Genomic DNA, 72,089 nt, shown 5'->3' with positions numbered 1-72,089 from the left:
AATCAGATTGATTTGAGGTTTCCCATTGCTTGGAATATAATAAAGCAAGATTACTTCTCTTAGGAGAGGAATGTTTTCCAATTGGCTACTGCTTTCTGTGGCAGAGAACTTTTTTATCACTTGCTACTCCAATAATTGCAGTTACTACAGATTTTTTAAAATGGAAATAATTGAACCTGCAAATTTTTGCAAGCAGTTTCTTACTGTACCATTGACTTGTGTTTTCTTCCTGGGAGAGTTGATTTGTTATGTTAGAGGCAAGCAAATATCTTTCTAAGAGTTTTCAAATTATGGTCTGGCTCTTTAAAAAATGCAGCTTAGAAATCTTTAATTCTTGTCTCTCATTTCATTGATTGGTTGAAAAGGTTTAAGACAATGTGATTAAAACCATGTGTTAATTTATGAGTTTGAGGAAAAATAAGTTGGATAGTGGGCTTTAGGATTTCCACCGAAGCATTCTCAATGTTGGTTTTACCCAACATAAGTAATTTAAGAAAGTTTGCTATTCTTTTAACTTTTATTAGCAATATGAGAGGATAGTAATGTATGGATGCAGAGAGTAGTACAAGGAAAAATAATTGAGCCATACTTGGACTTCTGGAGAAGAAATGATGGACTGAAGATGTCTCTGAAAAGCAGAGCTTAAGACTGCAACAGAGCTGAAGAATGAAGAGCAGTTGAGTAGACCAACTCATTGATAATTCTTCTTTAGACAAGGAGAGTAATTGAGATCACTCACAAGTTCTCTGGAAAGTGGTTCCTTTTGAGAAGACCATGAGATAGCAGTCTGACAGGATTAGAGTTCTGGAGGATGAGGGAACAACCATTTTGCTTGAACCATGGTCAGAGCTTTTGATGAGACATTAAGTTCACATACTTCCTTTTCTAATAGTTTTTGACCTGAAAATTTTCCTATATTGGGTTTACAAAAGAGGCATGTTAAAATTTTGAAGAATTTTTGTGAGAATAGACAAATAAAAAACTAAAAGAAACCAAGTTCTATTTATTTGAAAGTACTAAAAATTAAGATTGTTAAAAGTAAAAGGAAGGTGTATAAAGTTGTTTTATTTGGTCAAGCTTAAAATAGATATGCTGTTTTCTCTAGATCCCTGCTGGGCTTTTGTGACATTATAACTGAAACAGAAATGCCTTATGAATTTGTTTATAGGTAAGAAATATGATATGGAAAGAAGAGATTGTTATATTTTAAGAAAAAGTGATAAGTTACTAAACCTGTTTATACTTGTAATGAAGATGGGAAGTCACTTTTCATATATTTTTCTTTATTCATATTCTTCCTTCTTTTCTATTTATTTTTCTATAATCCCCTTTTTCGTTCTTTTCTGCACCTTCTACTCTTTCATTTTATTATGTTTTTCCTCTTTGTCTCAGTGTTTACTGCTTCTAATTATAAATTTAATAAAATTACTATTAAAAATGAGCCATACATAGTATATATGGAATGGAATCTATTCAATGGAATCTACCTACAAAAGGAACAATTTCATATCCTGGCCCGCATACTATAAACTTTCTAATCAGAATGCTATATAAACTTTATAAACTTTATCAGAAATTAAATATCACTCACAAGAGTATTATTTCTATCATCCTAATGGGAATTTTATTACTCCAAAGCCATTCCTGTTAGTAAATATAACGCTAGAGGTTGATGTTGTGCTTTTCAGCATGATAACATTCTATATAGTTACTTTTCTTTTAAAGTAAAATTTCTTTTTAAAATGCTAGCTAGGGTAGGGAGGTAGGAAGATAATAAAGATATTTGGCACTATATTGCATCATATTGCATATCCCTGTTAGAACATTAAATCACCACATACTCTCTTTTTTTCAGTATCCTTCTATGCAGTTGCAATGCATTTCAGGACAGGTCAAGCCAGAGATGCTCTTTCTTTTTAGCTGCAAATTCTTGCTTGTATCCATAGCTAGTGGGGAACACATAAACAGAGAAAGGAGAAACAAATGATTCACATATTGCATAAGAACACATTTGCAGTTTAAGAGATAACATATCTTCAACTGTGCTCATAAATGAACTGGACATTCTGCTTTACTCTGAAAAGGACATTTCAGTCCATCCTTTCTTGTTTACACAGAAAGGGAGGTGCCTTGACAGTGTTTTGAGAAATTATTCCCCTGTTTCCCAGATCACCGTTTCACATATCATCTCTTCCATTTAATGATACATCTGAAACTTCTCTGAGTTGCCTTCGTAGTATAAGACTTAAAAGTCCCACAAAAAACCCTACATTAATTTTGTTTCCAAATTTAAATATTTTTTCCATTATAGAATATGATGAGCTGTAGTCTTACCTCAGTTTTTCTTCATTTTCCCTCTTTAATCAGAATCATGACTATTTCATCATTTAATACTCTGCTTCAAAAAGATTTGTAGTTTTTCTGAATTTATATACTTTAACACCTATAAAAAAAATCTGACACATGCCCTGGCCAGTCCCAATTAATGGTGTAGATCAGAGGTGGGGAGCCATGGGCTCTTTTATGACTTATGGACTTCAACTGTCAGAGTTCCTGACCCCTGGTGTAGCTCATAAAAGGTACCAGATTGAAGAAAGTTTATTTTTGGTATTGTACAGTATGTTTACCCAAAGTTAATTCACTGGGCAGCAAATGGTAAAGGTGAATATAGGCAGAAAAGAGCAATTTGTTGAAGAGCAGAAATGGGTGGGATGCTTTGCTTTTCATTCTTTCTAGTTTTGCATGTCTTCATATATAAATTAGTTTTTATTTTACAAGATAATCTATAGTTTTAAAATACCGAATACTCGTGTTATTATTAATCCCTTTCCACAAAATCCTGTACAAACAAGCCTTAAACAATACATTTTTGCCTATCTTTACCCATAAAATTGATTTTGATATTGATTTTTGTAATGTAGCAACATTCAGAATAGTCAGCCCTGGTGGCGCGGCAGACTAAAGCACTGTTATTAACATCAGCTGCCTGCAATTACTGCAAGTTCAAATCTCACCAGGCTCAAGGTTGACTCAGCCTTCCATCCTTTCTAAGGTAGGTAAAATGACCTAGATTGTGGGGACAATAAGCTGACTTTGTATAAAATATACAAAAGTATGAAGGCTATTGCTTAACGCATTGTAAGCTGCCCTGAGTCTCCGGAGAAGGGCAGCATATAAATCAATTTTTTTTTAAAAAAAGAGTCCATGAATAGGTTCCCTGATATACAAGCTATTAGGACCACTCTTGGGTTGGGAAATGTCCAAGAGCCTCCCTGGTATACAGCTAGTCCTTGATTTACAACAGTTCATTTTAGTGACCGTTCAAAGTTACCAGGGCACTGGCTTTCTCTTTATTAGGGAAGTATAGCCACTTCAGCAGACCAAGACTGTATTTCTCTAAGAGATTTGCTGAATTAGTTCATATTCCGGAGATGCGGATAGTTTTAAGTGTAGAAATGGGACTAATTGTCTTTGAAAAGTCTCCCATTTTCACCCCAAAGAAGTCCCCCTCCCAAAAGGGCTCAAAACATCCAGTTTATCTTCTTCTGATGACACTGAGTGCTACTTGTTAAGCCTCCCCCCCTCCCCGAAAATTGAATTGTACTCCAGACAGTCCAGACTGAACTGATGCACCCTTTTCTTTACAGTAGTGGGAAATGACAGTGATAATTTCAAGCCTTGGCTAGCTAATGCTGATTGGACGGCTGGAAAAAATGGTTAAAGGTAAAGAATCAAGGAGCATGAGTAGTTGCTTCTACTGGGAGGTTGGGATCCCAAGAATTGTCTTTATCCTTATATCAGGTTTCACTGTTTTTTCAATATGTTCACTGATAAATGTATTTTCATTAGTATGTTCTTTATAAAAGAGAAATGTTACCATCTATACAGATCCTTTGCAGAGTGGTTTAAACCTTTCAGAGATGGACTTTCACATGATTCCTTGATTATTATTGAGTTCAACAGGATTTATGTCTTTCTGCCTATGCTTAGAAGCATAGCAACTGTAATAAATAAATACTACTGCAGAGCAATAACTCAAAGCCTACAAAAAAGCCTACACTTTGCTACAAACCCCTCAGAAAATGGGATTAATTATTTGAGGATTATGGACTTTGTACTGGAAATTTGACATGGAAGAAGCAATGTGTCAAAAATGTGGACAAAAAGATAATCTTATCAAGCAGTTTTAAAGGGATGGGGTAGATGAGAGGCAGAAGCTCACATGATTAACTGTCATACACACAAGACATACTATGAGCCGTGCCAAAGCCCAGCTTGAGACATATTAAATGTTTCAAGCTGTGTAAGCAAGCATTGCTTTAAAACGGTAAAATTGATTACAGTGATCACAGGCAAAAACCTTAGCAAAACAGAGGGCAGACAATTTTTGTAAATCATCATGCTGTGATTATTAGCTATTGAAATAAATGGAAATGGTGTTGAATGTTTATTAGCTTTAGAATTATTCCTGCCCTCTCATCACCTCTGAATTGGTGGATAGCAAGGGCTATTTTGGTACCAGTGGAAATTGCAACATACACAAACACATACTTTCACATGCATATTACACAGAAACCCTCATACCTATATTTTGATGGTTTTGTTTTTTTGCAAACCTTTGATGCTATCCAGTAACACAAAAAATAATGGTTATCACAAATAGCATAAGGTTTTCCTATTTCTCTACAGTCACTCTATACCTCATCCATATACTGTATGCTCCAGAGAGTTGTTAGTGTTGGATTTGTACCCTTTGTCAGTATTGGATTTGAAGGAATATGTCACTTCTTTGACAAATATGTAGGCAACTTCGAGAAACAGATACTGTATTATAAGAACCACTGGAACTCTATTGTTATAGGGCAGTGTTTCTCAGTCTTGGAAACTTTAAGATGTAAGAATGTCAACTCCAAGAATTCTCAAGAGAGAAAAATGTATTAATGAATTCCTAATATATTTCTATCATCAGAACAATTATCTCTAGTTTTGGGCTTGTGTTTCAATATATTGTGGGGACAATGTTCTCAATTATTATGAAGAGAACTAGAGGCAAAGTGGGTCTATAGAGCTCTAATTATTTCCTCATTAATCCAAGATGTTTACTCATTTCTAATATAACAATGAACTCCTTTTGTCTCAAAACATTTCTAGTCAGACATCAGACTAATCTGAATGTTTTCAACATCTTATTATAAAATGTCAAAAAATGCTAGTGAAAATATAATAATGAACAAAGTACTTTGGCAAATAAAGTGATTTTCAAATGTATTTATAATGAAGAATGATATGTTCAAAACAAGGTTAGTCTAGTCAACGAAGACACTTATGAAAATAAAAGAATCAATTAACTGGTTTAAATCAAGAAAGTGTTATTTAAATTGAGATTTGATTTTTAAAAAATGGACTTAATCCATAGTGTATATTTTTATTTATTTATAAAATTTATAGGCCGCCCATCTTACCTCAAGGTAACTATATTGGGGACACATTCAAGTATCAATAACTGCTCTAATTTTTGACAGAAGGGATGAAAATAGCAGGGATAGTATATTCTTTAGAAAATGTGAAGCCTGTCACGTACCTACCTGTCTGTTAGGTTCATAATTTCATTGCAGTTATTTATTTTCTATTTCATCATTTTTAAAGCAGAGATGACACAAAGTGGACATGATCACTCATGAGCCTTCAGATTGTCCAACAAAAAGCTTATGTTGGGTTGAACATTGGAGAAAACACTCCAGCCTAAACATAAACAGTTTTAAAAACTAAGTTGTTGCTTTTCTAGATGCTTTGTTGGGTTATAGAGTAGGCAAATAACTGAAGAATGCCCACTGATTTGTTTTTATAAATAGACCACCAATGATTACTGGGCTTTATGGGATGACAGTAGGGATTGCATAACTGGTTGCAAGCTTATGCTGTCATGGAAACAGTCCTTTCATTGCTAGCTATAGTCCAGTGCAAGGCCGGGAAGAAGCCACTGTTGAAACATCTGAGCAAACTTGGTTTTGGCTTTTTGGCAGTGGTGTATAGTATTATGCATTAGCAGGGGTAACAGAAGAAGGCTCGGGCAACAAAATACAATTATATAGGGATAGGAAGTCCATAAAGAAAGAGTCTAGCACCCAGAAAGTGGCACTCAGAAAGTGGTACCCCAAATCCCTTTTTAAAAACAACAAATATGAGGTATCAAATGGGTTCCTACTTCTATTCATGAAATGGCTTTGATTAGAATGAATCTCTATCAAAGACCTCTTTTAATCTTTTGCACAAGTCTATCACAAACCAGGGATGAAATCCAGCAGGTTCTGACAGGTTCTGGAGAACCCGTAGTGGAACTTTTGAGCAGTTCAGAGAACCAGCAAATACCACCTCTGGCTGGCCCCCAGAGTGGGGTGGAGGGATTTTGCAATATCCTTCCCCCAGGAGTGGGGAGAGAATGGGGATTTTGCAGTATCCTTCCCCTGCCATGCCCATCAAGCCACGCCCACCAAGCCACACCATGCCTACCAAGCCACGCCCACAGAACTGGTAGTAAAAAAATGTGGATTTCACCACTGTCACAAACTATTTAGATAAGTAACAGTGTACTAAAGTTAGATATTCAAACTCAACAGATGTTGTGGTGAAATTATAAATACAGAAGAAAAATGGATTGCATAAAATACAAAATGGCAGATGTCAGTAAATACAGCTGCTTTCCACCTAAGCTCACTAATTATGTTGTTGTGCACTGTACGTATGGCTTTTGTTTTGGATGTTAATAACATTTCAGAAGCTCTGCATGTTTTACTCTCCAGCAACCCTTCAATTGTAGGAAAATATCTGTATAAGATATTTGCTTTTCACTGGGTTGTTGAATGATTGACATTTTAAAATAGTAAATGAATACTTAACAGTCAGTGCACTTACAAGTGAAGACAACTCAACTGGAACCAAATGTACACGAAAGGGCCAGATGACTGTTGTGTATCATGTGGCCACTAATTGGCAGAAAGAACTCTTTCAAATTAAGTTCACATGTACTATGAAATAAATAAACCTGCAGCTATCTCTATGAAAGAGGGCACTGTTTATGCATGGCCATAATAAGAACAATGCTTTTTTCCACCGTCAAACCCTGTGATTCATTCTCCAAGTCAAATGCACTGATGGAAAAGAGTGTGTCAGGTTCAATGCACATAACCAGTTATGTAAATCTTTCAAAGGTAGCTCTGCTTTTTTAATAGTGCTAGGTTACCTTCATTCAACCTTCACATCTTGGTTGCGCAGGGGGGATGGAGAATGTTTTCTGTATACTGTACGTGTACAGCTCAAGATAGCATTCTGTAATTTTATAGGTTTTTCACAGTAAATCTATAGTTTTTTTCTTTCTACACTCTCAAAGTTTTTTTCCCCTATATCTTTCATAATAACATTGATTTTGCACATGGGTGTGAGAGGGAAGTAAAGGTCATGCCATTTGGAGCCGAAATGTGTTGCTTTTCCCAGATTGACTGCCAATTTCAGCATACCCTCCCTCTTCTCCCTCTGTTGAAGATCTTCCTCCTTCTCCTAGACATTTCCCAGATGTTTCCTTATGAATTTTACCACTCCTATAACTTCATTCAAGGGCAGGTGGCAGTCATGGCTAGGAGAGCCTTTACCTTTTTTTTTGCACAGCTTTGTGTTGTGCACCAGTTGCACCCTTTCCTAGACTGTGAGGCCTTGAACATAGTCACTCATGCCTTGATGATCTCCCAGTTGGATTACTGCAATGCGCTCTACATGGGGCTACCCTTGAAGAACATTCAGAAGTTACAACTGGCATATAACGCAGAGTCACGGACAGTTCTGGATGCCACTTGTGTGAAACATGTGACACTGCTGTTATTGAGTTGCACTGGCTGCCAGTTTGCTTCTGGATCCAATTCAAGATGTTGGTTATCACCTTTAAAGCTCTTCATGGCATGGGTCCAGGGTATCGGACAAACAACCTTACCAGTGGTGGGTTTCAAAAATTTTCACTACTGGTTTGGTGGGCATGGCTAGGTGAGAGGCATGTGACTGAGTGGGCATGGCCAACTTGACATCACTCACGCCCATGCCCACTCAGTCACATGACCCCCCCCCCCACCTAGCCTACCAGAAAAGTTAGGAAAATTTTTGGAATTTTCACCTATCTACCCCCACCCTCCCTTTGCCAGTCACCCCCATTTCCCCTCCTTTAGCGGCCCCGGGCCTAGCCCTGCTTCCTCCCCCACCACCACCTCTTTGTTCGGGCTGCTTACCTTCCATGGCAGCTGGTCCATAGTCTGAAAGGCAAGCTGACTGGAGTTTTTGGTGGCCCCCAGCCAGCCTCTGCTGCTGGAAAGCAACTGACAAAGAAGCCTCCCAGCCACTTCTTTGGGCGCCGCTTTGTGGCTGCAACGACTAGCCACAGGCCGCCAAAAAGTACTAGAGGTCGCAGAAAAAGCTACTGCTGTTGCTGCCATGTTCTTCGCACATACGCATCCCATTGGACTTGCAAGGCAATGGGATGCATGTGCGCAAAGAACATGGTGGCAATGAACATAGTGGGTGGGGTGAGCGAGTGGAGACTGAAGGACCGGTTTGGGGCGTGGCCAGCTGGCTATCGCTACTGGTTCGATGACTTTGGCCAAATTTCTGCCAATGGTTCGCGCGAACCAGTATGAACCGGCTGAATACCATCTCTGAATCTTACCCAAATGGAACTAAACCGTCCCACTCATTCCCGTGGAAAAGGGACTATTTTGGATTCTTTCAGCCAAAGAATTTCAGCTGATAGGATTCAGGAAAAAGCCTTTTCTGCTTTGTCCCCCGCCCTCTGGAATATTCTTCCATCAGAGGTGAGATTTACCCACACACTCTTGGCCTTTCCAGCCTGGAAAAGCAAAGTGAAAGAACTTCTCTCATGCTGTCTCTCCTTGGATTTAAGTGAAGTATGGAACACCAAAGAGACTACAAACCAGTTGTAAGATTATTATACAGTGAAAGAGGAGGCATTCATATGCACATGCCTAGTTGACTCATAAGCACACTATACCTCATTCCTGAAACTTTCAGTGATTTTTTTTCCTCGCAAAATAACTTTCAAAAGCAATTTTTCTGTTATTAAATTGAATGAAAACTGGTAATAAAACATGCAAGAGAATGTTTCTGCACTGTACTGTCTTGAATGAAAGAGAGTTTTACCCACAGAAGGAGCCTTAAAATAGAATGACCTCAAATAACATAAATTTAATATCATTGACATCATCATCATCATCATCATCATAGGAAAAAGATATCTTCATCCTCACTTTATCCATGGTGATGGAAAAAGCTATAAATTATGGCATATGCTTCTGCTTTGAGCAAAGGACAAGGGGAAATGCTACTTGCCAGATTTCCAGAGTTAACATTATTCAGTAGATGTCAAGGTTCCACCTGATGAACCCAACCAAGCCAGCACTCCGAGATGATCAGATCTCTTTAAAAACTGTTTTATTGAGTACATCACTTCAGCACACATGAAAGCAAAACCAACTCTAGCTATTTCCTGTGGTTTTCATGTAATTAAAGAATAGATATTCCCCTCCCTTCTTGTCACATGTCACATTGTCCAATTAGGTGTTCTGGTGTCTCCTGGATCACTCCTTCAAATCTCTGGCCAGCACCTGTTGAGATGACCTTGGTTCCCATGGGACAATGAGTTGTTATTGTCTGGCCTGACATTCCAAAACTCTCCCTCGCCCCGTCCTGTGTGGCAAGTTGAGAAACGAAAAGATGGCTGTGGCATCATTTCGAAGTTGACAGTAGAAGTAAAATCTCCTTCAAGTGAAACGTGACTACTCATCATTTCATGGACCCATTAATGTAATTATTTGACAGCAATACATAAGTAGTTGAATGCAGTTAACAAAATTAAGCCATTGCCTCCACATTAAAATAGAAGTTACTTCTGACAGTGCTTTATGTAACTGGATAAGATATTAAGAAAAGGTTGGACATACTTAAGAAACTCTTTAAAAGATGTAGTTGATATTCTGTCACCATTCAGTCTAATCAAGAAAAAGGAAGGCATAGGCCATTGTAATTGGGTCAAGAATGAAATGTGAAGAATGTTATGAGCATTAAATTAAAATGAACAAAATGGAAGGTGTATGTGTATAACGTTACTATAAAAGCTTTCATACATGAAAGGCTCAGAGTTTTGTGCAAACATAACTAAATATTAAATAAAAGAATTAAATTAAAGGTAGAAAACAGTATTAGTGAATTCTCAATTGGAAAAATATTTCAGCCCAACAATGAACACTGTATAGAGAGACCTGTGTCTTGAACAGAAGGCAAAATAGAAAACCATTCTTCTATAAATATGAGAAAATAAGAAACAGAGGGAAAGGGTAATGGAGAATGTTCATTACCTCTTAATCTTTCTCACGTGATATTTATGCAAGATGACAAAGCCCGCATTCTGCATGAATTAATCTGGAATGAAAGCTATACCTGACAAGGGGTTGCATATACATTACATGTGCTGAAATCCCCAATCCACCCATTAAAAGAAAGAAAATATATTTTTATCACTCTTATATCGTAACTTATACATGGTGTAGGTGGATACTGGAGTACACATCACTTAGCTCCTGCTCTTTTATCTAATGTTTGTCATTTAACACTTAAAAATTGTAAAAGTTAAGCAATTAGTAATGACGTGTGAGGGTTGCAAAACTAAATGACAGCTCTTGCATAATCTTTATTGCAAAACTACCCCTGGACCCCACAGAACGTCCTCTAGCATGCTTCAGAAATAAACACAATGAAGGCTGGTGCTTTGTTTGGACATGGGCCCAACTGAACAGAAAACGTAGATTGAAGTAGTAAGATTTGGGAAAGGTTGGATGAGGCACACATATCTACATTAATTTCTGTTACGCAAAGAAACCTGAGGGCTTGGCCGGCTTTCCTACCATTTTTCTATTAAACAATGAAACTAATGTCCATCGCAATAATTTAAGCTTTTTCTTAAATAAAACATAAATGAGGGGTCCAACAATATATGGAGAGAAATTCCTTTAATTCACATGATATGAATCAACAACATACATTTTTTCAAATGCAAAATTCAGTAGTATATTCATACTACCTGATTGCCTTGTCTTTAGTACAGACCACCAACACTTTCTAGATTCAATGTCATCTTTTACTTTTATTTGTTTATTTTGTTTATTAATTTTTTAGGTCACCCATCTCCCCAATAAGGTGATTCTAGGTCAGGGGCCAGCAACCTGCGCTCTGGAGCCGCATGTGGCTCTTTCACCCCTCTGCTGCGGCTCCCTATCACTCAAAATACGCGTCACAACTGCCAAGTGCGACACCCTCTGGCACACGATTTATTGAGCTTTTCAACCCCCCGGTAGGGAGGAAATCCAAGAAAAGAAGAGTTTCAGAAGAACACAGAAAAACAGAACATTTAATTCAACTACATCTGCCAGTTTTGTGGCTGCTCAAGAAATAGTCAGGCACGGGAAGGGTTTTGTGGTTCCCTGTGTTTTCTGTGGGAAATGGGTCCAAATGGCTCTTTGAGTATTTAAGGTTGCAGACCCCTGTTCTAGGTGTTACTTACTGTAACTCCAGCTGCCACAAATAAAGCCCAGGAGAAAAATAGGTAGCACAGGAAAAACAACATTCTTAAAATAAAATTTAAAAAATATTATGTTTCTGATCAATTTCAAACTGGAGATGCTATGTATGTTAAGTAAATGTATATCCACTATACGGTACCCACTATGTGTATTAGGTATGGCTAATAAGGCACTCCAAGAGGAAGGAAAGAGATTGGCAATTGCTTTCTTGAAGCAAAAATAATAGGAGGGCACAAAAGCAGGGCAATTGTCCAACAGGCTGGAATCCAAACTGAATTGGTTGCAGGTTACTGCCAAAGGATCTTAGTGTGGCCAGGTTTTTCTTAAGCTGGAAGGCTGAGGATGCATTTCAAGACATAAATGCTCACTCAGAATTGGCCCATTTACAAATTGGCTGCTATGATATGTTTAGTCAATCACTGAATACCTATCCACCAGATGGGGAAGTAGCCCAAAATGTTTTCTGTCATCCTAGAACAGGGTGTCAAACTGGCTGCCCATGGGCCAGATGCATCATGCTCAGGCCATGCCCACCCCAGCTCTGCGAAGGGGGGAAAACATTGTGAAACGTCACGTGACAGTATGATGCGGTGAGTTTGACACTCGTGTCCTAGAAGAACATTTGAAGACCCCAAACATTCCCACAAATAAATATGATCCTGAAAACTGATGTTATGAGTTACAACATGCTACTATTTTGCACATTTTTAAATACTTCTTTTAAAAAAAGTCTAACTGGGAGACAGAACCTGTGAGGAATCAAAGATAGTGTCCACACCATTTAGGGTCCATGAGTATCACGTTGCCTATTCTTGAATAAACTGTAACACAATTATCATTTGTTTTTGTAATTCTCTAAAGTTTAATAAAGTTTTCAGTTCAATTAAATTTTTTAAAAAAGAAGTACAATTGGATAATATTTTTTTGATAGTGTAGGACATTAAAGAAATGTATATTTAAAAAGATATATGGAAAAATTTGTTGGAAAACAATAAGAAAAAACATGGATAAATTATTTGAAGGAACAAAAAGAACTTTGGCTCAAAACAATGAGAACAGAAATAGAAAGGTAAACAGATAATCCTCTCTCCGGTTTCAAGAAAATAATAACTTTTCTTCTTTACAATGTGTCACATAATAACTTCTATCTCTAATATTCTTTTCCTTATTTTATTTCCTTATCTGCATGGTCTTTGCATTATTTTTGTTCAGATACGGTGTTTCTTCTGCTGCTAGCAAAAGACAAATAATGAGATGCTTTTGCACACCAGCGCCCATCCAGGAAATGATAAGGAAGCAACTTCAGCAGAGTAGCACTCAGTGACAGGCTGAATATCCTGAAGAGCACAAGGTGAAGCAATTGGTCTCAAGGTTCAGTCATGTAAAGTGTCATGTAGACATAAGCTTCCTGACACACAGAGGTACTTACCATGAAAGTGGTTACAATACAGGCTTGATTGCCAAGCTATGAGTTAAGCAAGACATGTACAGGCAGTTAACATTACTGTAGTCTTCAATAAGGTTGGAAACCCATTAGAAGTGATGAACTACATCTCCAAGAATTGTAGATTAGTATACCTAATGGACGATTCTCTCATGATGGTTGGTGACATCTGTCCATTACATCCAAATGAAACCAGGCTGAATTGTGGGAAAGAAAAGCAGTTGATGTTCTGTACCTCCAAGGGAAACAGAATTAGTGTAGGCTAGGACTAAGAGGAATCCACTTTGGTGGAATCAAAGTGATACATGCGATGTTTAGAATGGGCACAGGAGATAATGAAATCCATTCATGAGTTTACAGTTCTTTGAAGGTATTGTCATCCAATGATTTTTTAATGACAGTGGCATTATTTGCCTTAACTTCTATTGAGAAAAACCTTCTGAACTATTGAAATAATAATAAACAGTTACCAGATAACCTCTACAAAGGTCAACTGACTTTATTTTCCCACAACCAAATTTAAGTGGTATTAAGAAAAGGCTTATCTTTGATTTATGAAAGTTATTCCAGAGTGTTGCTAACCAAAGTTAACAGAAATCATCTATCTGCATTTATTTTAAAAAGGAAAAAAGTTCCTGAGGAATTTTCCTGAGTCCATTATATCAATAAAAATGTGAGAAACCTTTCAAAGCCAGATTTTCTCATAAGAGAATGAATGTTAAATTGGTTCTTGGAACAAAGGGGATGGAATGTGAGAAGTCTCCAGAGAAGCCATTTAAAATGTATTCTATTATTTTTCTGGGCTGTGGATTTTTGTTTATATTCCCATTCCAAAATACTGTGACTCATAGGAAATCACATAAACCAAATCTGAAGTGGCCCTGACCCAGCTGTCCTTCAGCAACATCATTGCATGATAGTTCAGAGTTCTAAATCTGCCAAGGAGACTATCTCTTTTTAAAGGACTGCAGCAAAAGAGGCATAACTGGTCTTCTTTATAATACCAACCACCAGATATATTGCAGAACAATACTAGACTCCATTCAGATAACCATTCTCTATCCATTCAGTGCATATGTGAATGGAGGGAAGAGAGATAGCCAAACCTTGTTGCACTGACACATCAATTGATCACGTGTACCAACAGCCACATATTTGATAGTAACAGAAAACATCAGAGCATTTGTCTCAGAATTTCTGAATCTGTTGACTGTGATTTCTCTAGGAAATCAGCTGCTGAACTGAGGATGTGGTTCACTATCCAATTTGGGTCATGTGGTGAGGTATACTTGGATTGTAAGTGATTAATACATACAGAAGAAAATACTTTCTTTTCCTTTTTTTTTCTTTTAATTTAATTTATATAGCGCCCTTCTCCCAAAGGGACTCAGCCAGCATAAAACCCACAAATATAAAATTTAAAAATTTTAAACTTCAACAAACTAAGGATATAATTGATGTTGCTAATGGATGTCCTAGACCAAGCTACCTCAAAGTGCATTGTGGGTGCACATGCATCTTCATATATGCAAATGTCAAGAAGACATGGTAGAAATACAATATTGCCTAGGACTCTAGGAATCAAATTTGGCTTGGGTTACCTTACAACATGACCTATTACACAGGAGTGTAGTGACTGCAAATGAGGCTAACCATAATGTATGGCATAATGTGTTCTCTGACAGACTGTTCTAGAAGCTTTTATCTACAACCTATTTCACTTTTAAATAAAATCATGCAAAGACTTTTTTCTATGGAAGAGATGTCACGCCTGATGTTAACAAGGAATTTGATGCTTCAGCCAATATATTTGATTTTCCTCTTGTTGACAGTCAGTTTGTTCCAATTATAAGCAAGCAGTCCCAAACATCATTTTAACCTGGCAAAAATACTCCATTTTCAATGCCTGTTAGTGCTGTGTGGACAGATGTTGTCATGCAAAAGTAAGTATTGTAATGGAAATGTGAATAAGACACTTGTTTACCTATGTGACATGCCATAAATCTGGACCAAAGTAAACTCATCAGAATTATGCCTTTACACCCAGTAGTGATGCTGAACAGCTGGAGAGCTGAACTAATAAGTGATGAAAAATGAGGCAGGGGGCAGGGGTGAGATGGGAAGCTACTATTATGGCAGAATATAAACTGGAGAGAAAAATGCACCACTTTATATCTTTATTAGGCAAAACATGGAAGCTATAAATATGAGACCCCAGCAATATAAAATTGGGGAGGGAAGGATAATTGTTTACTTCACTGTGTTTACTGAATTTATCCACATATGCGGGAGATTAAAATGCCTCCTACAAATTGCAGCAATACTCAAAATGAGCACCAGGCCTTCCTAAGGAGATCTGAGGAGTTGCCAAGGAAAGTTTGAGAAAGAAGGAAGGATTATGGACAGCACCAGGCAACTGTGAAAATAGCCAGGACATTTTGCTGTCTGATAGGACTATCTGCATAGACCTTGGACCAGAAGGAATATTGAGTTTTATTTCAGTGCTGGCCATGGGACACCATCCTCCACTACTTCTGATAGCAGCAAGCTATCTTGGAAGGCATAAAACAGGAGTGTCCAACTTTGACAATTTTAAGATCTGTGTACTTTAGTTCCCAGAATTCCCCAGTCAACTAGACAGCCAAGCCCTGGCATAAAAGCAGACTCTTCGACAAACCCAACTGTGCTGGTTCCACACCACACCCTTGGGTTGGTAGGATGTGAGGTGTATCTGATTGCATTCATGGCAGTAGCTGTGTCAAGAGGAGAGGGAAACATAATTTTAACACTGTTGCAGCAAAGGATGGCTTAAGTAGGGGCTGACTAGGGAGCAGATGAAACATCACAGGGACACAGAAGAAAAGTTACAGCTTGGGCACACCTCTACAGGACTTAGATGCAAGTGCTGGGAGAAATATCTGCATTCTGGTCACAAAAGGAAGAAATACTGTAGACCCACATAATCACCAAGTTCCTATGTCTATGGGAATCTGTATAAATTCAATCCTATTAACATTACCCTAAAATAACTTAATACCCGCTTCTATCACCAATTCCTATCTTCCCGTTTTCTTATCCCCACCCCCCCAGCCCTCTCAACGCTCGATTGTTGCACGATTCTACACCAGGTTTACTCAGGATCGGATTCCTGTGAATGCAACGTAACTAACTCTCTCCATGTAGTAAACGTGGCTGGTAAATGCAACCTTTATTTTGGATTAGGAATAATGAATGTTTAGAACTGCGCTGATTATCAGACAGTGGGTTCTTGCAAAAACTGAGGGCGGAAAAACACAGGTAAAAGATACCTGTGAGCAAGCAGGTGTCATTCTCTTCAAAATACAGCGTTATTTTCTTTAACAGACTTTGCGCCCTTTTCTCTTGGCGTTTCCCCTTGAAAATGCCAACTCGTATCATTTAGCGCGTTCACAGCCACCTATTTCAAAGGCTTGAAATCGGTTTAACACGGCATCGCCTGGAGCACCACAGCACCTCTTCCCACCTCCTCTCATCCAAACGAGCAACAGATCCTCCGCTCCGCGCACCCGAGCCACTTTCGCTGAACTGGTGGGAGGCGGAGCTTTGCTGCCAGAAGCTCCGTGCGCCTCCCAAGCGCGGCTGCGCCCTAAGCGGCGGCCTGGTTGCTTTTGCTTTTTCTACACTACCCCCGTCCCCCCTTCGGCCTGGGGAAGGCAATAGGCGGTATGGCTGTTCAGACGGCGTTGCAGAAGAGCCTGGTAGCGGTGGGCCCGGCAGGGAGACACACGGCTTCTGTGATCTTTCTCCATGGCTCAGGTGGAGGCTCCCGATCCCAAGATGGTCTGCTGGGGGCGACAATCTCTGGGCTAGCTCGTGGGGCCTTTTCGCCGAAAGAGGTCCACGCGTGCATTAAGCCCGTGACGCGGTTCGCACCGTTTTGGTTTACAGGACTTGCGTGTGGAAGGGGACAAAAACCCTCGTGGTTTGTTCAGTAAACCCCCAATGTGTGAACCCTCCCAGAGAGGTACTTAGGAAGGGAAAGGCTGCCCCGGGAGGATGTTTATTGCTCTATTTTTCTTCCTTTCTTAAAAAACTGCCTCGTAATTCCACCGTTCCTCGTAATGGGGCGTTAATTGTTCAGAATGGCATAATTCTAAATGAATACAATCACAGTTGTTCATTGGCAACTGACAGCGCAGTTGCCAATCTAACAGCAGGTTATTGCTGATGTATGAAGAATGGTTGCAGGATTTGGGTTTGGCTAGTCTAGAGAAAAGAAGGACTAAGGGGGCACATGATAGCAGTATTCCAGTTTTTGGAGGCTGCCACAAAGTGGGGGGGGAGTCAATTTATTTTCCAAAGCAACAGAAGGCAGGACAAGAAATAATGGTTGGAAACTAATCAGGGAGAGAAGCAACCTGGAATTAAGGAGAAACTTCCTAACAGTGAGGACAATTAACCAGTGGAATCACCTGCCTTCGAAAGTTGTGGGTGTTTCATCACTGGAGGTTTTTAAGAAGAGACTGGACAGCCACTTGTCTGAAATGGTATAGGATCTCCTGCTTGAGCAGGGGCTGGACTAGAAGACCTCCAAGGTCCCTTTCAGCTCTGTTCTGATTCTGAGGGCAGTATAAACTCTGTTCAGACATGTGCAACGTAGTGCAGGGGTCTTGTGTGTTCTGGAGTGTTTTTATATCTGATCCAGTTCATACAGATGTGTACCTTTCGTGTGCCCAGTGCTTTTTGACATCAAATAGATTAATGTATGGAAAGACCATTCATATGATACCCCTATTTGCATAGGCAGCTGTACAGATGCCTACATATTTGTGGCTTTCCTTTTACAAATTGTTACAATCATGCAGATACAAATAGTCTTTGACTTACAGCCATTCATTTACTGACCTAAGTGACACTGGCACTGAAAAAAATGACTTAGGACTGGTTTTTACGCTTAACAACTGCAGCATCCCCATCATCACGCAATGAAAATTTGGATGCTTGGCAACTGGTATGTATTTATGACTGTTGCACTGTCTTGAGGTCATGTGATCACCATTTGTAACCTACCCAACCAATTTCCAACCAGCAAAATCACTGGGAGAAGCCAGATTCACTCAGCAACTGCAGTGATTTGCTTAACTGTGGCAAAAAGTTGCAAAATGGGGTGCAACTCACTTAACTGTGTTGCTTAGCAACAAATTCAGTTGGGGTCATAGGTTGACTACCTGTAACAGTGGCTGCTCCAAGGTAAACACCCTGTAATTCACATTAAACGTATCTCCACAGAGCAGAGTAGCTGAAAATAAGAAGCACTAGTGTTAAGCTGTAGCAATAGCAATGCTTGTTGCTTAGAAAAATGTTGATTTAAATTATGCTCACCATAATCAAGGAGGCTGCTGGCAGTTTCCCCATAGCTAACACTCCAGTTGTCTTGTTTATGCTCTGCTCAAGATACTCACCCTCATTGTCATTGTCATATGATTGTCATATGATTGACATATGCTATAAACCTCTATTGTCACTAATAACAATATGGAACTGTTCCCCCTTTATCCACAATAATTTGGAGAACTCTTTAAAAATCTGTATTTGCTATTCAAGTATTGGAATTTTCAGGTTTTCCCTTTTACAGTAAAAAGTAATATCAATAGTTACCTTTTCCTTTAAGAGAGCCAGACCTATCATAATTAAGATCAGCCATTTGTTGATTGGCATTTTCTTTTTAAAAATAGCAGAGTTTTAGGGTTGCACTGATGTAGGGCTGTGTCAACCAAAGCAGGGGGTCCACCTTACAAGAAATTGTAGTTTATGATGTATTGGTCAAACCAATTGGTCTAGTTCTGTGTATCATGTTGAAATATAAATGGAATATTCAATTATCTCTCCCATAGTAGAAGGACAAGATCTGCTATCTATCACTTCAGAGTATAAATCGTGGAATTGTTACAGAAAGAAAATTCCAGTTAAATGTTAAGAGAAAAATTCTAAACAATAACATCAGTTTGGTTGTTGAATCAACCAGCTATCAGAGAAGTAGCATGTGCTCCTTCATTGGATGCATTCAAGCAGAGACAAGAACTCTACAAAAAGTTGGATTCTTGCACTGAGTAGGGCAGGGACTTCCTTAGTGGAGATGGGTACAGGCCTTGACTTATAATCAGTTGTTTCATGACTGTTCAAACTTATGACAGATCCTTCCAAAGGTATTTATAACTCAGTTTCAAAGACTATCCACACATTCTGGGGACCTGGCATCTGGCTTGCATTTGCAGGGTCCTGTGGTCATATGACCACAATTTACAGCATTTTCTTCCAGTTTTTGGCAAAAAGGCCCCATGGTAAATAATGGGTTCACTTAACAACATCAGGAATGTGTAGCAACTGCAGTGATTCACATAACGACCCCGCACAAAAATGGTCATAAGTCTCATTTTACATGAGACTGCTATCATTTACCATAATGGGCAAGCTCCATTACATTGTAAATAGAATAGAATAAAATAGAATAGAATAGAATAGAATAGAATTTTTTATTGGTCAAGTGTGATTAGACACACAAGGAATTGTCTTAGTGCATGTGCTCGCAGTGTACATAAAAGATACGTTCATCAAGAATCATAAGGTACAACACTTAATCAAGGACTACCTTTTTATTTATTGTTGATGTTTGGAAACCAGTTGCCCATTAGGCTTTCTATAAGCAACCAGCTGTATCTTTTCTAAAATGAAGTTTGAAAAGAGAAAATTGTACAAGATGAATTCTGAGGTTCATTTTTTATTTTTATTTTTTTTTTAATTTGATTTATATCCCACCCTTCTCCGGAGAGTCAGGGCGGCTTACAATGCGTTAAGCAATAGCCTTCATACTTTTGTATATTTATACAAAGTCAGCTTATTGCCCCCACAAACTGGGTCCTCAATTTACCTACCTTAGAAAGGATGGAAGGCTGAGTCAACCTTGAGCCTGGGGAGATTCGAACTTGCAGTAATTGCAGGCAGCTGAATGTTAATAACAGGCTATTAGTCTGCTGCGCCACCAGGCTCTTATTCATAAGACAGGTTCATAAGACAGTTCACATTGCTCCGTTGTATAGATGTCTAATTCAGTTCTATCTGTCTGTGTTATTCAGGTGATACTGGTCAAGGGGTAAGAGACTGGATCAAGCAGGTTTTGAAGCAAGATTTGTCTTTCCAACATATAAAAGTCATTTATCCAACAGCTCCTGCCAGGTATTGTGTTCTTTCTTATTTTTAGTAGTCTAAATCTACTAGTAGTCTAAATTATATTGAAAAGATAGAAGCTAATTTTTGTAAGGATTTGAAGTTCCACTCATGTTTCAGAAATCAGTATCTCTCTGATTTGTTCTTTCTTTCTTTAGTAAGTGAAGTTACTTATAGAGGTAAGAACAAATCCAGTAGGGATCCTAATAAAAGACAGCTGAACTGGGCACACCTCTCAAGTCTCAAATGTCCTAAGCTTAGAGAACTGCTTTTCCTTAGTTACTTACCAATTATTTTTTCTAAACTTGCAAAGTATCCTCATTTTCTTCCCTTAGGGATAAAATATCTTCATCCAGCTCATCACAAAGACTTTTCCTGCCCTCTCAGCTAAATGGAAAAGTAAGTCAAAAAATTATAGCTGATCCTAGAAATATAAAAATGCCAAGTTACGAAACCATGGTTTAAATAAGGCTTATTTTTCCAGCTTCTTATAAAACCCTTATTTCCCAAGAATTTCCCAAGTTAGTATAATTAATCCTAGCTTTCTAGGGTGTTTTTATAAACTAAAGAGAAACACAGTTGCATTCAGGTACTCTTTCACTTCTATGGTTAACATCTATTCAGATAAAACATTCTCATGTAAAATTCAGCATTTCAGAAATGTTTTAGTAGATCTTGCAACAAGGTTGGATTAAATTACTTTTGAGAATCCTTCTAACTCTAAAATTCTAGATTCTGTTTGATAAGCAGCAAATAGAGTTCCAGTTCATGAGAAAGCTATCATATGCATCCAAAGGCTTTCTGTTGCAAAGAGCAGTGGCACATCCACAATTCTTACTGATATCAAGCACAACTCAGAGACGAGAGGGATTGCATATCACTTCTTGTATACTGTGATCTAAACACAAAGATATTGGGACTTCCAGGGAAGAAATGGCGGACTGAAGACAGTTTCATAAAAAGTAGAGTGAGTAGACTGGGTCTTCAATGATCCCTCTCCAGACAAAGAGAGGACATGTATTGGATTTACAAAAGAGACTTGTTAAAGCTTGAAGAATTTTGTGAGAAGGGACAAAGTAGAAAATGAAAATAAATCAAGTTCTAGGAAATTATCAGAAGGGACTAAAGATCAAGATGGTTAAGTAAAATAATAAAGTTGCTTTATTTGATTAAGATTAAAATTGATATGTTGTTATCTCTGGCAACACTTAGGGAATTTTTGCTGATATCTGGATTAAAATGATGACTTTTTATGGATCTGTTTATAAAAGAGAGGATATGGGGAAAAGAGATCATTAGCTGCATTTTAAGAAAAATGCGATAAGTTACTAAAATTATATTTGTAATGAAGGGGAAAGTCATTGCTTTTAATTTTTTTTCTTTGCTATATTCTCCCCCCCCCCATTTTTCTTTTCTGAACCTTCTATTATTCGTTGTATTTTTTATTTGTATTAGTTTTAATTGTAATTTGAAATAAAATTGTTATAAAAAAATAAACGGAGGCACCATTTGAACCAGGTTTGAGAAATTGAACTCCCGCTTATGTTCTGCTGCAGGTTGAATTAAGATGAAAATCTGAGTTGAATGGATCAAAAACTAGCATGCAATGTCTTCTGTCAAGTAGATGACTGATGCAAGAAAATAGTTTTTTAACACTTTGGGGGCGAAAGGTTGAACATTTCTGACTCAAAAGTATGGATAGCCAAGAAAACAAACAAATTAATAACTAAACAAATGAATCCAGAACTCTCATTGAAGGCAGAAATGAGCAACCTCAAATTATCATACTTCATTCACATTATATAAAGACTGATTCTTTAGATAAAACTATAATGCTGGGAAAGATGGAAGAAAAGACCAGAAGGCAGCAAGAAACATCAAGATAGATGGCCTCGCTTACAGTGGCAGTGGGCACAACATTAGGAGCCTGAAGAACTAGATTGGGGACAAAAATAGCCAAATCTATTTTTCTGATTGCTAAGAGTTGACACTGAGTTGGTGTCCTAATCAAATTGAATTTTAGCTGCTAGGTTAGCTTGTCTGCATTGTTTCTTGGTTTTTACAGCAAAGCATTTATGTAACTTGATTTAAAACTTCAATAGATTTTATAGGCTATTCTTTTCCAAGCTTTTATTTGTTGTATGTAATTAAAAATGTCACTTTGCATATGACACTGGCAGCTGGGGAGTAAATCACAGAGTTGCTATGCTGTCACCTTCCTGGATATAATTCAGTAACAAGTTGAAACAGAGCAAATGAAGTTATGTTGCAAGTATTTTGTAAATGGACATAGAATAGATTTTGGCAGAAAATCCTTTAAGTCTGTGTCTTTTCATAGATCGGGTTCTGTACCTATTCCTAAAAGATCAAGTTTCAAATGCATATTCAAATATAACAGACAATCTCAGTTTCATTCTCCAGATAGATAGGCAGAACTATTACACTGCTAAGTCTTCCCTTTGATAATTTGCTTAGTAATTTTTGCATTAGTTTTTCAGGTGATTATGAACATAATGAAATAAGGTTTGCAAAATCCATATGTAATGCAATTAAAATGATTTCAGGGTTTATAGAATAAACAGCTACTTCAGTTGGCATTCTGTTAAGTGCTCCTTGATACCAGTTCACAACATAAAATGTCCAAGTGGTCACAACAGATTTGCTAGTCGAGACAGTTGTTGCATTGGAGTTTGATAATATTTTTTGTGCATGTGCAAAAAGGGGATTTCCATCAAAGCAAACAATCCACCTCAACATATCAATTGGCAGCATCATGGTGGGACACCATGGCACAGTCCTAGTTGACTCCAGCAGTTGGGAATCCAGATAGCTCTCTGAAGTGAAGCTGGGCCATTCGCTTGTACTTTACTGGTGTCTCTGCATAGGAATGTAAAAGCTTGAGAGGCTTTACTATATTCCTTCCAAGAAAACAACAAATGTTATTTGTTAGAGAAGCATTCAAAGGCAATGGAGGAAAATCACAAATCTTGGTATTTCCTGGGTTTATCTGCAGTGGATTTGCTGTTCTTACATTCCAGTTATTGGAAGAAAGTTGCCAAAGACACGTTCTTTCTCTTCTATTAAATGTTCTCCATTCAAAGGCTTTAGAAAAGATGATGGGAATGGCAGTTCTAATCAGAGGAAGGACAGTACGAACAAAAGTATGGCTTCCATCATAGCCAGTGCTGCCTTCATTTGCTTTCAAAAACTTCAGACTTGATATACTTGCATAGTCAAATAGAATTACTGAAGTAAATTAGATTCGTCGCCCTGATGCCAAAAGGGTAAACCATCTCACTCTAAAATTGGCCTTACACCCTCAAATCAACACTTAGCATGCCAAGTATAACATGATCATTGTGAGAGCGGATATTTTTAACTTTTTGTGATAGGAGACTGACTGGGTCTCTTAAAAGTGACCTTAGACTTTTACTTTTTACTGTTTACCTAAAAATCTAGTGTACTTTCAGCAATAAATAAAATTAATAAATAATAAATAAATTGACCAGCATGGTAGATTTGGCTGAAAAGCTCAGCTCTGATTAGAAGAACATTTGTTGTGAATCCTTCTGATAGAGCAGTGCTTTTCAAACCTGTCAACCTGTCAAGATGTGTGAGCCAGCATTCTGCCTGAGGAATTCTGGAGGTTGAAGTCCACACATCTTAATTTGGCAAGTTTGAAAACACTGAGATAGGGGATGCTTTTTCTCAAAACTAGAAGTTAATATCTCTCCGAGATTATGGCTGCTTTCTATTTCCTTTGATTGGTGTGCCTACTTGCAATATATTTGGCTTGCTGACCTTATATGAATAGGAACATCATCTGAAGAAAGGGAGCCAGGGCATACCAAAACCAGCTCATCAAAACTGGATTATGCCACATTAGCAATAATAGTACTCCAGTGACAGAATGGTTTGGGAGTTGATCAAGGGAACAGATTTTTTTTTCCTGCCTTTCTGAATTTAAAAACAAATCTTCCAGTTTTAATTTATAAGGGGGGGGGGAAGTTCTTCTTGATATCATAAATTGTGAATACTTTGCCAGTGTAATCTCACGAGTCTGATTTAACTGCTGTCTACTACCTAATTTCATTTACTGAACTATAGAAGTTTCCTGCTGGCTGATCAATCTTGATAAAGGTTGACGTGAGAGTTACAAGCAAAGCCTATGGCTGCTTTACTGGCTAGAAGTGTGACATTGTTGAAGTGAAACACCTCTTCAGAGATCTGCACAGCCTTCATTACTATAGCAATTTGGGGAGAATTATTGGAGGATTTCATACTATTAACTTTAGGTTCAGAGTTTCGCTGCTTAATAACTATATTCCTTAACAACCGTTCTCTGTACCAATAGATCATGATCACTGAATGGGAATATATGGGAATATAAGCATAGCTCATTTAGAGTGCACATTTTACATAAAAAAGACTCGGATTTAGTCTCCAGATCAAAATGGATCAGGCTACCACTGTTACAAAATATTTTCGTCCATTTAAAACCATAAAGACCCTCTGCCAGTCAGATGAAGCAATACTGATTAGGCTAGAAGTCAACTTTCAGTTATTACAATAGTACAGTGGAGTTTCTCATGAGCTCCTATGTGTTGTAGTATCATCAGACAATTTTGCTTAAAAAAAAAAAGCTGGGGGGGAGAATTTCTTTAATCTTGTAAGTAAAAATCTTGTGGAGAACAGTGGTGGTATTTGTTTTAGTAACTGACAGTTCTGTTTTCAACTGGAGTTTCTGTTACAATCAGGCTGTCGGTGGTCATGGCTATTAAAACACGGGTGTAGATTTGAGGGTTAGCTTTATTGTTATTATTCCCTTCACTTTTTTCCAATTTGTCAAAGTTGCAGTGTTTTGTGCATTAGCTGGTGACCAATTGAAACAACTGATTCATTTTGTGAATTTACTAACCTCTCCCTTTTTCCTTAATAGTCATTGCAAAAAATACATTTAAGGGCTGTATTTTCCAACAACCAGTTTCTAGAAGATTTATAATTGTGGCCAAATAATAATCTTGCAAAGATTAAGTAATTTATAGGTTAAGGATTATGTAGAAAACCTGCTTTATATTTCCATAGGTCACTTAATTATTTACAGTGCCGAAAAACAACTGATTCAGCTTTCTCTTATGATATATAATTTCATCTTTTAATTCCCGCAAACCTTGATTATTGTGATTAAATGTGTTGCAACTTTGGTTGGGATTTTAAAAATAGCATCTGCTGCCACGTCTCTCAAAATGCTTTTTTTCTCTCTTTTGAGCAGGCATGGCTAATACTTTAAATACTGTTACAGCTGCTAGCGGAGCAACTTGTTGTTACAGCAACTGTTGAATGCCTAAATCAAGAAAGAATATTTCTTATATTTCTCTTAAATAGAAAGTGATAGTTTAAATTGGCATTATAGCAGGTAACGTGTTCAAGTTAAAATTATGTTGTCCCAACTTTTTGAAATAACTGTACCTTGTTACGCTTCACTAAATCTAGGTCAAGGAATCTTTGTGCATTTCCTTCTCACAATCCTTCCCACTCTAAATCCAAACTGAACCTAGCAAGACCATGGACTCTACATGCACTTTTCAGTTACCGGCAGATAACTTTTGCAGTTTTTATTGTATATATTGTGAAGAATGTTGATCTCTTTCCATTTAAGAAAATATTTATGGAGCCTTGGAAAATGGCTTTGTAGAATAGTGCAGACTTTTTTTTTAAGCTTTCAATGCAGTTTTTTTTCCTGAGTTCCTTGTAGCAATTCTCTCTTCTTTGGCTGTGATACAGAATCATCAGTCAGTTTGACACTATTTTAAATAAATTGGCAGATACTTGACTCATAAAAACCCTGTTGATAGCAATGGAGATGAATTGATAGAATTGTATTGGGAAACTTGCTACGGATAACTCACTCAAATAGCTCAGTCGGATTCCTACTCTTTTTTACCAACTTTAACTATGGTCACATTTTTCTGATTGTTTCACAGTATTTTTATTTACATATACAAAGCAATCCAATGAAAATTCAATAAAGCTAGAATTTCATGAGATACTCAAATAGAAAGAGTCCATAAATGATGTTGTTTTTGTGTAGAATTCATTTTTCTATTCTAAATAAAGTTACAGTGGTAATTTTATATATTAGCATTATATTCCAAAATTTCTTTTTTAGAATTATAGGTCTCTAGGTATCTGCTTTTTAATGTTCCCTGAAGTTATAGGAGCTGGAGGAGCTATAGTTTCCCCATTTTATGTTGACTTTCTCCAGCTATAAAATTTCCTAATAGTTCTATTACAGTGGCTGCTTTTTGTTCTTATTTAAATGTCTTTGATTCATACTAAAAAAGATAAACAGGGGTCAGAACCAGTTAGTATATGATTGGGAAATTGCTGGAAATTCCAGAGTTGGAGACTTAGTCTGGGAGAAAAAATCCAACCTGTAAAAAGGCAATAATAAATCACTTCCATATTATTGTAAAGAAAATAACCTAGATATGTCTATGTAATTGTCCTGTGCTAAAATTGACTTGGAGAACTTTCTGTATTCTTTTTTCATTTTGTTTATACCATGATCTAGTTGAATCTCACATTAGACTCTTTTTTATTATGGAATAATAGTGTTACTTTTGTAAACTGCTTCTGAGTTTTTATGAAAGCAGTATAAAAATTCTTCTAGAAATGAACTAATTTTCAAAGTCTATAGAGTCTGCATTTAAAGTTTGCCTGGATCTCTAGGGCTTTAGCTTGTGGAGAGCTGATTTAAAGATATCTAATGCCTGTTATTCTTCAACCCTCCGCACAGTATGGAGCTATATAGCAATCAGGGTGGAATTAATTTAAATACATTATTTTTAAAAAATTGAATAGTTTTTATTAAGCCATTGTCAAATATATGTAAAATAAAAATGAACACTCACCAAAGATTACCGTACTTTTCAGAGTAGAAGACGCATTTCTCCCCCTCCCCCTAAAAGAGGGTGGAAATGTTGGTGCATCTTATACACCGAATACAGCCATTTTTGACCCGCCCTGCGCATCCCATTTTTGCAAAAAACGGGGGGAGCAGAGGCTTTGGGAGGCCTGCAGAAGGCTCCTGTGGGCTGGGCAGGGCAGAAATGCCCCTGTTTTTGCAAAAAATGGGTGAAAATGGGCCTGTTTTTGGCCTCCCAAACCGCCCCACGTGTCGCGTTTTTGCCCTTCCCAACCCATAGGAGCATCCATTTTTTTTTGCAAAGGGTTTGGGAGGCCTGCAGAATACTCCTGGGGCCCTGGGAGGGCAAAAACTTTTTTTCTTGCTTACCTCTTCAAAATTTTGGTGCATCTTATACACCGGTGCATCTTATAGTCCAAAAAATATGGTAAATAAAAAACATTATACAAGGAGTAAACAATTTAAATAATGGATTGAATCATTCGTTAAGAAGACTCAGCATAATCATTTATGTCATAATTTATTCACTAGTCAAAAAGTTTCTAAACTTACCATTTCCAGGAAAAATGCATTCTTGCTATATAAAATAACCCAAATATACATTCTTTAGGACTCAGTTCTTTAGTATACAGGTAGACTTCATTTTTGTAAGATATTATACATAACCATGCAAAGTAATTATTTAGAAATTTTTCAGAATCATTTAATCAAAAAAGCAGAATGTTGATCTCAGTATCAAAAAAGTAAATATATACTGGTGAAGTTATTAGGCATTGAATGAGCGCAAGTAGAATTAACTGTGATAAATATTTGGACAGCATTTTTGGCATTGATACATCCTTCACCACCTTTTAATTGTTCTAACCATCTTGTTTGCCTGGCTAGCTTCCTTCAACTAAAAATAGATTGAACATAAAAGAATCATATGCATTTTGAAGTAACATATCTATTATTTCTTAAAATATCGGGTTTCCCCGAAAATAAGACCCTGTCTTATATTTTTTTGAACTCTGAAATAAGTGCTTGGCCTTATTGCCATGCACTCAAAATCCCGATTGGGCTTATTATCAGGGGATATCTTATTTTGGGGAAAACAGGGTAAAAACAGAACTAACTCTACATAGGAAACATAATTATATTCAGTTCTTTCTAAATTTCTACACCGCAATGAACGGGGGGGAGGGAGGGGGAGTCCAAACAGGTAAGTAAGCAGCCATGACAATGAAAGTAAAGCTGTACCCTTTTGTATATGTATAAATATCATGTGGTAGAATTGATTCCCCAAGCTTTCTTCAGAGCACTTCCTGCAAGATGCTTAATGTGAAAGGAGGATTATCTGTGCAAAGTCATGTTCTAAGCATTTGAAATTATTTTGGCAGCTTGCTACAGCTTTACCATGGCTATATATTAAGATTTAGTGCTGTGCATGGTTCTTGATGTATCAATTGTTCTTTTAGTAAGGAAGATTCTCTATTTTTTTATTGTTTCACTAATACCTTGACAGAATCATTGTTACATATTGTTCCGTTTATCAAATCTCAGGGTAACAGTTTTCCTCTCTAGAAGATTATTACCTAATTTCTTTTATTATACATTTTATCTAAGAATTTCTCTGCAGTATTTGTTCTGATTGATCAAGTGTTGCCTGGTTCAATTTACTGCTTTCTACCAACAAAGAGTGTTTTTAGTCACATGCAGAGTTGTATAAACAAACTAAACAAATTTTCATTGCCTACTTCTTTCTCCGACCTTGTTTATGCCTATATATCTGGTGCATTTCTTTGGGGGAGCGGGGTGTAGGAGAATCTGTTATGAATCAATGATATACTAGGTCTTTCTGCCATACGTTACATGGGTAGAACCTTTTAATCAGATACTTCTGAATACCATTACATCAATAACAGTGATGTTGAAAGAGGTGCAGGTAAACAGCATCAGAATTTCATTTTGAGGAATGGTGCATCAAAAAAAAAAAATTCAAGTCAATAATGATTGTTTGTCTAATGCTTGATTGGCATTACTGAATACATACACTTATAAAAGTGGAACAGTAAAAGAAATGTATGTTTCCAATTAAATCCATCATAATGCGTTCATAATTGTATTTTTGTTCAATTACCCTGTTTCCCCGAAAATAAGACCCTGTCTTATATGTTTTTGAACCCTGAAATAAGCACTTGGCCTTATTGCCATGCACTCAAAAGCCCGATTGGGCTTATTATCAGGGGATGTCTTCTTTTGGGGAAAACAGGGTACAAAGAATACTGATAGTAACTTCAAAGGTTGGTCCATAAATTATATCTAAGGCAAATAGTCCTTCAGAATAAGAGTATGAAGCTGTAACAAGATTTCCTAATCTAAATAAGAGGGTTATTCAAACCTCCTGCCTCCAGTGTCTGAAAAACTATTCTCAACATGGGCAACCGGGTCTTGAGGGTTTGTTTGTTTTTTACTGCAGCACTTACATGTTGCACACAAGTGAAATATAACTTCATTAAAATATTCCCTAGTGTGGTCTCTTTTATGATCTGCTTCATTTTGAAAGTTTTCGATAGCCCTTATTCCTCAAATTTTCAGAACTGCAAATATGTGTTCTGCTCAGATTTTGATTCCTCTTGCCTAACTACAGGTAGTTCTCAGCTTACATCCACAAATGAGCACCACGTTTCTGTTTCTAAGTGAGATAGTTGTTAAATGTGTTTTGCCCATTTTACAACCTTTCTTGCCACAGTTGTTAAGTGAATCACTGCAGTTGATAAGTTAGCACAGTTGTTAAGTCAGTTGGGTTTCCCCGTTGACTTTGCTTGTCAGAAAATCACAAAAGGGAATCACATCACCCCAGGACATTGCAACTGTCCTAAATATGAACCAGTTGCCAAGCATTTGAATTTTGATGATGTGATCATAAGGATGCTGCAATGGTTGTAAGTGTGAAAAACAGTCATAAATCCTTTTTTCAGTGCTGTAACTTTAAATGGTCATTAAATTAATCTTGTAAATTGAGGGCTACCTGTATATCCAGACTCCTTGCCCAGATGTAGTTATGCCAATGAATATGAATTTATGGATTATGAATAAATGTTAAAATCATTGTTAAATTAAGCAAATATTTTCCTTCTTTAGAAATTTGAATACATTTTGAGGTTTGGAGAGGAAGGCTATCTTACAGCACTGAATATAATGCCTGAGAAATACTTTTGCACAACCAGAGGCTCAGATTCAGAAAAATAATTAAGCCTATACATCCATCTTCAGTGGGTAGAATATAAAAGGATAAGAGCTAGCCAAGTGGTTAAATCTCCCATGTTGAAACTGAGGACACTTAAAACTTTGCTTAGCTTTCTTGGATTATATTCATGGAATTAAAAGAAACTTCAGCTGGGAAGCATTTATTACAACAAAGAAGCTGAGTTGACAAAACATGCATATGTGCAGAGCTATTCTTTAGTATGGCAATTGGCACCCATGCTGACCCTGAGTTCTTCTGTTGCCAGTGAACTGGAAGCCAAGAGCCATCAGAAGCTACCACCAGTGGACCGATCTATTTCAAACTTGAGTATTGGGAAAAGAAAACTTAGCTTCTCTAATGTAGAAGAGATGGCATCATTCCTACAAACATGTCTACCTAAATTTACTGCTAACCGTTTTACAAGAAAAAATCTTAACTTTAAAAAAAGGAGGGCAGTGTATTTTGCATTGCTGAGACTTCCTTACTACCCATTATTCTTCAGATTCAGAATGTATCATTCCTTATCTGACATATGTTTATTTTTCTACTAAACTGGATCGACAGTTCTGGGACTGCGGGCTAGATTCCAGAGCTTAATTTTGGAAGAAATGGAATTACACATCTTTCTTTCTGACAGACTTTTTTTTTAAAGGATTAATAGTGTCTTCCTAAACAGCCTTTTATTTTAAAAAAATCTTCATTCCTTAAAAAAAAACATTGTTTTGTTCAAATTGATGGGTTGTCCTTTATTAGTGGATATCTGCAAAGGGCATAAGCTGTGTGAAGAACCTCTTAGTACAGTGTTGACTTTTTGAAGGTTTAGAAAATGTTTCTTAATACATTTAATATTGGTTACTGATGTTGAAACTGTTAACACTGATTATCCAAGAAACTCAAGAATTTAAGAGAATTAATATGCCCTATTCTATCAAGTGTTTCTCTAATTATGGATGGGAGTATTTCTTTAATTATGGATTTCTGTAACTACTATTTAAAAAAAACATGCTTTAGAGCAACATTAGCTTTATATTTTTGTTTTCTCTCACAACTTTGTAGAATAAATTGCAGTTAATTGTATGATATAAGGAGTAAAGCAAGGCTAATGGGAGAGGAGCTGCATTCCGAGTTTAAAGGTTTGTCGCTTTACTTAGGGATCTGAGTAGTTGCTCTAAATATAGGCTGTTTGTATTCCATATTTCTTAATCTATGATAAGAGAAGCTCTAAAGCAAAGATACACACAACCAAGTTTAGGAAAATAATTGGCAAACGTGAGGTTAGATTCCTGCATAGGAACAGCCTATTTGCTCTTAATGTTCTATAGACATACATACCCTTAAAAATGAGTCAGGTCTTGTTTAAACAAACATAGCTGTTTGATGTAGTTTTGTCTTACCTCCATGATTGAATGGCAGTTTTACACACCACAGTCTCCTAGGTACAAAGGGAATGATTCTAAAACACAAAAAAACTTTTGTATGAAATTTGTCCTCATGCATTTCTCATCCATCTTTCTTTCAGACCATATACACCAATGAGGGGGTCTTTGTCCAATGTGTGGTTTGACAGATACAAGATCTCTAATGATTGCCCAGAACATACTGAAACCATTGATGTGATGTGTCAAGCACTTAACAGTTTGATTGATGATGAAGTTAAAAATGGCATCAGGAAAAACAGAATACTGTTGGGTAAGATTTGTAAGGAGAAATATATTACATTTGTAGGAGAACTTATCCTGTGAGCCAAGGCAAGCCTAAAAATATGGTGAATGGCTTTGAAAGTTTCAACAGCCAAAGGGTTTGTAAGTCTTTAGTTACTAATGGCTTTTAGGTATTCAAATCAATCATTATTATTAGAAACAAACTTACTTCTAACTAGGATTGGTGACTTTGGATTTCTGTTGCAGAGGAAACATTATTGATTCAATTTATAGAGAAATGATGACATAGAACCCAGTTGCGCTAATTATTTCAAGAGTTGTTAATCTCTTGAAAACTCTTATATTGCATAAAATGGCAAAAGAGATTGCCTAAGAATGCCAATTTATTAATATACCTTAAGTTTTCTAAGCTCTTCAGAAAACAATATCTTATCTGCCTAAAGCCTTATAGTGATAGACATGATACAAGATGAAAAATGGAAGAGAGAAAGCCAAAACACGTAGATTTTCTTAGTCCCATTAATACTAATCTTTCCCGCCCTGGTGTACTCCAGACTAGATAGATTACAAATCTCATCATTACCAGGTAGCACATCATGCTGTGGATAATATATTCTGCAGTCCAACACAGTTGGAAAACACTGAGTTAGAAAATTCCTGATTGGAATAGTACCTAAGACCTAAGAACCTGAGATGGTTCTAGAAAAGGAAGCAACTAAATTTTGGTCCATCCTAGACAATGTGCTGAGACTCTATTGCTAAGTATTGCTATGCTTCAGAAAGGTATCATAACTGTCTTCTTTCATAATTTTGACAATATTGTTTAACAAAATATTATTGAAATTTTCTTGAAAGTATCAAAATTATGTTGTGCCTCATTTCTAATCAAAGTCACCAATTCACAAGTTCATTTTTATTTTTTTATGGAAAGTCCATAAATTGTTTCTGGTCACAAATGTTTCTAAAATTGCTACCCTTTTATCATTTCAAAACTTTCTTGAATCACAATCTGTTTTACAGGTATAATCCTTTAGGATAGCTTCCCCCCCTCTTCTTAGTGTAAAAAGAAGGTACCTCACCAAGAGTCTCTTATTTTCCCTGCCATTTGGAGTATCTCCAAATGGCGTTTGGAAAATCTAAATTCATATCAACGATGATCAGCCACAAAAAGATTCAGTTCCTGTGATCTCCTCGCAAGAAGCAACTCTTCCAGGGCACAAGGGGGTGATCGCCATATTTCTCCTTCTCTCTGGAGAGATTTTGGTCAGCCAGTAACTGGTTCCTGACTGGCATTTCCACCACAGTGCTGTCCCTGCTCACAAGGCCATTCTCAGGGACATCTAACCAACCATCAATCCTCAGCCAGAAAAAATTAATGAGATTTATGAAACTTTTAAAAGATAATTGCTACATATCCAATTAAAGCATTTGTGGTTCTCTTTGGATCAGCTCCATTAGCTGTCTTGGAAAATCATGTAGTTTTCAATATGTATTAGCTTTATAAACACTAAACCAATAATTCACTTTTATGAACAATTTTAAAAGGTACTAAAATAAATATGGCAAGGATGCAAGAAATATGAAACAGATTTTGAGTTTACCACAAAATCAATTATCTCAAGTCTTAAGAAATGTGAAATATATCTTATTGTCTTAAAGCAAAGTTAATTCATCAAAAGAATTGTAAATTTATAAAATCCAAAGTGTGGTTTGAGAAAGTGAGGCATTTGCCAGTCAAATGACAACTATAACACCAAGTGTCCTGCTTGCTTTTCAGCCATTTGCTGTATTATTTGTATCACCTAATCATTGCTTATTTTTCTATTACCTTGTGGTCATGGAATCTAACATTCTCTCCTCACTAGTAATTATTTTAAGGGAGGAAAAACTCTTGTTTAAAAATATATAATATATGCAGCACGTTTGGGAACAAAAGAAAACAGTTCTGAAATCTTTTAAATACGTAAAGTTTTAATCTCTCTTTCTCTCTTCTTTTTTGTCTTTTTTTGTCTTTAAAATATATCCACAGGTGGTTTTTCAATGGGTGGAGGCATGGCTTTCCATTTGGCTTACAGATATCACCAAGAGGTGGCCGGAGTATTTGCTCTTTCAAGTTTTCTCAATAAAAATTCAGCTGTTTACCAGGTACATCCTCATTAGCTTTTTAAAAATCTGTAGTTCCATCTTGTAGTCATAAAATTATTCCAGAATTGGCAAAAAATAGACAGTAAAATTCATTATGAAGTAGCTGTATTTGTTTCATCTACTGAATTGTTTTTGTTTGTTGGACATTTTCTTTTATCAGAATGGCAAGTTATAAATCAAATAAACAATTGGGGGAGCATATGGGAATTCATCTGTAAGACTTAAACTATGCACAAAAAGTCCACTACGCGTTTCATTTTGTAAAGTTCAAGATTGTCCATACATGGATTGCCAATGCTATATTTTTCTATGGAATTCAAATTACTTCAATAAAAGAGTTCATTAATACCTTATAAGCTTGTAAAAATCTGCCTTGGTTATATAATTTCCTTGTTTCCTTCTCTTGAAGGAATCCTTGACCAAATAGGTTAAGAACAGGAACAGTTTATTTATTTATTTATTTATTTTTGCGATTTATATGCCACCATTTTCCCGAAGGACTCAGGGCGGCTTACAACAACAATCAATAATACAAATCACAAAATAACAAAATAAGTTAAAAAAACTCTTAAAAACCATATTTAAAATTATTACAGTTTGTGCAACCCTTAGCAGATCAAGTTTTTTTTTTTTTTAATTTGATTTATATGCCGCCCTTCTCCGGAGACTCAGGGCGGCTTACAATGTGCTAAGCAATAGCCTTCATATTTTTGTATATTTATACAAAGTCAGCTTATTGCCCCCACAACTGGGTCCTCAATTTACCTACCTTAGAAAGGATGGAAGGCTGAGTCAAACTTGAGCCTGGCGAGATTCGAACCTGCAGTAATTGCAGGCAGCTGGTCTTAATAACAGGGTGCTTTAGACCACTGTACTACCAAGGTTCTTTTGACGGAAGAGCCACGTCTTCAATTCGCGGCGAAAGGAGAGGAGGTCCGGGGCTATTCTGAGCTCGGTGGGCAAATCGTTCCAGAGGGTCGGCGCTCCGACAGAGAATGCTCTCCCCCTGGAGGCCGCCAGACGACACTGTTTGGTCAACGGCACCCTGAGGAGGCCTGCTCTGTGGGAGTGCATGGGACGGTGGGAGGAAGGCAGAAGATGGTCCTGCAAGTTTCCCGGGCCTAAGCCATGTAGGGCTTTATAGGTAAGCACCCAGCACCTTGAAACGGACCCGGAGAGCAACCGGCAGCCAGTGCAGCTCGCGCAGGAGAGGTGTTGCACGGGAGTAACGAGGAACTCCGGTAACTACCCGTGCAGCCGCATTCTGGACCAGCTAGAGCCTCCGGATGCATCCCAAGGGCAGCCCCATGTAGAGGGTGTTGCAGTAATCCAAGCGAGAAGTAACAAGGGCGTGGGTGACCGTGGCAAGGGCATCTTGGTCTAGGAAAGGGCGCAACTGGCGCACAAGACATACTTGTGCGAAGCCCCCCCTGGTTAAGGCCATCAGATGGTCATCCATGGACAGCCGAGAATCCAGGAGGACACCCAGATTGCGAACCATAGCGGAGAGGGTAAGAGTCTCCCCTCCTATAACTAAAGATGGTACCTCTAGATCCCGACATGCCGGCATCCACAGCCACTCAGTCTTGGATGGGTTGAGTCTGAGTCTGTTCCTACCCATCCAAAAGTTGGCTAAAAGTAAATGATAGTTGTAATATTGTGCCATATACGAGGGCAGGGACAGAAGGGTTCTTTCCATTAATGGAGTTACATAATTCTAGTTTCTTCCAGAGTATTTTTTCTTCAGCAGAGATTTGGTGAGAAGCTATAGCTCAGAGGCAAAGTTCATGCAGTTGAAGCCTTGCCTTTGTTTGTGGGCATTTCCATTTGAGGCCCTAGTAAATTGCTTTGCTTGGTTCTTTGAAAACTCATTAACACTACTGTTTCAAGCACTTATGCATGAGAGAACAGGGATTTGCTAGTGGGTATATCTCTCTTTCACATACTTGTCCTGTCTCCTTGTTCTTGTGTGTTGGAAAGCAAGTTTGAGGTAAGGAGTCTGCTGCAGTTTTGTAGAGTCCTTGCCTGATTTAGAATTGTGATCATGCAAGATGAACATTGCATAAAGGACCTGCTTGTTTATAGGGGCCTTCCAATGCAGACCTTCATCCTACATGTATAAAATATTAGGTATTTTAGGTGGCGGGGCCAGGTGGAACATTTCTGTTCATACTATTTTCATTGCATAAAATTGCACACTCCCTTATTGTCCAATTGTCTGTCTTTTAAATGGGGAAGATAATGAATTCAGACACCAGTCTGGACATCCAGGGGTGAAATCCAGCAGGTTCTGATAGGTTCTGGAGAACCAGTAGTGGAAATTTTGAGCAGTTCGGAGAACCGGCAGCGGAAATTTTGAGTAGTTCAGAGAACCAGCAAATACCACCTCTGGCTGGCTCCAGATGGGGTGGGAATGGAGATTTTGCAATATTCTTCCCCCAGGAGTGGGGAGGGAATGGGGATTTTGCAGTATCCTTCCCCTGGAGTGGGGTGGGAATGGAGATTTTGCAGTATCCTTTCCCTGGAGTGGGGTGGGAATGGAGATTTTGCAGTATCCTTCCACTGGAGTGGGGTGGGAATGAAGATTTTGCAGTATCCTTCCCCTGCCATGCCCAGCAAGCCACACCATGCCCACCAAGCCACGCCCACAGAACCGGTAGTAAAAAAAATTGGATCTCACCACTGTGGACATCTATTCCCTTTTTGTTAAAAATGTACATGATTTAAGATTGTTAATGTCTCTTTTGCTACTAGGCACTGGAGAAGAATGAAAGAGCACTCCCAGAATTGTTTCAGTGTCATGGAACTGCTGATGAACTGGTTCTGTATTCTTGGGGAGAAGAAACCAACAAAACGTTAAAAGCTCTGGGAGTAACAACTACATTTCTGAGTCTACCAAACCTTTATCATGAGCTAAGCAAAAGTGAGCTAGAAAAACTGCAATCTTGGATTTTGAAAAAATTGCCAGAAGAGTCTTGATTAAAGAACAATAATGAAAAATACTGTAGCAAAAGAGCATTATTTCTTATTACTAGATATATATGGAAGTGGCAGTATCTGCAAAAATACATAAAATAGGTCATTGATAATTTTATACAGTGTATTTCAGTTCTTCATTTTTTATTTCTGTATCTCAAGTGATATCAAATAGTCCTTCTCATATTGAAAAAGTTGTAGTACATGCCAAGACTTGTCTATATATTTCGGTCAATTGAAGTGGATTAACTCTGATTTTATTTCAGTGAAATCAATTTTGTGACTGTTTTCTTTGTCTACATTGCATGATAAATCGCAGCAAGTTAAATATTTTAAAAAGTTTAGTTAAATATTTCCCAGATCCATGTACGCATAGTCCTCAATTTAGAACCATAAATGAGCCAAAAATTTCAAGACAGTTGTTAATTGAGTTTTGCTCCATTTTACAACCTTTCTTGCCACAGTTGCCACAGTAAATCACTGCAGTTAAGTTAGCAACACATTTGTTAAGTGAATCTGGTTTCCTCATTGACTTGCTTGTCAAATGGTCACAAAAGGTGATCACATGACCCCAAGTCATTGGAAATAAATGCATGCCAGTTGCCAAGCACCCAAATTTAGATCACCTGACCATGGGAATGCTGCAACAATTGTAAATTTGAAAAATGGTCATAAGTCACTTTTTTTCAGTGCCGTTATAACTTTGAATCGTCACTAGACAAATGTACATCAAGTACTACTTTATCATTTTGATTTACTTTGGACAATTAATCAAAAATCAGTTGTCATCAAGAGGTTTATATTAATTACATTTATTCAGATGTCTTTGCATGCTTAATTTGAAAGCCCATTGATGAGTATGTTTCTCTTGGAAACGTTAAGATGTGTGAGCTTCAACTTCATCCTGCCAGAGAATTCTGGGAATTGAAATCTACACATTGCCAAGGTTGAGAAATGATGTCATAATTTAGGACTAGTCGAATTTTTCAGTTTTCAGCTTCCAAACATTAGGGGTGCTCAAATGTTGTGACATGCCTTGGGGATTGTAAAGATATTTTGGTTACTTTAATATAATTTAGATGTGCTTGGTAAGTAACTACATAAATATCATAACTTTTTAACATTTTGTTTGTTTCATTTGTCATACGGTCAGGGAGAAATTCATAAGCAAATAACAAAAGTATAATGTTTTCTAGCCCCTGGAGTTAGCTCTGATGTTTTAGGCAATATAATTGTCTATAAACTAGTACCAGTGGTGGGTTGCTCTCAGTTCTGTCTGGTTCTTGCAAACCAATAGTAAAAGCGGCGGGAGGCTCCGCCCACCTGCCCGGATATCATAATGGACGGTCTGTGCATGCACAGGAACTTCTGTGCATGTGCAGAAGCGTGCGTGAGCGAAGCAAGCACGCGTGCACGCTCCCGTTGTGAACCAGTAGTAAAGGTAAGTAGAACCCACCGCTGACTAATACCTTTACCTTCTACACATTTCTCTAAACCATTTTAAAGAAGGGAAAACCACCTGGCAGATCTGGAGAAAAAAAGCTTGAACTTAAGAGCTATTTCATAATAGCTTCCAAAGCTGCCATTTGACATTTGCTAATACATCAAGCATATGAAAATTACATCAAATTAACCTATAACTTCTCTCGGGTTTCCCTAATTCTAACCATAAAAGTGAGGTAGGCTGAGATGAAAGAGAGTAAAATGGCCCAAAGTCCCTCTGGTGCAGTTCAGTCCTGAACTTAACCGTTGCACTGACTTTTGTTTGTGGTAAAGATACCAGAATAGGACGGACCAACCGAAGGCTATTGATCCCTGTACACCAGGGGTGTCAAACCCGCGGCCTGCAGGCCCACCCCTGTTTTAGTGAAGGGAAAAAGTTGCGACAGTCACCTGACAACAATGTGTCGTCGCAAGTTTAATACCCCTGCTGTACACTAACAGTAAAGTCCTTCTATTATCAGTCCTTCTGTAGCCAGAATCTGAGGGAAATGGGTGGTTAAGAAGTATGAAAAATAAATAAATGAAATATCTCTTCTGCATCCATGAGCAAGAGCGTAGTATCAGTCAATCTGGGAAATACCATGGTTCTCAGAACTACAAAAAATCGTTTTAAAAAACGAATTAGCTCACTGAGGTTGAACAAGCTTGTTTAGGAGATAGGGAAAGGAAATAAAAAGAACAGAATAAAAACCTAGAAGTATGGCATGGGCTAGCAGTATGGCTAGTGGTGGGAACACTCTAAAACTACATTTTATTGCAAGGAGTCACTTGTACCCTACAACCTAGCCATATGTGGCTTGGAATCTCCTAATTGTTGGATGCATTAAAATATTTCAGAGCATTATGATGAGATGGGAATCTTAATCACTGCCATGTGTATACTTCTTTTAGAAACATGCATTATATAATTTAGTGTGACTGACTTTAGTGTGACTTACTTTCAGGAGTTAGTTCAGCATTGATGATACAATGATATCGGAATGATTCTAAAGGTTGAAATACATTCATGCTGACATTAAAAAGAAAAAAAATAGGCAAACCTTTTGTAAATGTATCATGAAATCATCCTTGGCTCCTTCTCAGGCTATTCTTTTTTTAAAAAAATGATGCTTCTGTAAGCAAAATATGTAAGCTGCTTACAGGGCTGGCAGTGCTGTTCTTAAAATGGCGAGCTTTCTTCCCTGCAAAAACAAATGTTGTGAAAGTGCATTTGATTAATGCCAGACTGCTGACACCTCTAATATTCTTCATATGGTAGAGAAGAATTTGTGATCCTGCTGTCAGGACTGCAGAACTGAATTTGTTAGGCTCATATAGGTAAATACGTAAATATTCCTTTCTTTTGGGGGTTAGGGATTGATTGATTTTTTTTTTAGGTTGCTTTTTCAAATAATGAAGCAATAAGACTCACAGACTCTGTTCTAATAGGCTATTAAATACAGAGATTTAACCCCAAAGGAGGATAGAAAATTCTGCAGATCCAAAAGTTAAATATTTCATTTTGAGATACTTCCTTCGGGTGTACTTTTGCTTTCTGGCTACATACTAGTTTTAAGAATCAGACATGATCTTAGAAGCTTTGACATTTCTTTCAAGGTCTTGCAATCTTGTGTGTCCTCAAAGCTCTTTTCCATTTTGTTACTTTGCTTACAGAATAATTGGCTCATGAATCTGTGTTATGAGCCCTGTGACTATCTTCATCTTAATTTATAAATTCTTCAGTTTCTATTGTTATAAAACTATTACGTTAACACTTCATTGCCCATTTTTTAAAAGATTAGCTTAAAAAAAGATACTCACTTTTGCCTTTTATGATGACTTAGCTGGAGGACATCTAGTTCAGGAAAAAAATTGTTTGGTTTTGTTATCTTTCCAATAATGAATGTTTAATAAAGAGAAAACTTGAAGGAACAAGGTTCAATAACAAACCTTGAAAGAATTCTTTCCCCTTCTTGGCTAGTTAAAATATTTAGGACAAATCAAAAGCCAGCTGGTTAACATGTTGGAGAGGGAGTCAAATATAAGTAGGTACATTGAGCTCAAACAGCACACTATCCTCAGATAAACCACTCAAAGCTGTTTTAATTTTTGTGTGACAGATAGATAGATAGATAGATAGATAGATAGATAGATAGATAGATAGATAGATAGATAGATGATAGATAGATAGATAGATAGATAGATAGATAGATGATAGATAGATAGATAGATAGATAGATAGATAGATAGATAGATAGATAGATAATTTATTTCTATACCGCCCCTCTCCCGAAGGACTCGGGGTGATGCACAGCCAAGTAAAAAACACAATACAAATCCCAATTAAATTTAAAAATTATTAAAATTATTACATTTACGGCCAAGTTTCGTTAAAAACCCAAAAATTTAAAACTCCAAATTTAAAACTACTTTACAAAGATAGCCCTGCCTGTCGGAAGAGCAGGGTCTTGAGGGCACAGCGAAAAACTCAGAGGTCAGAGATTGTGCGTATTTCTGGAGGCAGTTCGTTCCAAAGGGCAGGAGCTCCCACAGGGAAGGCTCTCCCCCTGGGTGTCACCAGCTGACATAGTTTGGCCGACGGCACCCTGAGGAGTTCCTCTCTGTGGGAGTGAACTGGTCGGTGGGAGGCTATAGGTGGCAGAAGGCATTCTCGTAAGTACCCTGGTCCTGAGCCATGGAGTGCTTTAAAGGTGGTAACCAACACCTTGAATTAATAGAAATGGTGTGGACAATCATGTATGTGCATTTGTATTTACCATATTTATGTTCTGCCTAAAGAGTAGTCGATCAAGTTGTTAACGAACTTGATGTTCAATATTCTCACGAAGTGAGAATAAATACATAACAGTATATATTAAGTTCCTTTGAAAAGCTTTACTCATGAAAGTTGGTTGTATATTGTGGAGGGGATTGAAATGATGAAAAATATCTACTCTTTAAATCTTAGAAGTTGCTTGAAAGAAGCTGTTTCAGCTTTCACTTTGGAACCCTTCCCCATCACTCTGTTATCTGGAAACTAGGCCCAAGCAGTATTAGATGTTGAGTCCCTGGATGGATAGTCAGTGGGATAATTGTTGAGCTGTAAAATCTGAATTTTTGATAGTTTCAATAAGATTGTTGATGTGATATTTTAGAGAATTAAGTACTCCAGCCTGGCTGATGACCAAGATTGGGCTTTTTGTCTCCATCCCACTTTTCCTTATATGTCTAGTCGCCAGGATCTGATTTGTTTTGTTTTAAGTCAGCATTCTAGAAATTAGAATGCTAATATGTTGAGGAAAAAAACCTTCAATTTGAAAAGCAGATTCTGAGTAGAACATTACTCAGACCCCAGAGAATGGAGAAGTAGGCATCAAATACTAATTCAGTTTGTCTCCTATTACACTTAATTCAAATTTCCTCACCAATGAAAAATGAAAAAGATGGGAAGGAACAAATATAAGTTTGATTTGAAAACCGCTTTTTAAAGAAAAAATTAAAAGCTCCTGAAGGTTGTGGTTCATAATGGAAATTCTGGCAAATTCTGTATAGTGCTGAAATTTTAAGGCTTTTTCCAGTTATGAATTTAAGATAAATTGTAATATTTTCCTTACAGACTCTTCCAGTAGAGGCTGCTATATGTGGTGTTTCAGGGGGATCATTGAAATATTTTTCCTGTTGATTTGATTTGATTAAATCAGATGATGCACATGAAGCTTTAACAAATTCAGATAACAACCATAGGAAATCATCATCTGATAAGTTGCTGAACTACACAAATCAAGCTATATATGGTGGTCACCTCTGCTTTCCAATGGAGAGCTCTTAATGTCAGCAATTATTAAAGGGAATATGGCATTCTTCCAACTTTCTATCAGTAAATAATTGGTGGAATGTGTGTGTGCACTAGCGCGCACATGCGTGCATGCAAATAGATGCCTTGCATGGTTTTGTTTCGTTTTTGTTTAGGGTTTTCTTTAGTTTTTTCTCTCTCTCTGTTATTTGTTTTGAATTTAAATATGCATTAAACCTGCAGGTAGCAAATAAAAGATGACAATGTTGGGACACCCTATAAAACTGTGAATGGAAAGAGATATTATTGTTCAGTAAGCCTTTCTGGAAATACCTTAGTTCATTTATAGAAGGTTTTGCACCCTTCAGGTTTTTCAGATTATCGTTTCCCATGAGCTGGTAACATGAGATAAATATTCATTTGATTATAACCATTATATCACTGTGGCACTGGAATACTTTGGAATACTATGTAAATAAAATAAATTCCTGAGTTGTAGCTAATAGAAATAACATTGGGTGTAACACAAAAGCCTTACATTGCTCTGTTGACCAAAACATGCTTCAAATAACTTGAAAGATTTGCTTGAGAATAAAATGGTGCAACTTATTTCAGTCTTGGGTTTTGCAGATAGTCTGGCCCCTTGTCCCTTTTGAAATCTTGGAAATTGGGTTGATGGACCAATGGTGTTATACAGTGAAAGGCTGTTCTCATGTTCCTAAGAAAAACAAGTAATATAAATGCTTTTTATTAACAGTATTTTGTATCATTTCTGAAAGGTCCTCTCTTTTATTCCATTTCATGTTGAATTAGTGTTTTTATACCAACATGTCAATCAACTTAATGCATGTTAACCTCCTATATGAAGTAATTTTTCTGACACATTAAGCCATGATCTCATTGCCTGGAAAAAAGTAAACATTTGACATCCAAGAGGCAAGATGCATAACTTCTCTGATACCTCTCACAAGTGAAAGTAAATAATGGTTGTAGCCACAAAAAAATCCGCCATGTATCTCTGCAGTGATATCATGGGGAACCACCATCGGCTTAAATGATTTCACATGGATCTGTTTCAAAGTAATTAGTTTATTTTCAAAAACCTTGTTCTGATATTTTTTTATCCAGTCTAACAAAATATATAGTATGGAAATGTCTGTTTGATTTATGAGTGTGTTCTTGTCAATAGTTAAAAATGGTGTTGGATTGCTCACTGAAAGTATGCCTCATTAATTCTTTTGAAAAAGGTTGAATTTATCTTTTCAATTTACCCTGTCAATTTTTTCTTAGTTGCTTTAGAGTCAATTACTTAATGTCATAGAAAAGAAAATTACAGAACAGAAGAAAACCTTCATGAAATTTAGGGGATCCAGGACTCTTACAAAATGGCTAAGGAATATGTGTATAATGTCCTTTCTTTTCTGGTATTGTTCTTCATGCAATAATTTTAGTCAATCTTAACTCTTCAACACTCCATTAAAGTCAAGAGGAAATAATGATTATCTCCTATAGGGTGAGCAAATAAGGAGGTTGCAAAGTTAGAAGAATTACCAACAGCACTTTGCCCCTTGCATTAAAAATCCAGATATCAGTAAAGGACCTAGAGCAGATTTCCCCAAAGTGGTCAATAGTTGGATATTCATTATCAAGGGATCAATGCTGTTGTTATTATTATGATGGTTGGCACTCTAAGACAGAAGCTTAGAACGGCATTGCATTTTTATCCATCTATCGAGTCCTTCCCAAAGACCTCGGATAGACAGATGTCATTTGATAGTGTTAAAGTATTGACACAAAATGTAAAGCTGTTTCAAGTGCCTTTTTCAATTGACCAATTTTGTCAATGCCAATGATATTCAAGCGGTGCTCCAATTGTTTTGGGATTGCACTCAAGGCATCTATTATTACTATTGCTACTATAGATGGTTTCTGTGTTTCTGTCACACAGTCAGCCAGATCTTCAGACAGGATTTGACATTTTTATCCACCTATCGATTCTTGGTTAGAGTTATCATTGCAGGATGTAAGCTGTTCCAAGTAAAGTTGCCTTTTGCAATTGACAAATGATATATATGTCAATGCAGATGGTGTTCAAGTGGTACGGTATTCTAGTTGTTTTGGAATTTCACTCATGGGAAAAGAAATTCCAGGAAAGTAGGAAAATAATATTGGGACATTATTATAAGCAAATTGAAATTGTAAATTTCAGTATGACAAACTGAGTATTGAGTATTTTTAGTATGGGAACATAAATGATCACATTAAAAACTTCAAAATATGATGTAAAACACTAGTGAGATTAAATCTTCTTTGGGCCATTGGCAGAACTCAGTATCTGCCCATGTCTGTACCACTCAACTACCATTCCTGTAACAATATTTCATCTTATCCTCAAGTGAGCAAGCAGTAAAAAGACAGCAGTGTAGACTGGTTCCAAAGGGACAGGAAAAATGAAAAGGTCCACATTAGGGATAAGGAAATGAGGCTGTTCAGATGTGGAGGGCATATTTGTCAAATGGCAATTCAAACCTGAAGATGTCCTTCTTTCTCCAGCTACTGTAGTTCTATGACATGACAAAATATGTCCTGAACCATATGAAAGAATGCTTTTAAGATTACAATGGAAAATAGTAAATGTGTGAAGTGTATTTTCTTCCAGCCTTCTTCAACTACAAACTTCACATCTACAGAATGCCCTGGTTTCAGCATCAACCACAAATACTTTTACAATGCCAAGACTTCTGTGCTAAGTCTTGGAAAATTACTGTGTGTAATTTCCACTTTATTTTGCACCAGAGATGGTATTCTATCAGTTCGGACCGGTTTTGGTGAACTGTTAGCTCCCTCTATCAGCCGTGAGCAAACCGGTTTGCTCCGATTTTGAAGTGGATGTTGGGAACCATGTCATATCAAAGTACTGACTGCCTCTGGACTCCACAATGTATGATTCTCTTGCTGAAATCTTGCTGATCATGATCAACTCCAAAGCCCTTATTTTGACATTAATCAGAAAGTGGACATACAACATGGTCTTGCTTGGTATAATGCTATTTCTTCTGCCTGCCAAGAAAATGTGGAAGACATTAAAGATGTCAGACCTTTGTGGTAGGCCAGGTCAGAAAACAGACACTACCAGGATTACAGGATTTCTGCTTTATTGTTCTAGATTTTAATAACAGAATCCCAAACTTCTGCCAAAATCTCCCTCTGCTCCCTCTTACACCAAACAGAATCAAGGCAGGGTTATTTATTCTCTTTCTCACCCCCTCCCCTCCATTCCCAAGACTGAGCTGTTTATTTTCTCTTACCAATTGCATTCCTTTGTCAAGGCTGTCTCCTCTACATAAGGTTTGTTAAGGAAAGTTCACGCTGCAATATTTCTCCATGCTTTTGCTTCAATCATCAGATAAATGTTGCAAGGATGCCAGACCATCGCATCCCCAAACAACAACTCTATGGTGAGCTTCTTAAGGAAAGCGATCACACAGGGGACAAAGGAAGGGATACAAAGACACGTTGAAAGCCTCCTTCAAGTCCCTGGATATCGACACCACCTCCTGGGAAACCCTGGCACAAGATCGATTGACATGGTGCATGCTGATCCTCCAAGACTGCCAGACATCTGAGGACAGCAAAACAACCATAGCACAAGAGAAGTGAGCACTCTGAAAGCCAGAGCTGCAAATGCTGCAACAATGGTGGCCACACATGTCTGCCTTACATATGACAGAACATTTGTTGCCCATATAGGCCTTACCAGCCACCTGCGGACACATCGTGGACAGTCCACAACCGGTTAGAAGTCAAGGTCCTTTTCGAACACGATGGACAAACATTATCAAACTTGCCTTCCATCAGCCATGTTACTTGATTCTTGGAAATATAGATAGTCACCTTCAGAGATAAATATCAGGAGTTTTGAGACCATGTCATTTTCTCTGAGGCCACGCTCCTATGTTCAAATCTAGTTGGGCTTGCCTGGTTAGAGGGGGATGAGAATGTGGATGCAGTAGGGAAGGGTTGCACCAGGATTTTTCTGCTTTTAATTTTATTGCTATTGGTTTTATTCTGTTTTATATTGCTTTGTACTATTTTATTAATTGTAAGCCACTCAAAGTTTATTTTAAGGTGGGTGGCTATATAAATGTTTTAAATAAATAAAAGTCAGTAGCTGTAATAGAATAAGAACTCAAAAGCGATCAATTGATTGGTTTCTATAAAGTCAGGTTGATTCTTAGTGACTGCATTAGATAGATCTTCTCCAAGATGATCTGTCTCCAACCTTTCCCTTCATGTGTTTGAAAGGTGCATCCATTGCTACTGTAATTAAATCCTTCCTGCTGGTCATCCTCTTCTTTTCTTCCAACTTTCCCAGAATTAGCATCTTCCTGTAATATGTACAATATATGATAATATCTAATCACATCATTTATCTCTCAAGTGAAAACTCTTGATTGATTTGTTCCATGATCCATCTGGCTATCCATGATTTTCTGTGGATTCTTCTCCAATATTAATGTTAAAAAGTATCAAAACTCATTATATCCTTCAAGATCCATATTTTTTTTTCCATAGAGTCACAAGGCATATTACTGCCTGTGTGATTCTGATTTCTAACTTTGCCAATATAATTCTCTCTCCTTCTGTGTTGTCAGTTTTTGTTAAGATATGAATGACATTTAATAATCTCCCAAGTGTCTGTCGGGTATGTTTTTTAAAAAAACCTATACCTTGATTTCTGTTTTTGAGCTTGTAAAATGTTCCAATTTGCCAGACAATACAGTAAATTAAAATTAATAAAACATTAAAAATGGTACCTTTAATACCATTATCCATCCTTGGGAATGTTCATCCACCCACACAATATATTTTTGCAAAGATCACATGAATGGAATGGAATGGAATGGATGGATCAGACAGATGATCCCTCAAATAAACAGGCCCTATGCCATATATAGGGACGTGGTAGCTCAGTGGCTAAGACGCTGAGCTTGTCGATCGAAAGGTCGGCAGTTCAGTGGTTCAAATCCCTAGTGCTGCATAACAGAGTGAGCAGGTAATGCTGTTAATAGAAGGTAACAGCATTACCTGCGCCTTTGGCATTTAGTCATGCCGGCCACATGACCATGGAGATGTCTTCAGACAGTGCTGGCTCTTCGGCTTTGAAACGGAGATGAGCAGTTCTCCCTAGAGTTGGGAACGATTAGCACATATCTGTGAGGGGAACCTTTACCTTTATGCCATATATGGCTTAGAAAAGTATTTCTCAACCTTGGCAACTTGAAGATGTGTAAAATTTCACTGTCAGAAATCACTTACCTAGAAGAATTCTAGAAGTTGAAGACCACATATCTTCAAACTGCCAAGATTGAGAAGCACTGGCTTAGAATATGTAGGTATAAAGTAGTATTGAAAAGAAAGAAAAGATCCACTGTATTTCTGCCTCTGATTTCTTGACAATTTTTCCTTACCAATTTTTTGGGGCCTTTGTGGCACTGGAATTGCATTCCAGGTCCAATTAGGAAATTGTGTCTCTCTACGCTTTTGATTTCCAGACTTTTTTTTCCAGACTACCTGGAGGCGAAGAAACATAAATTCTACACTATCTCTCACTGAACAAGGATAATAGCTGTTGAATTATTAGCTAAGCAACAAGCCACTTAAGATTGATCACATAGCTTGCAGGCCTCTAATTACAAAACGTTTCAAAAAATAAAATCTCTTATATTGCTTCAAATTAAGCAAATATGCATATATTTAATTGAAATCTGAGGACAGATGCTTACATATCACAATACCAGGTGAAAATGGATGGATTTACACATTCAGATGATACCAGTTACACGTATCTCCATCCCTGACTGATGGTAGATGCAGATCTAATTTGCGGAGGCTGTCAAGATACTGATGGAGAATATTAGACTTTTTGGCTGAATCCTAAGAAAATATGTGGCTGGGAATTCAAAGAGTGATGGACTCTAGTGATAGTCCAGATTTAGTACCAGTTCTAGTTGTGTTTCCCTCATAGAGAGCCGGCTTTCAATCCAGGAGTCCTGGGAAACTGTCTGGGGCAAAATAATGATTGTCAACCCCAAATTGATAGCACATCTGTTTCATGCTACATTGCAATGATTACTGTTTGTGGGTTTGTTGATTTTTAAATCTATGTTATTGGTTGATGTAAACCACTCACAGCCTTCAGGAGTTGAATGACATAACAATCAAACTAATCAATTAGTACTAAATCACATTTTGCTCAAAAGCGTTCAGTTAACTGAACCATAATTTGTCAATCAACACCTTATACTAAATCTTAAACAATGATTAACAAATCACAATTACTGGATTCATGCAACCATTCATGCAACCAGTCCTAGTAAAAGTACTTTTCTCTAAATCTATGGAGTCAAGAATTTCTCTTTCCTAGAAATTGAACAGAGGCAGCCCTGACACTAAGCCAAAACTAAATAAACCATATTATTACTTAGTTGCATGAATCTGGGCTTTATAGACATCCAGTGATCAATACATTTGTAATCTTAGCGAGGCATGACCCCAGTTGTTCATTAACACATCCAGTGATGTCATGTTTTTCTAAGAACAAGAAAGCTGTCTTATCCTGAAACAGACTGTTACTCCCGCAGCATATTAGTAACATGATTTGTTTAGATTTTGGCATAGCAAATGGTGTAAATACTGCCAACCATGATCCTGAGTAGCAAGGCACTTTAATTTTTAGCTCAATTGTATAGATCAAGGATTTTGCAGTATCTCTTTCATTTGAGTTATAATTCTACCCAATCTCTGGGTATCATAAACTTGTTGGCTACTCACAGATGAATGTATAAGAATTGTTCCGTTTCTGAACCTGGAGTTTATTGCTAAGATCCTGTATTCATGACTGGTTTCCTATTGGATTTGTGATGCTTGCTATGATATACAGTATATTCTCTTGGCATGTCTTAATCACTCAATTTTATGGTCTTTATTTGCAAGAACTAAGAAAAAGAAAAGGTAATAGTGAGTTCAGGCTCCCAGTTTGGAAGATCTGGATTCACTTTAAATGGAATAAAGTTCATTTGTCATAACAGACATAATCTTAAAAGAGTCATTCCGTCTTGGATGGGATAAAAGGGAGAATATATCTACTAGGGTAAGTATTTTATATCGCTAAGTGATTAAAAATAGAACATATGTCTTTATGTGTAACTCTGGACTCATTGAAAAAAATATAGCTGCTAAAAAGAAATTTTAGTGTTAATTGATATAGTCCCGCAGCGATGTTTTGATTATCAAGACCAGCTACATTTCTAAGAAGAGACTTTCACACACTTCAGTATATACCTTTCAATGTAGCTAACTTTTATATATTTAGTAATTCTACCACTTGCTATATGTCTGTGTGTGTTTGTTTGTTTGTTTGTTTGTTTGTTTATGTGTCTGTGAGTAATCTCTTAGCAATAAATGATACGATATGTGTTTGTGTTTTACGTGTAACTGCCTATCTATTATATATACATATCTGTACATACAAATTCGCAGAATTATAAATTGAGATATATAATACAAAATAATCTATAGGAGTTTTGAAGCAGGTGTGATTCATCTATCGTGTTATTTACTTAATGTTGCTGCAGTATAATGTAACTTTAATGAAAAATTATTTGTGTATCATAGCATTAAAAACTAGAATGAAAAATTATTTGTGTATCGTAGCATTAAAAACTAGAATGAAAAATTATTTGTGTATCATAGCATTAAAAACTAGAATGAAAAATTATGCCATTTTAGCTTTTAGGGGAAAAAATATCCATAGTAGAACTGATTTTTGTACAAGTCTCATTTTGATCACCAATTCTAGGTTGAACAATTTAGGGGCAAATAACTAAGTCTTAGATCAATACTTAGTTGGAGTCCACAATGGTTTTCTAAGTAGTTGCAACTTTGGCAATGTTATTCTTTAAAATCAGTTTCAGCTGGAAGTATACTGGTGGCAAGTCATGACATCACCAATAGTTTAGGAAATTAGATGTGACCTCCACTAGCACTGTCTAAAGTCAGCAATGTAGCAAGATTAGTTGCTATAAAATATCATTGGAAAATATTACTGAATATGTATTATCTCTGCCAAAAAGAATTCCTCTCTTCAGAAATCCATCCAACTATTCCCCTTAATTGACAGGCATTATGGTGACCTTTATCACCTTAATTCTGAATTTGGAAAAAGTGATGCTAGCAAAAATAATGTAGGGTTTCAGAATCTATTGAAACTGTCTGCATGAAGATCTTAACAATAAATGATAGGCCTTCCCTATCTGTCGGATTCTGATATTGGCCCTGGATAGCAGGGATGTGTGATGTACAGAATTATGAACTGTAACAGGTAAGGCAAGAACAGTGACCTTCCCAAAATTAATGTGAAGACAGATTGTCCCTATTTGGTGGATGCCTGGAAACCTTCTGGAGTTTGGGGGTGTTTAATTGATGTTTCATGATAGAAGAAATTGCAAGACAAGAAAACTTACTGAATGGACAAATCCTCCAATTTTATTCATTAATTTATATCTGGCTCTCAGACCAAGGATGAGGTTGCAAATGCCATTACATATTAGGCAAATAATATATTTATATATATTTATAATGTATTAATGTGATTGGCTCCATGCAGAAAAGGAGATCAACTTTTAGTTAGCAAACAGGCTTTTTTGCCATTACAACACATTCATATAATTTCATTACTTCAAGTCTAGAGTTTGTAAGCCTTACACTGTACAGTTGTAAGTAACCTTATGGTTGTTATAGGACTTATTCTCTCCCCCCACTTACTGTTCTCTTTCCTGTACCAATCTATTCATTACTCAAACATTTTAGAAGGACTGTTCTCTATGTAATTGCTTTTTAAATGCCACAAATAGAGCATAGTCTTCTCTTAAGTTATTCTCTTCTGTTTGTGCATGGATATATTCTCTCCTGAGTGATAATAATCTTTTCTTTTTCTTTTCCTTTTTCTTCTGAAATGCAGGTCTAAGATGGAAGGAATTTTTATCTGGAAGAGTAATATAAATTAGCTTTGACTGCCAGTTTCCACTGATTATTACTTTCCAGGCGGAATTCCTACAAATTCTTGAGGCATGACCTCGGATGAAAAAATAATCCCCCTTTTAAACTTGTTGAGAAATTCCAGATAACTTCACAAGAGATTTAATTTTAGAGCATTAACACAATCTTGGTTTTGAAAGATAAAATTTCGGTGCTGTTATTTGGTAGGAGCCATTACTGAATAGTGAAGTCATTTGGAGCTTATTTTACTACGTTATCTTTTCCTGTAGCTCAGCTCCCTTCCTCTTCCCCCACCCCCACCCCTTAATTTTATTATACATTACATAATGCACTCCGGATTCACCCTCATAAAGCAGAATAAGTATTTCAGCAGATAACCTGCCTTCAGACAGCTTGAGTCTGTAATCTCTACTAGAGTTGAGTTATTCCATAAACCAAAAAGGCAATCCATGATGCAATGGGCATCCTCTACAGATTGTTTAGAGCTGATTACCCTGTAAATCTTAAGTCTTGACAGATTTATAGAAAAGATGAATATGGCCAGAAATAGAAGAGCTCTACATTGCACTATATATAAGCATCCAAATAACTGCTAATGGTGAAAATATATTTGATTTAGGACTAAGCAAATATATTTTTAAACAAGACAACTGAGAATTTAATTGGTATTACCTTAGTTTCAGTTATTTTGGCACTCATGCATTGTTCTTCTAGAAACTAAAAGACATTGACACTGATGTTTGCCTTAAGCAATAAATGCAAAATTTGTTCCTATAAGCCAAAATAAAATTCTGAATATGTGTCAAGAGTGAGAATTTGGCCATTTAGGTGCATACTGGAGGTGTCACAGTGGTGGGCAGTGAATGGGCATGGTAAGGCAGGGTGGAGCCCTTTTGGGGGTGGCAGGACACTGTACTACCTCAAGAAGGCATGCCTGGTGGAGAGGATTGGGCAGTTGCCCCACAGAGCAACCGCCGTATCTTCCAGCTGCCTGCGCCACCTAGTGACCTCTCTGTGCACTGAGTCCGATGGAAAGGAAAGGTCCACCACTCGGTATGTGGAGTGATTGCAGGATGTGCAACTAATTGTCCCACACAGAAAATCGGCCAGGGTGAGGCAGTGGGGAGGAGCAGTGGGGGGAAGAGTTGTGGTCAGGAATGCTCGCAGGGGGTGAGCTGGCGCAGGGGGGCATTGTGAAGTGGGCAGGGTCTGAAGAAGAGACCAAGGTTTCCCAGTTTTCCTATTTGGCTGCAAAGTAGCCCTGTATTGCTTAAAAGAAGCAAAGGATTTTCTTCAAATCCTTTGTAATAGGGTGGGTGATGGCCAGTGTAGGAGATGCTGAAAAGAAGAAATGAGCTTTGTGGAAAATCTCACACAAATATGCTTTTGCTATGAAACAAGAATAGCAAGAGCTAGCAATTCTTTTCTTTTTAATGAGTTAGATTATTTGGGGAAGGGAAGAAGGATGACTACTTCTGTTCATCCCCCCTCCCGCCCCATGGATCCTTTGGGAGGGGGGAAAGCAGGATTTAAATGCATTTCTAATAAGATCCATGACAAAATCCTTTTATTGCTTGACTGTTCTTGGATGGAATGAAAAATATTATGCTATGGTTGAAGCTATTTTTGAAAATGAAAGACAATAGTTGTAATGTCTAACTTCAGAACCAATATTTACATTTGCTTGGTGTAACAGTGAGAGGCACCAGACTAGAAACTACAAGAATTCTAGTTCTGCCTTAGACATGAAGCCAGGTGGGAGACTTTGGCCAATCACCCTCAGCCCCAAGAAGAAGGTAATGGCAAACCACTTCTGCAAAATGTTGCCAGGAAAACTTCATGAATTTATCTAGGCCAGTAATCAAGACTGACTTGAGGGAATAAAAAAAGGAGAAAATATTTTAAGTAGGCATCATTCTATACTTTGACTAATCCTCCTTGGTCTACTATGTGCATTCTTTTTGGAGCAAGAAACAGAATATATTGGCATGACTGATGAATTATCCTGTACAAACATGTTGCTAAAGTCAAGTACTTGGCTATGAGGAGAAACATAATTCATTATTAGAGGACTTGCTTTTTTCACATACAGAATCCCAGACTCAGTTTCTGATGAGGAGGGATGCATATAACAGAGCCTGAGGAAGGAGAACCTCTATATAAGCAAAGAATCTGTTCTGGGGGAAAAAACCCAACTCCCAACCCAAGGAAAGGCAGAATATGGGTGAAGGACAGAGTTAAAAGAGGGATCAGCCTAGAATTCCTACCTAGCCACAAGTTGACTTAAGTTCAACCACCCATTACCCCCTCCCCCAAATTCTGTTGACCCTTATGTAATTCCAAGCATTCCAACTATTGAGAAGATTCATATGCATAGGCTTTCAAGCAATAAAGTTTGATTGGATCTTCACATGTGGACCTAATCTTTTGTGCCTGGCAGTTTCTGAGAAAATAGAGGTGACTGTGGCAGAATAAGTTTATGGTTCATCACCTAAATTTCCATCTTCAATACTTACAAATATAATATAAATAAAAGTCATACATTGAGCGTGGTCCCTCCTGCACTTAGATTTACCATTACTGTCAACATATATAGTGCATATATTTTGTTCTCTGTTATTCATATTCAAAATTTATCTTGCAGAACAGATAGGATACCTTCAGGGTAATATGACAGGCAGGAGGGTGAGGATAGTAGAAGAAAACAATGTACTAAAGGGTTCCATTTTCTTCTTTCAAATCATATCTAGCATAAGATAACTAATGGATAAGCTATAGGTTTCCTGTGAAGACATAGTGCTCCTTGAGATTGAACAAGCATAGAAAACAGGAATATTAAATGTTTCTCTGTTCCAGGCCACTATAGAATGTCTTTGAAAAGTTCATTTTTTGAGGAGACAGGAGAAAAATGCTTCCCAGAATCTTGCATGACAAAAGGGAGGTTAATCAAACATGTAATTTTTAATAACAAACAAACCATATTTGTCAACGGCCAGCCATTAGTGTAAAAGTTATTCTTCATTGAGTTTAAAAGTTACAATAATGAACTTTAAAAGTTCCTTCTAATTTTAGGTTTTCTCAATTTAATCCATTAAAAATTCTGCTTTGTAATCATCTCAGAGAGACCCCCTACAATTCCTATTAACAGATCTGATGGCTGGAAAAAAATCTTCTGTAGTCTATGTCAGATGTGTCAAAACAACTCCAATTTATGAACTATCTGGATGTTTAGCATTTTAACTATTCCAAGATTAAACAACTTTATTTTCATCTTGGCCTGTGATGTAGGAAGATATTCTAAGACCAAATTCTCAGCCATTAAAAGCATAATGCTCATATTCAAAGACCAGTGAAATATAACTATCTGATGAAACAATTGGTCTTATTAAACAGAAGACCTTAATTTCAGTTTTGTTTATCTGGAATAATGCATGCTGACTAACTTCACTTTCAGAAAGAATACAGGTTTAGTTGTTGGAGAGAGCTTTTTCTCAGAGCTGTTATTTTATAGATTTCTTCACTGGAACAGATCTAGGTCAACTGAGCTCATTATCAACAATTGGTCTGGACTCTGGAGCAGGTTCCATTGAGCAAAGGCAGCCTCTTGTTTATAATAAAACATGTGGACTAAATTAGAACGTAAATAAATGAGTGACTCTCCAGAAAACTAGATAACACTTGCTGAGCAATGGGGTCAGGGCAGATTTAATCTAAAAATCTTTCTGCTATGTGTAAATGATTATGTCATAGCATTTGTCTTTAATTACTAAAGTCTTTCCAAAGGATTGACTCATAGCACGTTTCCTGGTTAACCACAAAAACTTGTAGTACAAGATTTGTCATATAGATTCCTTCTTTCCCCCTACAGCACTGTTAAGACTTGGCTCCTGTAAATGAAAATCCTAGCTCCCTAGAAATGCAGTCATATTAATATTAAGGATGGTGAAGGGAATGTGGGGCCATTCTAAAAGAAAGATTGTTTTCTCCCGACCAAGGGATATAATGACTTTATACCTAACAAAAGCAATCATTCACAAACCTATATCCCAGGATGCATCAATGTTCTTTCTAAAGCAAATAAAATAAAAATAATCAATACTTGCAATATGAGTAGGAGTGCATAGCCCATATTGTTAGTGTAGTCATTTGCAAATAGTCTCCTGGGATGACTTCAGATTTTTTTTAAAAAAAAATTAAAAATTTAAATTTTTGGAGGGGTGGAAATTGTAGTTAAAGAAATTTAGAATTAGGTTCAGATCAGAAGTTGGATGATCACTGTGATAATGAAGGATACATTTATTAAACTACAATTTGGGGGAGCTGGACTGGCCTGAATATTAAAAGAGAGAAAAAAATATACAGGACAAAACAATAGCTATGTTCCTTATATGAGGAGCCATGAGTTTAGGGAAATGGATTCCATGGAATCAGAATTCCTGAGAAGATTAAAGATTATGGAATTTTTTTTTCTCTAGTTTTAAAATGTTGGAGGGTTTCAAAATATTGCTTCTTCCCTTTATTACTATTGCTTCTTCAATTCAACTGGGTTACAGAAAGAGAGTTGCTGTTAGTTGAAGTTGCTTCTAGGTTATTTCCATCAGGAAGTCTACACAGGATTATACTCAGTGGTGAGATTCAAGTAATTTAACAACTGGTTCTCTGCCCTAATGATTTCTTCCAACAACCAGTTCACCAAACTGCTCAGAAAGTTAACAACCTGTTTTCCCGAAGTGGTGCAAACTGGCTGAATCCCACCACTGATTATACTACCCTGAAGGACTAGATGGCAATCTGAGGATACTCCTGGATTCACAGCTTCACTTGAAAAGTCAGGTGACAAACACAACCAGGAGAGCTTTGCATAGAAACTTTACTGTTTCTGGATTTCTGAACAGAAATGGATTTCTGGATTTCTGATAATCCTTACAGCAGCCTGGAAAGACACCATGATGATAGTGATGGACACCACTAAAAGGTGTAACCAATCCTGTCACAGGACATCCATAAGAGCAATCAATGTCATTTCTGATCTACCAAAAATAAATGGAAATAAATAGAAACTACTTCTTCCCGGATCCTCTGTAGATGACCCCATATTCTCAACAAATCTTCCCCCAGAAAGAATGGTGGACATCTCTATCCCCTTCCTTAAAAAAAATTCAACATCTTTGGTTGCTCCCTCTTCGGTTGCTCAAAGTAGCCAGGGCAGAGATTCAACCTGCAAATGACTGAGCAAATAATACAGATGATTTTATCCATTTCCTTTAAAGGTTCAAAAAAAATTCCAGATCACATTGCAAGCTGTTGTTCCACACATCTCAATGGACTGTGTCACTAATGTGTCCAATTATGTGTGAATATGAGTCATTTTTTTTATCAAAATATATTGTAAATAAGTTGATATAGCATCAAGGCAGAACTTTTCATCCACCATTCCCTAAAAGAGTCTAAATTACACTGAACTATGCAGCTGGATGACACTGTAGAAACATTACCTAAGCAGAAAAGTTATGAAGGTGTACTGCCTTTACCAATGAAAGATGGATGGCACATACTCAAGTTTGGTCATATCACCTTTCATTTTCTACCATCAAAGTTCTATACAACAACCAGTGAAATATATGAAGTCATTGCATATCAGTTTTTGACACTACGTGAATGAGTACAATTTTATATATTTTAAATTACTGTGCCAGTGCTGTTTGGAAAAATTAAACCTGACACTTTTTTAAGTAAGATATTTATTTAGGTTACAAATAATTTGTGTATTTGTTTTTTATTTATAAAATATTTACTTTACAAATTTTAAAAAATCCTTAAAAAAAAGTTCTACACAACTCATCTATGGTTGTTGGCAACCCCATTTGTTCTGGCAATGGATATCTTCTCTTTAAAAAATCCTAATTTATACTGTTTGAAATTCAGAATTCACAAATGGTACATTTTTTTTCAAAAGTAACTTGCATAGCTACTAGGTCTTGGTATATGCATATTTTATTGGACTTGTCATGAACAATCTATAGCTATATATATTAATCAGAACAGAACTGGAAGGGACCTTGGAGATCTTCTGGTCCAGCCCTCTGCTCAAGCAGGAGATCCTATACCATTTCAGACAAGTGACTGTCCAGTCTCTTCTTAAAAACATCCAGTAATGAAACACCTACAACTTATGAAGGCAAGCTGTTCCACTGGTTAATTGTCCTCACTGTTAGGAAGTGTCTCCTTAATTTCAAGTTGCTTCTCTCCTTGATTACCCATTGTGTCTTGTCCTGCCTTCTGTTGCTTTGGAAAATAACTTGACCCCGCCTCTTCTTTGTGGCAGCCCCTCAAATACTGGAATACTGCTATAATATCACCTCTAATCCTTTTCTCTAGACTAGCCAAACTCAATTCCTGCAACTGTTCTTCATATGTTTCTTGTTTCATATGCTTTATACATTTCTTGGCTATTTTTTAAAACATTTTTTTAAAACATAATAAAAACATTTTTTATTTGAAAATAAGGATATCATAATTCTGTCAGTAGATTCGGTGATCAATAGGTTATTTGCACAGCTTATTTTATTTTCTAAACAAAAATGGTGTGGCTAATACAATCCAAATTACTCATTATATCTTCCTCTTAGTTTATACAGTTCTGACTTTTCAAATGATGTCATTCCAATTGCCTTTTCGTTACCCAAAGTTTCATTACACAGAAAGGCACACGTCCTTTAGCACTGCACAAATAACATCTTCCCAGATGTATACTTTAGTCTGGATTCATTCCCTTTCACAGATGTGAATAGCCATTAAATGGCTCAGAAATTGTTTCCTGGGACATGGATGAAATATGTCCTTTGGCAAGGAAGACATTACATTGTCTCATGATAGAGCATTCACACTCCAAGGGAGTGATCATTTAAAAAATTAAATGTATCACAGTGTTCAAAGATTGAAATCACAGCATTAAAACTGTAGAGTAATGTCATGAAGTAACCCAAAGCAAATCAAGTGTAAAGACAAATTTTGGCTCCTAAGCCTTCATGGATCTGAAGTTAGCAGCTGTGATTTTAGAGAGTGTTTGGAATGAATAGAAATGTGACATAGCATTATAATAACTGAATCCAGGGAAAATATATATAGAGAGAATTTATTTGTTAGCCAATCAGTCACTCATTTATTATCATTGCTGTACACAACATACAATAATCATAATCAATATATATGATATTGAAGGAAAATCAGATCAAAATTTGACAGCAATGTTTGAAAACTGTAATTCTTATAAAAAGAAACTGAAGGAACCATTAGAGTGCTATGCAAACAAAGCCAAAACTGAACATATTTCATGTATACCTATGGAAAATAACAGATGAAATTATAGATCTCCTGATTTAGTGACTCTAGCAAAATTGTTCAAATTAAGTACAATATAGGCCTGTGATGGTGAACCTATGGCACGGGTGCCACAGGTGGCACATGGAGCCATATCAGTGGGCACGCAAGCATTGCCGTAGTTCAGCTCCAGCGTGCATGTGTGCGCTGGCCAGCTGATTTTTGGGCCTTCCGGTCCCACCGGAAGTTGGGAAATGGGCTGTTTCCAGCCTCCAGAGGGCCTCCGGGGTGAAAGCCGTTTTTGCCCTCCCCAGACTCCTAGAAAGCCTCTGGAGCCTGGGGACGGTGAAAAACGGGCCTACCAGGCCCACCATGCCATTGTGTGTTAAAAGTGAGGGGGAGGTGTGCGCACATGCGCGGGGCACATTGAATGATGGGTGTGGGCATGCACGTGGGAGACCTCCCCACACTCCCCCCCCCGCTTTTGGCACGTGACGGCAAAAAGGTTAGCCATCACCAACCTATTATGGCAATGCCATAATAGTGTTGCAGAAACTGTATGTTGTTTGTAAAACAATTTGTTTTACTATTAATAAAAACTACTGGAACCACATATTTCAAAAACTGCCATGACACTCAAAAGCTTCGGAAACCATAATACCCACTTTTTGGATCACTGGATTCTGGACAATCTTCCTTTAAACCTCTAGGAAAGAAAAAAAAAAGAATAGAAATGGGCTATTATATTTCTTACAACTTACTGTAGTTTGGAACTGCTTTAAGAAGCTATAGTCATCTGAGATGGAGCAGCATGTTTTAAAATAACTTTTAATGGCTGAAAGCTGTGAGATGCCCAAATGTTTTGAAATTTCAGTGTTTTTACCTGGCATCTGAGAAGATGTTTTTTTAAAAAAGAATTTCCAAAAATTTGATGTTTGTTTAAGGCATCCAAGATGATTGCTCTGAAATTTCACATAATTTCACAATCGAGTTTTAGGGCATTTTTATTTTTATAACCTTTGTTTTTTCTCTCTCCTTCCCCCTTGTGTGTAGGATTGTGTGTAGATTGCTACACACAAGTTTTAAACCTTTCTTTCAAATAATTTTCAAAGCAATCATTCCCAGCAGTTATTATTACTTGAGGTTATTATTATTATGGCCTGATTCAGAATACCTGGGAGCTTGTGTTATTAAATTATCTTGTCCTGCCTCTGGATGTTGTGCCATATATTCTTGAGCTGGCACTAGATGTATATTGTACATGTAAGAGCAGAAACACAAAAAGATATCTCATATTTCCCCATAAGCCTTACCTGTAACCTGTAGGCAGGTTTGCCTCATTTGCAAAATCAACTCAGATCATTGATAAGTAAGAAAAGATTCATAGTCCTGAATGTACAGTATATATAGCTTGTTAGGATGAAAGGAATATCTTAGCTAGGTGGAAGATGTCAAATGAGGATGCATTCACATGTACATAGAACCCTTCTGATATTTTCCAAATGCATTGGATTTTTCAGCAGTGGAAGAAACAGTACGTGTTATTGTCCTTATCATTTTTATGCCATATATGAAGGGAATAATGTGAACTCCCTAGTAACACACTAAGAAAGACGGAAAACAGAGAAGCAGAAACTTAAAAAGTAAAACATGTTGAAACAATAACAATATATACACACAACTGAATATTTTGCCAAGGAAAAGAAGCCAATGATATAGAGAATTTTTTGTTTTGACATGCTTATGTTCTTCCTTTCTTCTTGAATAACTCACATATTCAGTCATAAGGACATAGTGTTTTACTGTGTTTTACAAGCTATTGTTTTATATTATAGTTAATAGAGTCCTTCCAGTATTTTGCCAGTTTTAGCCGCAGTGAGTTAAATATGCAATTAATTATCTACATCTACATACAATTAGTCCATTAATGTAGAAATAATTTAAAAAGTGATAGACAGCCACTTGTGGCCAATGGACATATCAGGAATGTTGCAAGCATATTTGGGGCACTTTTGCAAAATATTTAGTGTGCTACTCATATAGTCACAAGGAATTTGATTAATACTGAAAGCCAGCTGAATGAGGATGTTTCTCCATCTTTCCCATTGGACTCCAAGATTCTTCTATATCAATCCCATTCACTATTATCTTTTTTTTTTCTGAGCTGTGGCCATACCTCCAAATAAAATACTGTGCTGAAATCATCCACCATTATTTCCTGAAAAAGCCTTTGATGTATGATCCAAACATAATTTTGTCAAGACAATAGTGGAAAATGATACTTTGCTCTATAATATTGTACCTTCTCTATCTATCTCTATTCATGAATCTCTTTCATTCTAAAAAATAAAAGCACCAGAAAGACTGGTGCTATTAATGCATCTCTCTCTCTCCCTCCCTCCCTCCCTCCCTCTTTCCCTTGCTCTCTCTCTCCTTCCTTCCTTCCTTCCTTCCTTCCTTCACTTCCTTCCTTTTTTAAATTTTCATTTAATTCAGGGATGATATTCAATATAATACAATTTATGTAGCTTCGTGGTCATGAAATGTCTATGATGAAAACCTTTCCTCATCAGTGCTTTTCATCACTCCTGAATTTTATCCCTAAGCTTTCCCTATTGGCAGAAATAAACAGTTACACTTTCCAGCAAGAGAATTTCCATTTACAGTAATTTCTTAATTTCTTTTTATTATTTCTCAATTTCTGTCCCTGATGCATTATGGCAGAGATACAGATTCAGAACATTTTGGAAGGGGCTTCTTTCTTATGGCGTCTAGCCTATGAAACATCTTGTGATGAGGAAAATTATGAATAAATCAAGAATGCCCTATGGGGCAAGGTACGTTGTGATTTATTTATTTATTTATTCTCTCTATTCTCATATGACTTCTCTCCATTTTTAGTGATAGGATCTCTGAATAGCCTGTGTCTAGCAAAACCAGAAGTTTTGAAATAAGCACAGTAAAAATATTTTTAGTACATATTAAACAATTCTCAGAACTCTGCATTGAACATCTGAATTTATGAGTAACCTTGATGATGAATCGCCAGTCGAGCTTAACCAGTACATCAATGGAGTGTCTGTAAATAAATGTAACATCTTTCCTTGTCTCATAATATATCCTGGATTCACATATGTTCTTTATTTTCTAAGTATCTGAACACCATCTGATATATGACTGCAGCTGCCAATGCTATCCAATTTGTCTTTAATGTTATGATGCAAAAATTTCCAAAATCATTTGTAAGAATTAAAGTTTATTTCTCTTTCTCACTTAAAATGATTCAGATTTCACTCCTTAGTTCATTCCTATCAGAGTAGCTAATAATAATAGTTGCCTAGAAATCACAATGGGTATACATGTAATATTGTTAATTCCCTATTGGCAGCATAGATGTTGATCTGTGGATTCTTCTGTTATTACATATATGGCTATTCAAATAGTTATTAAGGTAATTTCATAATCACACTATTTTTAAGAATTTTGCAGGATAACTGTAGAGCATGTCAAAACAGAAATTGAGGAATTAAAAAACAGTGGGCATTCTGCAGATTGTTTTTTTAAAATACTTGGCTCCATTTAGATATATTATTTTACAATGTCCATCATCATCCAAGTCACACGTCATTGGTCATGCTTACTGGTGAGATGGAACTCTTAATATTGGTGGAAGACTGTATTTAGGAAAATCTGTTTGGAAGAATAACTTTTGGATTAAAATTCTGAAAGCATCACCCAATGCATTAGATTGATCCAAATTGAGGGACATGCAAATTTTTAAAAAACCTGTTTGAAGATGAAATGCAGTGCCATGAGTTGTTCCTTGAAATCCTGCTGAAGACAATGAATGAGTTTCAGAAAAGTTTGCCTACTGAGCAAATAGATTGGCAGATGATGCTGTCAATATGTACTACATGTTGCAACGTTTTGAATCCCCAGGGATCTATGCGCAGGTCCTTTTTGTAGACTTTAGATTGGCATTAAAAGCATCATTCCAGACATTCTTCATTCTAAACTGATTCAGCTCACGGTGCTGGTCCATACTTGTGAGTAGATTATTAGCTTTTTGACAGATAAGCAACAAGAGAAGCTAGAGAAAATTACATCTGGTACCCAGACAATTAGCACTGGTGCCCCTTAGAGGTGTGTGCTCCCTCCATTACTATTCTGTTTATATACCAATGACTGCATCTCTAGGGATCCTCTGTTAAAGTGCTGAAATTTGCAGGTAATACAATGGTCATTTACCTCATTTGAGGGATAAAGAACAACTCTCTGTGGCCAACTCACCATGGCCAATTCACAATGGCCAACTCACAACAGGACAATTTTCCATGGCCAACTTTCCATAGGAGAGCTCACCATGGGACAATTCAATGCTGTATTAATTGTTTCATTCCATTACTTTTATTATTGGTGACCATGTTTGCATAGTATTTCTGGGTTGATTTTCTGTATTGCATATTATTGGCCATGTTTCTATCAAAATTATTTTAACTTTTGTATTTGTTGAATTGTCCCACAACATGTTGTATCTATATATATTTATCCATGTAGTATGGCTTAGTATTATTATTAGCCTTCTTATTATCTACTTGACTTTCCCCTCTTATTGGTATTATTATTAACATGATTATTTTGCTGTTTTCCATGTACTTTGAGAGCTTCTGCACCGGAGACAAATTCCTTGTGTGTCTAATCACACTCGGCCAAATGAAGTAACATTCTATTCTAATTGTTGCCTGCTAGCTACACAACTGAGGGACGCAGTGGCTAAGACGCTGAGCTTGTTGATCGAAAGGTCAGCAGTTCAGCGGTTCAAATCCCTAGTGCCGCATAATGGGGTGAGCTCCCGTTACTTGTCCCAGCTTCTGCCAACCTAGCAGTTTGAAAGCACATAAAAAATGCAAGTAGAAAAAATAGGGACCACCTTTGGTGGGAAGGTAACAGTGTTCCATGCACCTTTGACATTTAGTCATGCCGGCCACATGACCACAGAGATGTCTTCGGACAGCACTGGCTCTTCGGCTTTGAAAAGGAGATGAGCACCACCCCCTAGAGTTGGGAATGACTAGCACATATGTGCGAGGGGAACCTTTACCTTTACTAGCTACACAACTGCCAACAAGTTAAGATCTACTGTTTTCTGCAGGATTAATATATATTCAAGCTCCTTTTCTCCATCTCTGGGTTTTTTGCATAGATGTATCACATGTAGCCCTCCAATTTTTAATTTTAACATCTCTTGTACCTACCTACTATGACAAGCCGAATTTTAGATAGTTACCATTCAACAACATCTGGTAGTCTTTTGAATTCCTATATTAGTTCTCCCTTAAGATTTTTAAAAGAGAAGTGATAAATAGTGTGAAGCAGTGGTGCTCTTTATTTAAAATCAGTATCATTCCACCCTATTTTTCTTTCTTTTCCCTTTTCTCTTCTTCAGTCATATTCTATCCATGCACTCATTCTCTCACAAACATACTATGCACGATAAAAATACTAATTGCTCACTTTCTTCCATGTCTTGAATGTGTTCTGCGCAGTTGGATAGATGGACTTTCAGAAGTATTGAAAGCATTTATCATCCTTTAGTGCAGCCATAGGTATTCTAATGCCTGATCCTAATTTGCTGGAGTGGAAAATCAGGAGAATATCTATTCCTGATTCATTACTTTCTTCTCTTTCTCTCTCCACCCCCATGAAGTCAACTATATAATATAAACAAGTTTCTGTGATCAGGATACCTACAAGATGAATCTGAGACCAACTGAGAGCATGAGATCATCAAATATCCTAAAGAAACACTCATTTTTAAAGGAGAAATTATGCTGAAACATCAGGGTGCTTGATGTTCACTGTATTAGGTAAAGCATCCTAAGATACATGTGCCTCATTGTCAGTAAAAGAATAGGACAAAAGAAGTCAAGAATTGCTTTACATATTGCATTTTCTATATTTGATGGTTTTGTGGTTGCCACTAATATTGTTTTGCTTGTGAAGGCTTCTTTTTTCTTTTTACTAAGAATGGTGAGATTTTCTTTTTTCTAAGAATGGTGAGATTTTCTTTTCTTGGGGGGCCCAAGTTGGTAGAAATATTATATTAAGAAAAACCATCCAATGTTGTTACATTAGATCCCTATATTTTATTTTTTATTTTATCTTATTTTGCAATTTGGTAGCCAGAGTATCCAGCAACATAGCCAGAGGTGGGCTGCTAATGGTTCGGACCGGTTTGGGTGAATCGGTAGTTCCAACCACTGGCTGGGCCTGCTGACCCGCCTCGGTGCTATCCTGTCCTATATATCTCACTCTCTGGCTCACTTGCCTCGCCCACACAGCCCAGTTGATTTCTGTGCCTTGCCCTCTCTACTCACCATGGCTGCCCGAAAAGGTGTGGAGGAAGCCACACGCATGAAATCGCCATATGTTTGAAGCCACTTGCAAGCATGGAAGGTGCACGTGTGAGTGAAGTGTGTGTGCGCATGCGCACTCACGTTTTCGGTTCTGCACTAGGTGAAGCGGTTGTTAAATTATGTGAAGCCCACCTCTGAACATAGTTAATTGGGTAGATGCTTTATTTGCTATTCTTGAAGGCTCACAGCAAAACTTTCGTTTTATGGGAAAGCAGTAATCTTCAGCAGATTTCAAGGAGCAGCAAACTTTAAATGTGCCATACATCAAAGAGAACTTTAAATGTGCCATACATCTAGTTCCAGGCAAAACTAGAAAGCGAATGGTAGGAAGGAACCTGCATCTGTAGGAGATTTAGACATATATGTCCTTAATTGCAAGACAGGAACATCGCTGCTGATTTTTAATTCACATGTAATAATTACTTAGTGACAGCCAGTTTACTGTAGTGATTAAAGGTGTTAGACTAGGAGTGAGGAGACCAACTGAGTATTCTTTCTCAACTCTAGGAAGAACCCATTTCTGACAATGTTGTCAAGAAAATTGCATGGATCTCTACATGTAGACTTGGAGTCAAGGTTCACCTGAAGGACCATAACAACAAATACTGGCAAATATATAGTGATGCTTTTTTATTTTTTTTTTCTCTGTTACAGAGAAAAGCTTCATTATCCTCTTCTCTTTGGAAGAGTCTTTATGCTATAACTGCATTTTGTTGCAGAATTAAGAGTATTATTAAAAGGTAATTTAGGGGAGTGTGAGGGCAAGGTGGAATAGACACACAAACCTATCACTATATTTAGCACCACCACCCCAAATTTGACCAGAATCATAACTTTTTCCTCCTGTTAAAAGATCATGAACAATTAATGTCTTTTTTATGCTTTATCTCATGTGATGGGTATAAGCCAAAACTGCTATAGGCATCTGAGCCTTCTTTTTTTTTCCTGTTGAAGCCAAGGTTTTCTCTGCTTAAGCAAACAGAACTCTTTCAGTCGGGAAGCCCAGCAGTTGGTTCAGCCATCCATTTTTTACTTTCAGCTCCTTGTACACAGTGTTGCCTTTCAATCCAGTAACAGAAGAATTCCCAGTGGAGTTTTCTCTGAAACATTAACGTTCTCCAAGAAGTTCCCGGAACACCGTATTACTATAACTTGACACCAGCTCAAATTTTTGCAAGGCTGCAATAAACTCTGTTTCTAATAGCATGTTTCATGCTGGGATAGCAAAGTGCTGAGGAAATAACCAAGTGGAAATTCTATATTCAGTACTTACATATGGCACCAGCAAGAATGTCAGCTACAAGCCCTCTTTGTGAATTCAGGCCAGCTACTTATTCTTTTTGACTCAGGGTATGGTTTTCAGAGTGTAATTGCCAGCACTCAGGCTCCTGGCAGGTCTTGTGTTGGTGACTGCTAGAATATCCGGCAGAACTTTAGCCCCCAGGTCTAGTCAAAAGAATAGATTACCACAAAACCAGTCATGTCAGCTGGGAAAATCTGTAAAAAAAGAGCAGATCGAGTGATGTTCTCTGGATGTTTTGAACAGGTGAAGATACTAAATTCTATGAGGACCTCAATATGCCCTAGTCTAGTGGTCCCTGTTTGTAAGTGGTACATAAATATAATCCTCCCAGAATTCAGTTTAATGAATTCTCAGCCATGGCTCTATTGTTCAGGAAATCCACGTATCTGAAGGATGCCAAAATTGGAGCAATCTGCCACAGAGAAATTCCAGGAACTTGCTATGTAGTGTGATACCATCATGGAGGAATGTACAACTTTCTTCAAGCTGTAGTTTACTCATGAATGACATGGCTGGTCCACAGAATAAGACTAAAACATGGGCACAACCAGGACAAAGCCTATATTTAACAGAATTCAGCTTACATCATAACAATAAATTGAATAATTAAATAGTTAATGCAATTTAGGAGATATTCTGGGGGATGTAAATAAATTGTATTCTGGAGCTCCCTGATAGAAAATGGATGGCAGAGCTTTTAGAGTTTATATGTTCACTGTTAAAACAATGTTAAATTATTCTGTGTGGATGATGAATTCTATTATGGGGCATTGAAACTAGGAAGAGAAGCTTTCTCTTCCTAGTACTTTTCATAAGCACTTCGACATGCAATTTAGGAGTACAAGATTTTGACATCAGAATACACTACCAAAACTATGATTTGGTAAGATTTTTCCCTCTCTTCCTTGTGGCTTGTAGTGTCCAAATTTGAACCTCAGTTTCTCTAGTTCTAATCCAGCATTGGAGCTTAATGATTTTCCTTGATTCCAATTGTATTGTTATTTTGTTTGTTGTTTTGTTTGCTTATGAAATTTATAAACCTCTTTATTTTGAAGGACTATTAAGTAGCACACAAACAGCACTAGTGACATAGCCAAAGTAAATAATAACAAATTCAATAAAACCTAATGACATTTCAATAAACAGTTAAGACATTTGGGGCCAGCAACTCCACACCATTAGTTTCCTTGCCTGAATAGCCATGTTTTTACAACCATTCAGAAAAACATGAAGAAGGAGTCACTCTCACCTTGCAGAACAAGCTGCTGCCAAAATGCTACCCCTCAGAGAATATCTACTTTTAGATATTCTTATCACATCTCTCAGTAGGTGGAGTCTGTAATAAGGCACTCTGCCAGTTCATTGAAATTGGGTTGGTGGAATCTGACTACAATTGGCAGGAGTCTGAATCTAGAAGAACCTCACATTGTGAGCCTGCCCTTCATGGGTAAGCACATAAAGAGCCAAAGATAATATAATCATGCAATCAGAAGACTTCTGAATGAATAGCTGTCAGTCTTGTTTGAGATGAGCGTGTTTCTCCCCATCTGGGCCACGATAGCCTTCCAGCAACGGATCAGGACTTCTACTGCATCCCCCATTTAGCCCAAGGTGAAATATACAATGACATATCATTGGCATATTGCTGATGCCTCATCCTAAACCAGTGGATGATCTCTCCCAGTGGGTTCATATAGATATTAAACAGGATCTTAAATTACTATGAAATCCTTAGCAGAAGAACAAAATGATAATTGTATTTCCTCAAAAATTTACATTTTCCACAAAAATATCCCATATCCCAAAGTTCACCTAACAAGTGGCTAAAACGCTGAGCTTGCCGATCAGAAAGGTCGGTAGTTTGGTGGTTCGACTCCTGCGTGAGCAGGGGGTTGGACTAAATGACATCCAAGATCCCTTCCAATTCTGTTACTGTTACACAATTAATGATAAACATTTAAATACACTGCTGGTAGCAGTAGTAGTAATTCTAGAGCTCCCAAGTATTTACAGCTAACAGCTGGTTTGGTATAGAGGATAACGTGCTGGCCTAGAGACCCTGATTTCTAGTCCTCCTTTAGGCATGAAAGCTAGCTAGATCACATTGGGTGAGTCCAACTCTCTCAGTTCAACCTAACCCACAAAGTTGTTGTCAGAAAAATAGGAGGCTGGACCATTAGATATGGTCCAGCCTCCATTAGATATGAGTTGAACAAAAATTATCAGCTGAGGTGGCGCAGTGGTTAGGGTGCAGTACTACAGCTACTTCAGCTGACTGCTAGTTCAGCAGATAAGAGGATCAAATCTCACCAGCTCAAGGTTGACTCAGCCTTCCATCCTTCTGAGGTGGGTAAAACGAGGACTCAGATTGTTGGGGGCAATATGCTGTTTAGTATACTGTCTTTGGTGTAAGCCGCCCAGAGTCCTCAGAGAGTGGGCAGCATAGAAATATGAATAATAAATAAATTAAATAAAGGTGGGATAAAAATAATTAAATAAAGAAGAGAAACAAAATGTCACCTGAGTTGTAAAAATTAAAACTGGCTTAATCCTCATAGTCAGTTAGTCACCAAGCCAACCTTGGCAAAGCTGAAGACACTAAACAAAACGATACTTGGTTATTACTTGGGTAAAAGATCTGTAGCAAATACCAGGTTTATAAGTTAGAATAGAAAGTTGATCCCAGGAGAAGGCCACGACAACCCACTTTGTCCAAAAAAGACAACGTGCAATATTATCTGCATGTTGGGGAAAGGTTCAAATAATCAAGACAGCAGCTGCAGTAACATGATCAAAGCTCTTCACTATTTTTACTTACGTTGCAAGCCCATTTGCCAATGCCCAAGGAAAGCAAATAGAGAATACTGTAGTATGGAAAAAATTAAGAATCTTTTTATCCTTTGGTGGTCTTATCAATTCATGCAACTCTTGCAGCCCTCTTTTTTCTTCACATTACATTCCACGAAACTGTGGCCGAATGGTGTTCCTGAATTCCACATCGCAGCAGCCCCAAACCTATTCTACATGGCCGTTATTGGAGAAAGTTAAGAGTTCTACTCGGGGTGAAATCTAAAATTTGTTACTACCGGTTCTGTGGGCATGGCTTGGTGGGGGGGTAATGTGACTGGGTGGGCATGACCAACTTTTTTTTTTTTATTTTTAAAAGCATTTTTTGTACAACCTTAAAGAGGTTGCAGGAAAAAATGCTTTTAGAAGCCTCTGACGATCAGGCAAGTCACCTGGGATCACCAGAGGCTTTTAAAGGCATTTTTTTTCCTACAACCTCTTCGGCCGAAGGAGTTGCAGAAAAAAATGCTTTGAAAAGCCTCTGATGATCCCAGCTGAGCCACGCGATCATCAGAGGCTTTTTTTTTTTACTTTTAAAAGCATTTTTTCGGCCGAAGAGATTGTAGAAAAAATGTTTTTAAAAGTTTAAAAAACAGCCTCTGATGATCACATGGCTCAGCTGGGTATGGGGGGGGCACAGGGATTTTTGCTACCGATTCTCCGAACTACCCGTCGCCATCGCTACCAGATCAGGTGATCCAGTCTGAATCAGGAGCATTTCACCCCTGGTTCTACTTCAGCAACATTTATATATCTACCAGCTTTGCACTCCTTCCTCATAGTATAGTTAGGTCCCAAGCCTCCCACTGGCCAATACGCTCCCACAGAGAGGGGCTCCTCAGGGTGCCGTCGGCCAGACAATGCCGACTGGCAACGCCCATGGGGAGAGCCTTCTCTGTGGGGCACCAGCCCTCTGGAATGAGCTGCCCCTTGAGATTCATCTCATCCCCGACCTGCGTACCTTTCACCGTGCCTTGAAGACCCTCTTGTTCCAACAAGCCGGCCTGGCCTATTTTTAGAATGGGTGTATGTGTGTTTTAATCTATGGGCCAAATTTTTATATATTTAATTTTAAATTGTTTTAAATTTTGTATATTTATATGTGTTTTAATATGGCTGTACACCGCCCTGAGTCCTTTGGGAGAAGGGCGGTATAGAAATCTAATAAATAAAATAAATAAATAAATAAATGACTGAATAAATAAATAAATAAATAAATAAAGCCTTGCATAGTACAGTGGTCTAGAGCACCCTGTCATTAACACAGCTGCCTGCAATTACTGCTGGTTCGAATCTCTCCAAGGCTCCAGGTTGACTCAGCCTTCCATCCTTTCTAAGGTAGGTGAAATGAGGACCCAGTTTGTGGGGGCAATAAGCTGACTTTGTATAAAATATACAAAAGAATGAAGGCTATTGCTTAACGCATTGTAAGCCGCCCTGAGTCTCCGGAGAAGGGCAGCATATAAATCAAATTTAAATAAAATAAAATAAAATAAAATAAAATAAAATAAAATAAAATAAAATAAAATAAAATAAAATAAAATAAAATAAAATAAAATAAAATAAAATAAAATAAAATAAAATAAAGTTGATTCTGAATACCTCTGAGCATATTAAGGCTCTTTTCTATTTCTTTAATGTAACGGAATACTCCAATGACACACAAAATGAAATTTTTAAAAGATGTTACGGCTGGCTGATGTCTTGCCAATTTTCATAGCTCACGTTTGCAAATATTAATTGTAAAAATATCTTGCTAACAATTTTAATTGCCAATGAAATATTTTTCAGTGCCTATGGCTGTGATGGTGAACCTATGGCACGTGTTCCGGGAGTGGCACGCAGACCATCTCTCCGGGCATGCGAGCTGTCGCCCGTTGCTCTTCCGGGTTCTGGTGCACCGGCCAGCTGATCTTCACGCACGCAGGAGCACTGGAAACCAGAAGAGCAGCTGCCCAGCACACATGCGTGCGCCGGGAAGATGATCTTCTGGTTTCCAGCACATTTGCGCTCGCGTGCTCCCGTTTCAACACTCGGTGCCGAAAAGGTTCGCCAACACTGGTCTATGGGTTTTTAAAGTAAAGTTTCTATGTGTGAAAAACAACTGTCATAGTTGAATAGTGGAATTTGAATAGCACATATTTTCTTACAGGGGAGTCTCCATCTAGTTTCAATTCTTTTTCAGATACACCAGCCCAGACAACTCCACTTTTAGGGACTCGCACTGCACTTGGTTTTGATGGAAGATAAAATAGATGGCATAGTGCTGACATCGTCTTGGACATGGGCATCCAACCTTTTGTCTTATCTGGGCCATATTGAGTGAAGGGGAATTGTCTTGGGCCACATATAAAATATATAGTACATAGTGTAAATATAATGTGGTTAATGTATATAAATAACAAACTTCCTTTATTTTTTTTATAAATCTTGTGGGACCACATTACTTGCTGTTTAGGTCTGCAGAGTTGGACATGCCTGGTTTAAGACATTTCAAGCACATAACTATTCCTATGACAAGCATAAAGAATTACTTCTGCAGTGGCAGGAAATTTTTTTCCATATTGCCTTTAAGCAAAGAGGAGGAGATGATGGCAAAAAAAGAGAAACTGTTGTCATTAATGTTATAAGCCATCATTAGTGCAGAAGCCT

At 37.3% G+C, this 72,089-nt stretch overlaps 1 protein-coding gene across 2 annotated transcripts; it reads left to right on the top strand.

Annotated features, from left to right (window-relative positions):
• Positions 1 to 16,642: 16,642 nt before the first annotated feature.
• On the top strand, positions 16,643 to 38,337 carry LYPLAL1 (lysophospholipase like 1). 2 transcript variants are annotated; one of them, XM_034427844.3, is made up of 5 exons: positions 16,643 to 16,869; positions 20,187 to 20,286; positions 31,954 to 32,123; positions 34,125 to 34,240; positions 36,995 to 38,337. In XM_034427844.3, exons 1-5 carry the CDS (start codon positions 16,779 to 16,781, stop codon positions 37,217 to 37,219), a joined length of 702 nt encoding a protein of 233 aa, XP_034283735.1. In that variant the 5' UTR covers positions 16,643 to 16,778; the 3' UTR covers positions 37,220 to 38,337. The 2 variants fall into 2 exon arrangements, with proteins under 2 accessions (XP_034283735.1, XP_034283736.1); XM_034427845.3 differs by having other exon boundaries at positions 16,665 to 17,077.
• The last annotated feature ends 33,752 nt before the right edge of the window (positions 38,338 to 72,089 follow it).

This window comes from Pantherophis guttatus, chromosome 1 (assembly GCF_059756535.1).
Source record: "Pantherophis guttatus breed Tessera chromosome 1, ASM5975653v1, whole genome shotgun sequence".
NCBI classification, from domain to species: Eukaryota; Metazoa; Chordata; class Lepidosauria; order Squamata; family Colubridae; genus Pantherophis; species Pantherophis guttatus.
This window is presented reverse-complemented; position numbering and strand designations above follow the sequence as displayed.

Bases quoted from the DNA above. Each gene is read 5' to 3' on its own strand.
- LYPLAL1 (XM_034427844.3), top strand. From the start codon at position 16,779: ATGGCTGTTCAGACGGCGTTGCAGAAGAGCCTGGTAGCGGTGGGCCCG. The intron at 20,287-31,953 runs GTATTGTGTTCT...TCTTTCTTTCAG, and splicing joins TATCCAACAGCTCCTGCCAG to ACCATATACACCAATGAGGG. The intron at 34,241-36,994 runs GTACATCCTCAT...TTTTGCTACTAG, and splicing joins AAAATTCAGCTGTTTACCAG to GCACTGGAGAAGAATGAAAG.